Here is a 72089-nt window from a genome sequence, read left to right on the forward strand (position 1 = left end):
GTGGCACTCCACAGATTGGCATGCTGAATTCCCCACTCTCTGCATTCCATTAGTTAGCCAATCCTTTATCCAGGTTTAGATTAGTGTGGTGCTGGAAAAGCACAGCAGGTCAGGCAGCATCCGAGGAGCAAGAAAATCCTCTATCCTCTATCCATGCTAATATACTAGCTTCAACACCGGGGGATCTTATCTTATTAAGTAGCCTAATGTGTGAAACCATGTTAAATGCTTCTGAAAATCAAAATATCTATTGCTTACCCTTTGTCTATCTTTCTTATAACTTCTTTGAAGAATTCTAGTAATTTGTCTTCAATGACTAACCACTGCAAAAGTAATCAAGTGCAAAAGTTAAACTTGTGATCTCTCTCGACAGTTTTCACTCTGGCATCCGGGTTACCTGGTATTACCATCAGCTGTGATAATAACACTGTACCTGATTGGTATATTTGCATTGATTATTGACAGTATACAAGGCATATTTAATTTGCACAAAATGTTGTAGTTAGCTCAACATGTTGACATATATTTGCAGAATTACATTATATAATTGCAATAATACAAAGCAGGAGCTTGGTCATCATATAATTTGTCATCACCAGTGCCAGAAATGTCATTCCATTTTGTAACTGCTATAAATGTCTTTTTAAAGTTACGAAAGAATTTGAGTGCATTTTCAGAGTCATTGAGTCATAGAGATTTACAATATGGAAACAGACCACTCAGTCCAACTCTTCCATGCTAACCAGATATCCAACATTAGTCTATTTCCATTTGCCAGCATTTTCTGTTGATTGTTTGGTTTTAGTTTTTTTTCTGTTTAAAAACCAGATTTCATTTACATCTCTTGTTGAAGCATATTTGTTGTGTTAATGATACAAATAGAAGGGTGAACATGCAATCTTGACAACTTCTGTAGTTATCTTTGTTAAGTTGTTTAAGGTTTCAATGTGTTCTGCCCTCCTGGCTGCTTGGTTGTAGTGTTTCTTGTTGAAAGCAACCTCCTTCCACAATGATAAAAATAATGTTCACTGAATGATAAAATACATTGTCATGTATTTTTATGACCTTATGCACAGATTGTCTGATTATAAGTTTCTTTGCAAAAGAATTTCTGGCAACTGATTGCATGCTTGGGAGTTGTAAAGTGCATTTGTAAATGACAATTTTAAGTCTCTTCCACCAAAACCTGTTCTTTCCTATTTTTATGCATACTATGACATTTTAACAAGCTACCTTTGTTTCATGGAGTTCCAACCAAGAATAATAAGCTAGTCAAAATAACAAAATTTTCCTTCTGCATGTGGCTCCACACATATATTGCTGCCTCCATTTAATATATTCATTGTGTTAACTTCACATGAGGTGCATATTTCTGGGGGTATAGTAAGTAGAGATATAACTAAGAAATTATATTATTTCCAAAAATATGAGCACAGTAGTCTTTTGCAAATTAACCGATGATATCTATTTGAGCATAATCAAATTATAATAGTAGTTATCCTGTTAAACTATTCATTGACTATATATTTGTCACTCTAATTAATGATTGAACAACACACTGACAAAAAGTACAGTTATAGTACGTTCTAATCCGTTTGAGTCGACTCTAGTAACTATTCTATTTATTTCAGCTGGGGGCATTGATTATGAAGAAGGTCCTATCATAATTCCAGAAAAGGAAGAACCAAAAGTTGAATCATCAGTGGAATCTGTGAAAATAGGTCAGTACAATAGGTGATTCCTACTATTTTTGTAAATCAATGCTTATGTGTAAGCAATGTCAATGATAAAAATTGAAAAGGCTGAAAGAAAGAATTTTTAAAAAAGCATCATGTTATCAATGAAATGAATTAACACATTGAACACTGAATCGGCAATTGTGTTAAATCTATCACTTAGATGGAAGGGTAGTTTTATAGATAAACATTTAATTTATTGCTGTGGGAAGCCACTCAGGTTATGAGTGTAATATGAAGCATGACTGGAAGAGCACATCATAAATGATTTATATATTCCCACAAATTTAGGATCATTAATTCTATTGAACTGAGAATCTCAGAGACTTCATCAATGATTATATTGTATGTGCTCAGTCTCTTTGTTGTGTATCCTATTCTGTAAAATTGTTGCCATATAATTTAAGCATACAAAAAATAAATTTGCTGTTACCTGAACGTGAACTACATACATACATGGAGCTTCTCTGGTGATAAAGCACATACATTTATAAAACTACATCAAATCTTACAGAATAGGAAAGCCACTGGAAAATAATTGGTATTACTGAGATAGTTGCTTAGGAGTGAAATTTAAACATTAGCAAAAGAAGATAAGTAGTCCAAGCTTTTCAACTTGTACTCATCAGGACTATGATGCAAGAAACACATCAATACAAGGAAAACAATAATTTGACCCACAAGACAAGTTTTCAAAATTATTCCAAATTATTCCGAAGGTTGATATTTTCCTTGTGTTAAATCACCAGTAAATTTAATGTGATTTTGTCTTCCTTGTGGAATCTAGGTATGCCAAATGTAGCTACTATAGCTAAAGAAGTATTCAACATAATCAACACAACAGGAAAAATCTTTGTCTTCTCTCACATATATAGAAACATATTTTGGATAATAGCTCATTATTATATGTAATCTGGATAGATGTTTTCTTGCAATATTACTCCAGTATTCTGTTTATGTCTGGCATTAGCTTATTTCAGACCTTCCTGCCAACTGGTTAGAGTGAAATGTTATTGAGCATTTTAGAAAGAAATTATCAGCTGCAGAACAAGGCAGTAATTCTAAAACATTTGGAGTACCATCATGACTTCGGTGCTGCTTTATAATTGGCTAAGAGAGGAGTCAGCCAATATAAAGAAAATGTACTTTTGTGGCATAAAGACAAGCAACAGTGTATCGATTCACCATTCTCAACACAATAATTGGGAATAATTGATAAGCTATGTCTTAGGAAATCTAAGCAGGAAGACATAGCAGATCTTGTCATCTCCTTAGCAAATGAGATGAGACTTGTTTAAATTTTTAGTTAAAAATCACACACCACGAGATTATAGTCCAAAAGGTATATTTGGAAGTACAAGCTTTTGGATCACTGCTCACAGGACACAGACTTTATCATAAAGATCAAAGTGTCACATAACTGATCTGATGCATTGAACAAACCTAGATTTCAGTTAAGTCTTTAATCTCTTAGAATGGGGATGCAGGTTTTGATTGATTAATACGTAAATCCTAGAACTTCTTTCAAGTCGTAGTCCTAAGATAACTTAAAGTTTTATAAATAAAGATGGCATTTCAGCTCAGACAATGCATTAAAGGGGTAAGGTTAGAGTCTCTCTGTGTCCCAATCTTGAGTCAGACTGGTTTGTTATGGACCAGACTAGAACCCTGAAGACATTTCAAGAAGATAGCCCAGACCCTAAATTTGCTAGTTTATTTAAGCAGGTGTAAGGTGGAAATTCCAGGAGTGATGCAGCTGGCCAACACACTTAGTTTTAATAAAACAGAATTTATTTATAAGATTACCAAATGAAACACAAACAGAAGAGAACAGAATACAGAATAACTTAAACTGTCTGAAAAGCCAACAGCTCTTCCCAAATTATTGATGCTTTTCCAAATACTTGCAACAAACTCCATAAACATCCTTTGGCACAAAAGGTAAAATCAAACACAGGTGTTTACAAGAGAGAAGTCAGAGAGATACCAGCACGAACCTGCTTCTTTGGGGTTCAGCAGCTTTTCAGCTGCCTGACTGCTTTTAGTCTACAGCCAGACCAGAGAAAAATTGAGCTGGGAGAACTGGCCAGCCCTCTTTCATTTACAAGCCTTTTGCCTGAGACAGTATCTGTTAGCAATAATCAAATTGACTCTAAAATCCTTCAACTTAGACTTTTCGGTATCTTTGTCTTTTATGACCTCTCTGGAAAAAAAACAACCAAGGACAACATAACCTTGTTAAAGGAGCAAAACCGTCAATATCCAAAGATGGTTTCATTTTAAACCCCCTTAATCCTAAATTGCTAGTTTCTCTACACCATACATATACATAACATTGACAATAAACATGCAAACACGCACTATAACATTTTGTTTCGGTCTGTTTTACTCCTGCCACCAAATGCCTCCACTGTGCTTTCCATTACCAGTCTAACAACATTCACAGACTTATCCTATTTTCCTACCTCTGGCCTCCCAATTCATTTCCTAACCTACCAACACTATGATTTCATGTGGCCTACTTCATTGCAGTGAAAACACTAGAGGTTTTTCAATTATCTTTCCCCTTCAATTATCTTTCCCCTTTTTACCCTGTGGTAAGTTATCCTCATGATTTTCACCAAGATCTACCCTTCCCTTTCCACATGAAGGTTTCTCTTTTCTCCAATTTCTTTCCCTCACAGATAGAAATTGATTTTGGAAGCCAAACTTTGATTTATGGACCAACTCATAATCGTCAGCCATTTCAGCTGCTAATCTTGCTGTTTAAACTCTCTGCTCTTGCACATTGGTTCTCACTACTTCAGAAAATGAATTTTTTGTACCTCATTTTTAAGCCCTTCTCCACCTATCAAAATTACTTTGTTTGATCCTTTCAAAGTCAGTGTAGGTTTGACCAGGGTCCCTCCTTAGATTCCTGAAATATAGAACATAGAACAATACAGCGCAGAACAGGCCCTTCGGCCCTCGATGTTGCACCAACCCATGATTGTCTGTAGTCTTTGGCACAAGCTCATGTGCACTTAAGATGGCTTTCTTCATCTCCTCATCCACCCAGATACCTCATCTGATCGTGATGTGAATGCCTTACTAGCTCTATCTATAAGGTTTGTTACTATCAATAAAACCTACATGATCACTGACCACTACATTTGTTTAACTACCTTTTCTGATAGGATTAAAATGGCTTCCACATCCTTCTCATCAAATGTAGGCAATGCTTGAATATGTTTAAACAGTTTCTCACCAGGCCTTTGGTGACCATGGGTTTGCTCACCCTCACTCTCTTCATCGCTAAGCTTACCTTCAGCCTTCATCTTCATCCTTTCAAGCTATCTTTCCTGCCTGAGTGACAGTTTCTGAAGTTCAAACACCCTCTCTCTTTTTTTTCTCTCTTCTGCTTTTAAACATAATTCAAACTCTGTTTAAACTGACCAAAATCAACACCCAGGACAAAAGACACTAACACCTACCACTTGCTACCTTCGAGTCCAACAACCCTAATCCCTGGTGGGAACCATAGGACAAATCCCAGACAAACCCCCAATCTGATATGAATCAGGCCAGAACCCTCAAAATATTTCAAGAAAGTAGCCCAGACCTTAACTTTGCCAGTTGCTTTAAGTCGGTGTAAGAGGACATTCCAGAAGAGATGCAACTGGCCAACCCACTTCATTTTAAACAAAACAGAATTTATTTACAAGATTACCGGATGAAGCACAAACAAAAGAGAACAGAATGCAGCATGATAACTTACATGAAAACCCAACAGATGATCCCAACTTAATGATGCTGTTCCAATACTTGCAACAGTCCCCATAAACACCTTTTGGCACAAAAGGTAAAATCAAACACAGGTTTTTACAGGAGAGAAGTCAGAGAGATATCAGCATGGACCTGCTTCTTTGGGGTTCAGCAGCTTTTCAACTGCCTGATTGCTTTTAGTATAAAGCTAGACCAGAGAAAAATTGAGCTGGGAGAACTGGTCAGTCCCCTTTCATTGTACAAGTGTTTTTTTTAAACCTTAAAAGCTTTTTTTGCCTGAGGCAGTAATTGTTAGCTATAATCAAATAGGCCCTAATACACGTTAACTTAGACTTTTCGGAGTTTGTGTCTTGTTAAAGGAGCAGCTTTGTCACACATTCTATTTCCACTGTAGGAATGTATAAGGTGTCACATGAACTGACTGCCTACAGATTGAACAGAACAGAATGTATCTGCAAATGCAAATCTGCAATTTATCTCGGGACTGTGACTTGAATGAAGTTGTGAGATTTACATGTTAATCAATAAAACCTGAATCCCCATTCTAAGTGATTAAGGACTTAACAATAGTCTAGGTTTGTTCAATACGTTTCATCATTTGTATGTTACTTTGATCTTTTACTATAAATTCTGTGCCTTATGATCCTACCCAACCAGTTATCTGATGAAGGAGCAGCGCTCTGGAAGCTTGAACTTCCAAATAAAGCTGTTGGACCATAACCTGGTGTTGGGTGATTTTTAATTTTGTCCACCCCAGTCCAACACCAGCATCTCCACATCATAAAACATTTAGAACATTGCTGCTATCAAGGAAGAAATAGCAAGATTTTTAGATAGAAATTGTTCCATTGGGTTCATGAGAAGCATGGGTTCATGAGAAGCAGGTCATGCTTAACTAATCTACTGGAATTCTATGAAGACATCATGATTACAGTGGACAACAGGGACCCAGTGGATGTGATGTAATCTAGATTTTCAAAAGGCATTCAACAAAGTGCAGAAGGCTGTTCCATTAGATAAAGATGCATGGCGTTATGAGTAATGTATTAGCATGGACAGAGAATTGGTTAACTAACAGGAAACAAAGAGTGGAAATAAATGAATGTTTTTTCTGGTTGGCAATCAGTGATTGTGGTGTGCCTCAAGAATCAGTGTTGGGACTGCAATAATTCACAATTTACAGAGATGGTTTGGAGTTGGGGACCACGTGCAGTATGTCAAAATTTGTGGATGACACTTAGATGAGTGGTAGTGGAAGTGTGCAGAGGACTGTAAAACTTTGCAGAGGGACATAATACTTTAAGTGAGTAGGCAAAGGTTTGGCAAATGGATTACAATATTAATAAATGTGAAGTCATTCATTTTGTTAGGAATAACAGTAAAAAGGACAATTATTTGAATGGTTAAAAAAGATACAGCATGCTGCTTTGCAGAGGAATCTATGTGTCCTTGTGCATGAATCACAGAAATTTGGTCTATAGGTGCAACAGGTAATTGAAAAGGCAAATGGAACTTTGTCCTTCATTGCTAAAGGATTGAGTTTAAAAACAGGTAAGGCCACACCTGGAGTACTGCATCCTTGAGAAAGGATATACTGGCACTGGAAGGGGTGCAGAGGAATTTCACCAGGTTGATTCCAGAGTTGAGAGGGTTGGCTTACAAGGGGAGACTGAGTAGACTAAGATTATATTCATTTGAATTCAGAAGAATGTGGGGAGATCTTATACAAATATAGAATTATGAAGGGAAAACGAGGTAGAGAGGATGTTTCCGCTGGCAGGTGAAACAAGGACAAGAGGGCATAGCCTCAAAATTAGGGGGAGCAGATGAAGGCATGAATTGGGAAGGAACTTCTTCATCCAAAGCATTGTGATTCTCTGGAATTTCCTGCCCAGTGAAGTAGGTGAGGCTTCCTCAGTAAAGTTTTTAAAGCTAAGATAGGTACTTTTTTGAACAGTAAAGGAATTAAGGGTTATGGAGAGAGGGCAGGTAAGTGGAGTTGAAGCCATGAAAAGATGAGGTATGAATATGGGTGGCACAGGTGGCACAGTGGCACAATGGTTAGCACTGCTGCCTCACAGAGCCAGAGACGCGGGTTTAATTCCTGCCTCACACAACTGTCTGTGTGGAGTTTGCACATTCTCCCCGTGTCTGCGTAGGTTTCCTCCCGGTGCTCCGGTTTCCTCCTACAGTACAAAAGTGTGCAGGTTAGGTGAATTGGCCATGCTTAATTGCCCATAATGTTAGGTGAAGGGGTAAATGTAGGGGAATGGGTCTGGGTGGGTTGTTCTTCGGAGGGTCAGTGTGGACTTGTTGGGCCGAGTTTCCACACTGTAAGTAATCTAATCTAATCATACCGACTGGCAGAGCGAGCTCCAAGGACCAGATGGCCCTACTCCTGCTCTTAGTTCTTATGCTGTTATGCTGATGAAAGATACTCATTAATGAAGATGAGTTTGAAACTTTCTAGTCAGCATGGATGATATGCAATATATATTTACAATGCACCCATGCATCTAAGAGATTCAGCAAAACTAACCATTTTACAGTCAGTTCCGTGACAACATGTATTTCATTCACACAAATTGGCTGGATCATGTTTGGTGAATTGGGAATGGTGCTTCTAAAATGCGAACTTGCCAAACTTGTGTTGGCTATAATGCAGGAGCAGAACTATCTTGTTATAGATGAAATGTTATCGAAGAAATGACTATTATTCTTCAAAGTTGCTGACAATGTCAGCATGATAAAACAAGCATTTTTCTTATCATCATTACTAGCCCCTTGCCGACAAAGATGACTCTCCTCCACTCTCATGGTGAGTCTGTAGGTGGCTGGACACACTGATGTGGTTACCACAGGATCTGCCACGGGGCAGAAGGTGGTCAGGAAAAGGGGTAGTGGGGCAATGGTGTGGCAGTGCACTTCTTTTGCTGTTTTCACCTGGCTTCCGTTTTTTTTTCTGATGACATGTCTCAAGTTGCTGACACCTTCCGAGATGTTCCTCCTCCACTTTGGACAGTCTTGGGCCAGTGATTCCCAGATGCCTTGAAGGTATCACTGAAGCACTTCCTTTGTTCACATGGGCTCACCTGCCATTCAAAGCTAGGAGTAGAGCACCTGCTTAGGGAGTCTTGTGTTGGACAAGTGGATAATGTGCCCAGCTCATCGTAGCCGATCAGTGGTGGTCAGCACCTCTATGTTGGCCTAGTCGAGGATGGTGGTGGCGATGCATCTTTTTTCCCAGCAGATTTGCAGGATCTTGTGCAGGCAGCATTGGTAGTACTGCTCCAGTGCCTTGAGGTGTCTGTTATAGCCAATGCACGTCTCAGAGGCATTTAGGAGGGTGGGAACTGCCACAGCTCTTCTGCTCTTTGCTTTCTGGCTTTAAAAAAGTACAGGAAGTTACTGATTTCACATGATACCCTTGGGCTCATAATGAAATAATGGCATTTTCTATTTATTTAGCTGTTCCCGGATTGACATATTTTTCTGGATCGTGTCTGCTGACATCTTTTGTTGCTTTCAACTGTGTATGCATTCCAATCTATAAATGGGCATGCACTAAATTCCGAGAACACAATGGCATTATGTAGAATTCTGATTACATCACATGCATCGTACGCAGAATAGAAATGCACAGTTTCCAACTCTATTTTGATTTAGTCCCTGCCCTCACCATCACTGTTTGAGCAGGCAGCATTGCCCTTTGATGTGAAGGTCACTGCTCATCTCTGACCACTTGGGTGTTTTCCTTCTTCCTAAAAAAGGACAAAAATAGAAACACATTGTTGAAATGAAGTTCAGCAGAGGGTGTGATAATGGGGACGAGTGGAGATGGTGGTAATAGGATGAAAAACTAGTGCAGAAGGGTGGACACAAATTTAATCAGTGCGTAATGTACTTTCGTGGTAACAATTGAAACAGCTCCATTTCTATTTGGCAGTTGGACTGCTCTGTAAATTAAGACCATGTAAATACGAATTCATCGTTTGAGGGAACTCAACCTTGAATGCTATTAGATTAAACCAGTACATTCTGATGCTTAATGTTATTCAACTTTAAAAAGATGATTTAGTTTATTTGATTTTGGCTAAATTAGTTTGCAGGACAACTGAGGATAATAGGGTACTCATCTATGCAACATTAAAGGTTGGTGTTGCTTCACATATGGAAAATATTTCTAATCATGAGCTCAACATTTCAGAATTTGTTAAGCTGCTAGAATACATTCTGCAATTGTGGATATAATGAATGCATGTTTCAGATAGTGAACACCCTACATATATAATGGGTTACTGATCAAGGAAAAACATTCATGGATTGAAAGATGAGGGATGCATGCTGAATTTTCAGAGTGTTAAAATTCATAGGATAGCATGAATATTCACACAGAATCAGGCCATTCATCTGAATCTGTCCATACTGGTGTTTATCTACTTACCAGCATAACTGCCTATTTGTTTCTGCCTAAAATTATGTTCTGTGTTTCCTTTTAATGCACCTATGTCATAGGTTTTGATTAGTATTCGTGGTAGCAAGTTCCATATTCTCATTGGAATTTGTCTGAAATTTCTTATCAATACCCTATTAGATTTCTGTTGATCATTTTATATTGATACCTTTTTGTTATTTTGTTCCCCACAACACGAAAACATTCTCTACAAGAGGAAACATTTTCTGTGTCTGCTCATTCAAAGCTATCACAAGTTAAATACCTCAGTTTGGTAACCCCTCAACCTTTTTTTTTCAAAATGAGATCTAACCTGTGATCCTTTCCTGATATATTTACCTATTAACTTCTGGCATCACCTTTATAATGTTCTCTGCAACTCCTCCCAGGCCTCAATGTTCTTTCAGTAAAACTGTAAATAGAACTGCACACGTGGTCTACTTCTCTAAGAAACAAAGCCTACTGCTTGTTTTGCTTTTATTGGATTGTTAACTTGCAGTACAACTTTTAGTGATAATGTATTTTGAGATCCCTCACAACAAAGGCCCCAGCACATATTCTTGTAGAACATCACTTCCAACTTCATAGTTGAATAATTACCCTTTACTTCTACTTTGTACTTTTTGACAGCTAGCATTTGAATCTTCCACTTTTGCCCGGCTCCACAGTTCTGATTTATTCATTATTGATTTGTGGGGCCCCCTATCAAAGGGCTTTTGAAATTCCAGATAAAATTATGTCTTCTGCATAAATAAGATTGGCTGAACAAGATGTTCCCTCTTGAAATACATTTTTGAATATTCATTATCACATTTCTGATTTTAATTAATTGAAAGATAGATTGATTAAGAAGCCACATATTTTTCTTGCTAGGCCTATAAAGCGAGGAGCAGGGAATAAGTGCAGCTAGATACATGGCTACAGGACTGGTGCAGGAGAGAACGCTTCAGATATGTAGATTATTGGGGAAGGTGGGACCTGTACATGAAGGATGGATTGCACCAATGTCCTCGGCAAAAGATTTGCTAGAGCACTTCAGGAGGGTTTAAACTAGTTTGGCAGGTGGATAGGAACCAGAGCTACAGATCAGAGGAAAGGGTAGTTGTTGAATGGGCAGAAGTAGAATGCAGAGAATTTGTCAGGAAGGGTATGCTGTTGATAGGGCAAAGGGATGGGTTAAAGTGTGTCTGTTTTAATGCAGAAATAACAGTGATGAACTTAGAGCATGGATCAGTACTTGGAACAATGGTGTGGCCATAATGGAGACATGGATTTCACAGGGGCAGGAATGATTGCTGGATGGTCCAGGGTTTAGATCTTTTAAAAAGAACAGAGAGGTGGTAAAAGAGGAGGGTTAGTAGCATTGTTAATTAGAGAGTGCATCACAGCTGCAGAAAAGAAGGTTGTTAAGGAGGGTTTGTCTACTGAGTCAATATGGTTGGAAGTCAATAACAGGGAAGGAGCAGTGACTGTTTTCAGAGTTTTCTATAGACCTTCCAATAGCAACAGAGAGATAGAAGAACAGGTTGGACTGCAGATCTTGGAAATGTGCAAATGTAACAGTTGTTGTTATGGGTGACTTCAACTTCCCTAATATTGATTGGAATCTCCTTAGTGCAGATGGTCTGGATGGAGCTGATCTTGTCAAGTGTGTCCAGCAGGGATTCCTGACTGAATATGTAGATAGGCTGACTAGGAGCCATATTGGAGTTGGTGCTTAGCAACGAGCCAGGCCAGGTGTCAGATCTCTAGGTTGGAGAGCATTTCGGTGACAGTGACCACAACTGCCTCACCTTTACCATAGCCATGGAGAGGGATACAAACAGACAGCATAGGAAGGTATTTAACTGGGGGAGATGAAATTATCCTGTTGTTAGACAGGAGCTGTGGAGTATAAATTGGGAACAATTGTTCTACGGGAAATGCACAACTGAAATGTGGAGGCTGTTTAAGGAGCACCTGTTGGATAACTTACGTTGGATAACTATGTTGGATAACTTTATTTCACTGACTCAGGAAAGGAATAGCAAGGTGAAGGAGCCTTGGACGACAAGAGAAGAGGAACTCCTCATCGATAGGAATAAGGAAGCTTACTTAAGGTTGAGGAAGCAAGGATCTGACACAGCTTTAGAGGATTACAGGGTAGCTAGGAAAGAACTCAAAAATGGATTGAGAAGAGCTAGGATGCCGCATGAAAAAGCCTTGGCGGGAAGGATTAGGGAAAACCCAAAGGCGTTCTACACGTACATGAAGAATAATAGAATGATCAGAGAGAGGGTAGGGCTGAATAGGGTTAGTGGAGGGAACTTGTGCCTGGAATCTCAAGAGATATGGTAGGCCCTAAATGAGCTTTTTGCTTCAGAGCTCATTAGAGAGATGGACCTTGTTGAGAGTGAGAACACGGGCTAGGTTAATAGGCTTGAACAGATTGATATTAAGAAAGTGAATGTGCTGGAAATTCTGGGAAGCATTAAGATAAATAAATCTCCAGGGCCTGACCAAATATCTCCAAGGTTACTGCAGGAAGTGATGAATGAGATTGCTGCGCCTCTGGCGATGATCTTTGCATCCTCACTCTCCATGGGAGTAATACCGGCTGTTTGGAGGGAAGCAAATAGAGTCATAGAGATGTACACCATGGAAACAGACCCTTCAGTCCAACTTTTCCATGCCGACCAGATATCCCAAACCAATCTAGTCCCACCTGCCAGCACCTGGTCCATATCCCTCCAAATCCTTCCTCTTCATATACCCATCCAGATGTCTTTTAAATGTTGCAATTGTACTAGTCTCCACCACTTCGTCTGGCAGCCCATTCCATACATGAAAGAGTTGCCCCTTAGGTCTCTTTTATATCTTTCCCCTCTCACTGTAAACCTATGCTCTCTAGTTCTGGATTCCCCCACCCAGCAAAAGGACTTTTTTCTATTTATCCTATCCATGCCCCTCATAATTTTATAAATCTTTTTAAGGTCACCCCTCAGCCTCCAACACTCCAGGGAAATCAGCCCTAGTTTATTCAATCTCCAACCCTGGCAACATCCTTGTAAATCCTTTCTGAAACCTTTCAAGTTTCACAACATCTTCCGGATAGGAAGGAGACCAGAATTGCACGCAATATTCCAGCAGTTGCTTAATTAATGTCGTTATTCCTCTGTTCAAGAAAGGGAATAGGGAAATCTCTGGGAATTACAGACCAGTCAGTCTTACGTGTGTGGTAAGCAAGGTACTGGAAAGGATTCTGAGAGATAGGATTTATGATTATTGGAAAAAAATAGTTTGATTAAAGATAGTCAGCATGGCTGTGTGAGGGGCAAGTCATGCCTTACAAGCCTTTGAGAATGTGATGAAACAAGTTGACAAAGGTAGTGTATATGGATTTCAGTAAGGCATTTGATAAGGTTCTCCACGGTATGCTCATTCAGAAAGTTAGGAAGTATGCGATACAGGGAAATTTAGTTGTCTGGATACAAAATTGGCTGGCTGAAAGAAGACTGCGAGTGACAGTGGATGGAAAGTATTCTGCCTGAAGGTCAATGACCAAGTAAGTTTGCAGATGACACAAAGGTTGGTGGTGTTGTAGATTGTGTCGAGGGCTGTTGCAGGCTACAACAAGACATTGACAGGGTGCAGAGCTGGGCTGAGAAGTGTGGAGGAAAAGTGGGCTCTTGGGGTCCATGTTCATAGATTCCTCAAAGTTGCCACCCAAGTTGATAGGGTTGTTAAGAAGGCATATGGTGTTTTGGCTTTCATTAACAGAGGGATTGAGTTTAAGAGCTGTGAGGTTTTGCTGCAGTCTTATAAAACCCTGGTTAGACCACACTTGGAATATTGTGTCCAGTCTGGTAACCTCATTATAGGAAGAATGTAAATGCTTTAGAGAGGGTGCAGAGTAGATTTACCAGGATGCTGCCTGGATTGGAGGGCTTGCCTTTTGAAGAGAGGTTGACTGAGCTATGGCTTTTCACATTGGAGAGAAGAAGGAAAAGAGGTGACTTGATAGAGTACACAAGGTAATGAGAAGCACAGGTAGAGTAGATAGCCAGAAACTTTTCCCATGGGCAGAAATGGCTGTCACGAGGGATCATAATTTTAAAGTGATTGGAAGAAGGTATAGGGAAGATGTCAGATGTAGGTTCTTTACGCAGAGAGTGGTGGGTGCGTGGAATGCACTGCCAGTGCTGGTAGTAGAGTCAGAGACATTAGGAACATTTAAGCAACCGCTGGACAAGCACATGGATGGCAGTAAGTTGAGGGGTGTGTAGGTGAGGTTGAACTTAGATTAAAATAAATACTCAGCACAACATGGTGGACTTAAGGGCCTGTACTGTTCTATGTTCTATGTTCTAAACTGGAATGGAAGTGGACACCGTTTTACAGCTGAAATATAAAGAGAAGTTCTGCATTTTGCAAAATTCAAGTGGTAGACATTTTGAGACTTGTAGAAATGCAAAGGCAACTAAGTACACCAAGTAATGAGTGTTTTGAGTTTGCAAGAATTTTAATTAAAGAAACTTGAAAAGCGAAATCAAGAAAGAGTGTGTCAGAATTGAGCTTGAAGCAAAAGAAACAGATTAAGAATTTAAAAGACTACAACTAGAGATTCAACAAAGAGAAAAAGTGAAAAAGAGGAGAGAGTTTGTGACTACTGGCACATAATGAAGCAGTTGAAAAAATAAGTTTTGAATGCTGAATAAGGAGTGACCTAGTCATAATTTAAAGTTTAATAAGGAATTGTTTAAATTTCTACAAACCTTAAAAATTTTAAGGAAAAAAATATCAAATGAATTGAGGTAGCTAAATGAAAACTGATTTTTATGCAGAACAAATTGACAGGTAGACCGTGGAAAATTCTATCAGAGGCGGTTTCTATGAATTATGATGCAATAATAAAGGCAATTCTGTGTGCTAAGTTATTTCTTGAAGCAGTTGGATAAAGGTATTGAAACTGAAGGAAGCACCCTGGGAAAACCAATACTAATTTGAAAGTAAGTAATTTTGAAATGTGGCTTATGGTGTTAGGAGTAGATACCACTTACGACACTCTCAAATAAATTATTCTCTTTATGAATGTAAAAACTCGCTACCTTTTGCACTTAAAATCCATCTTGTAAACCAGAGAGTGTGAAATGTTAAACAGGTGGGTACATGAATAGGAGGGGCTTGGAGGGATATGGGCCAAGTGCTGGCAAATGGGACTAAATTAAGTTAGGATATCTGGTCGGCATGGATGAGTTGGATTAAAGGGTCTGTTTCCGTGCTGTACATCTCAATGACTCTGAGTCGGCAGAAATAGCTGATGATTATGAGCTGATCAAAATAATAAAATCATTCCTCACCCGACTTATAAACCCAAGAAGGATATATAGTGGGATAATGAAAGGAATGGAAGTATCCAAAGTAAAAAAATGAAAGCCGGGAATGCCCAAGATCCCATCTTCAGATACGAGTGGATGGAGTTGACTTACTCCGAGGAAATGATTTGGCTGGAGTGAAAGTTGTAGCTTTGCCTATAATTGCAGACAGTCTGAATGGAATTAAAGATATAGAACAGTTGCAGAAACAAGTTCCAGCTACTTACCATCACACGTGGTCACCAGAGCAATGACTAAACATTGTCCATAACCAGAGGTCAAGGGTGATATCACAAACAGCTATTTGAGTAACCACAACATTCTTTAATGTTGGGGATGATTCAAAAGCAATGTTTAACATGGCTCTGTCAATTCAGGCTCATAAACCAAATTTTGAGTTAAGCAAGTTAGACAGTCAGCTCACACTGAAGCTGAGGCTGCAGGATTTCTGAGTATTGAAAATTGATTTTGGTTGAGGAAGTCGAGACACCCTCATAGACCTACAGATAAGGAATGGACAGATTTTCATCAAATGGTGTTATAGCCCAGATATTGTAAGGAGATATTTCAAGTAGACATGAAATTCCTATTGAAGGACATGTAGAAATATAGAATATTCAAGCATCAATTATCAGGCATTTTACTTGGCCAAGACATCATGAGAATGTAGTGCATTTCTATAAAACATGTCATTCCTGCCAGGCAGTGAGAAAACCTCAACATCCAATCAAAACAACATCTTTAACATCCATCCCAGTTTTGAAATATCGTTCAGTAGGCTGCCAGCAGATTAAAGAATCATAGAGTTAGTACATTATGGAAACATTCTCTTTGAACCAACCCGTCCATGTCAACCAGATATCCAAACCTAATCTAGTCCCATTTGCCAACACTTGGCCCATATAACTCTAAACCCTTCCTATTCATATACGCATCCAGATGCTTTTGGAATGTTGTAATTATACCAGCCTACATCACTTCCTCTGGCAGCTCATTCTATACACACACCACCTTCTGCATGAAAAGTTGCTCATTAGGTCCTTCTTAAGTCTTTCCCCTCTCACCTCAAATCTAATCCCTCTTTTGGACTCCCACACCCCAGGGAAAAGATCTTGTCTATTTACCTTCTCCGTATCCCTCATGATTTTATAAATCTCCACGAGGTCACCCCTCAGCCTACAACACTCCAGGGGAAATAGACTCAGCCTATTTAGCCTCTGTCTTTTGCTGAAACGCTCCAATCCTGGTAACATCCTTGTAAATCTTTTCTGAACCCCTTCAAGTTTCACAATATCTTTCATGTAGCTGGGAGACCAGAATGTGCACAGTATTCCAAAAGTAGTCAAGCCACTGTGGTTGGCACAGTGGCACAGTGGTAAGCACTGTTGCCTCACTGCGCCAGAGACCCACGTTCAATTCCTGCCTCAGGCGACTGACTGTGTGGAGTTTGCACATTCTCCCCGTGTCTGCGTGGGTTTCCTCCGGGTGCTCTGGTTTCCTCCCACGGTACAAAAATATGCAGTTAGGTGAATTAGCCATGCTAAATTGTCCGTAGTGTTAGACGTAGGGGAATGGGTCGGTGTGGACTTGCTGGGCCGAAGGGTCTGTTTCCACACTGTAAGTAATCTAATCTAATCAATGTAACATGACCACTCAACTCCTATACTCAATGTTCTAACCAATAAAGGAAATCTTATGAAATGATTCTTCACTCTCCTATTTACCTGTATCTCCACTTATAAGGAACTATGAACCTACACTCCAAGGTCTTTTTGTTTAGCAAAACTCCCCAGGACTTTGCCATTAAGTATATAATTGCTGCCTTAATGTGCTTTTCCAAAGCGCAGCACCTCACATTCATCTAAACTATACTCCATTTGCCACTCCTCGTCCACTTAACCTATCTGATCAAGATCCCACTGTACTCTGAGGTAATCTTCTTTGTTGTCCACTACACTTCCAATTTTGGTGTTATCTGCAAACCTACTAACTATACCTCCTACGTTCGCATCCGAATCATTTATGTAAATGTTGAAAAACAGTGGACCCAACATCGATCATAGGCCTCCAGTCTGAAAAGCAATCCTCCACCACCACTCCCTGTCTTCTATCTTTGAGCCAATTCTGTATCCAAATGGCTAGTTCTCCCTATATTCCATGTGATCTAACCTTGCTAACCAGTCTACCTTAAGGAACTTTGTTGAATGCCTTACTGAAATCCATTTAGACAGGAGAAAAGATGACCTGTGACCAAAATCAGCAGGACATATCCTACAAACCTAGAATTGCCCAGGCTCATGACGTTGCTCCTGTACACAGTACTAAGCATTTACTTCTCAAGTCGGGATATAATGCCAGCCTTTTCTCATTGTCACCTGTTGAAACAAAGTCTGTCTTTTTTGACCAGCAAGAAAGAAGTATTAGTGGTGGCTTAGCAAAATATTTTGAGAATGCACACGAGAGTTCAGAATAATGTAAATATTGTATGTCAGGTTGCAGAGGTATGGGAGGTGAAGAAAGTAACAGTGAAGCACACTCACTGAACATCTGCAGTTCTCTGACTCTCTTCTTTTTAAGATGCTACTGACACTCTTGTCTGCTTGATCAGACATTTGACTTTTTATCTTAGTACCACCTTTGTGGTTCAGTCTTAAATCGTATTTTATTATGCTGTTGTGAAGCATCCAGAGATATCTGTTTATATTAATAGCCAATATAATTATGAGTTGTTGTGATGTGGTGAGAACAGGAAATGGTATGGAGTGTGGTGATGGGAAGTGATAAGAGTGTAGTGCTGTGCAATGATTTGAGGACAGTGAAGGAAAGCAGGGATGAAATGCATTGAGAGTGAGCAATAACAATTGGGACAGGACTACACGAGTAAATGAATTAGAGATCTTAGTTTAACAGCACTGAACAGGTAATTAAGTTCATTACAGCCAGTCAATAGTGTAAGATTTCTGCCATTTACATACTTTTTTATCTCTTCATATTGGCAATAGAGAAGTAGCCACCACCAGGAAGATACCACTGCTTCTATTGGGATCAGTGCCTCAGTTTGCTTCCCATTCTCCTCCACAAGATCCTCCAGCATGGCAATGGAAAATTTGAGTCCATTGATTTACCAGTTCTTTTAGACTATCACAATAGAATTTTATTAATATATCCAGGATGTATCATCCCTTGAAGTAGTGCTGACTGCTTCAAGTTGCACTGGGGCTATTCAGGCAGTTGGCCTCTTCTAGTTTAATTAGGAAGGGGAAACTGATATGGGAAGATGTTTGTATTAATTTTTTTAAAGATTACTTACAGTGTGGAAACAGGCCCTTCGGCCCAACAAGTCCATACCAACCGGCTGAAGCGCAGCCCACCCATACCCCTACACCTAACACTACGGACAATTTAGCATGGCCAATTCACCTGACCTACACATCTTTGGACTGTGGGAGGAAACCGGAGCACCTGGAAAAAACCCACGCAGGCACAGGGAGAATGTGCAAACTCCACACAGGCAGTCGCCTGAGGCGGGAATTGAACGTGGGTCTCTGGCACTGTGAGGCAACAGTGCTAACCACTGTGCCACCGTGCTGCATGAATGCATGAGTGTGGTATGCAACAGCTTGCTTTATATGCAAATTTAGTTGCAAACCAATTACTTGAACGAAGAGTATAATTTCTTTATAAAATTATAAAATATTTTCAAATTTATTTTAAATTCAAAGTGTATCAAAAATGTGAAGTTATTAATAATATGTAAGGTGCCTGAATGACTTATTTTATGCCTGAATGACAAGTTAAAAATCTATCCCATAATTTTAAGACTGATACATCCACGCAAGTAAATCATTAAAATTATTGTGACTGAAGTGAATTGAGAAATTGAACAAAAATGAACAGGATAAACTACCTTTATATACCTCACATGATACTAATTCCTATACTTCTGAAACATATTACAGAGCCAGAAGATAGTTGCAAAAGTGGAAAGTTCAAACTTTCGCCTTGTCACAGCAGAAAAGGTATATATATTCTGTATTTGACAGTGATTTACACTATGTTAGTCAAATTGACTAGGAAGTAGAAATATTGTCTTTGTAATTACGTTCAAGGAAACACCACACTATGTACTTCACATGCACACATTAATGGATATTGAGACAGCAGCAGTATCTATTCTGCAAATGATTGGAGCTCAAAGCAATTTCCCTCTGTCATGCAAAGTCTTTAGGTAGATATGGCAGCTGTTAGAACCCTCACTGATTTTTCATTATTTTTATTTTATCCTTTTATCAATTTTGGTTTAGAACTGGCAACTGGGAACTGTATGCTAAAGATGAGTTTTGGATCGCAGGTAACAGCTTATATTAAAAGGAAACCAGACCAAACAAGGTTTTGTTTATTCATAAGGCCAGGACTGGAAACTAATTGCATGCTGGTTCCTGATCATAAAGTTCTATAAATGCTCTACAATCAGTGATGGCTTTGTGGTATTATCCCTGACTATTCATCCAGAGACCTAGGTAATGATTTGGGAATTGGTCATCAAAGCTAGCCATGGCAGATGGTGGAATTTAAATTCAGTGAAAATTTACAAATGAGAGTCTGATGATAACCAGGATCCATTACTTATTAGTGGGCAAAAACCTAATTGGTTCACTAATGCCCTTTAGAGAAGGAAACAGCCATCCTTACCTGCTCTGGACTACATGTGATCCCAAACCCACTGCAATGTGGCTGACTCTTAACTGCCGGCAGTTTGGGAGGGGCAATAAATGCTGACCTAAGCAGTGATGCCCTCATCCAGTGAATGAATAAAAATGATTGAGGAAGAGCATTATGTTTAAATAGATAGCAGAAATAGGCTATTAAATGGTCAGTTGCTGTTCATTATTTCCAGTCTGAAACAGACATCATCAGGTGAATGAAAAATGTCAGCTGTTGAATGGTGACTCATAGAAGAGATGATCGGTCTGTTGGAGAGTGGTCAGAGTTTGAACTGGGTTTTGAAATGTTTGTTAAGCAAAATGGAGTTTGGCTATTGATGTTATGTCATGAAGATTTGAAAGCTCCTTGTCTGACCTTCCATAGAGTAGAAAATTATATTATAAGTTGAATTATCTTTATCTGGGGGAATTGTAAAGATGAACCTAATTGACATTTTCTGAAAAATCAACTAAGAAATCATCAATGTTTGTGGAACAATGCATCATGAAAACCATTTGAGTAAACTTGCCAGTTTTGTTGTTTTCTTTTATTTATCCCTTAACCTGTTTGTTTGTCTGTTTGTCTTTTTGGTGAATGGGCTGAAAGCAATGGTTTTTGGGCTTAAGACATAGACCAAATAGATTACTTTGTTAATTAGTTTTATTTTAATAAAATTATTGTTTTATTAATAAATTGCTAAGTCTTTGGTTTAAGATACAAACTGATTTTGAGAATTGATTATTTGCATATTGTCAGATTGGTTATTCAAAATGTTAGCTAGGAATCATCAGTGTCAATTTTGAGAGTCTTCGGAGTTTTAATATAGATGGAGAAAGACTGATTTGGTTCACCTGTCGTTCTGCATGTCGTAACACAGTGAGAACAGGGAGAGGTATGAAGAAACTCTGAAATTTTGTTTTGCTGCCTTGTTTGCTTCTATGCCCACTGTACACAATGACAAATATCTTTGTCCCAAGTGTGATTAATTTGTGGTACTCACTGTTGCGAAGTTGGGCTGAGTATTTATGGTTGAAAGGCAGGATCTTAGAATTTCATGTTTGTAAAATGGTAGGGCATGGTCCTTTTAATCAAAGATTATGTTTTTTTCTATGCTTAGAGATTTAAAGAAGAGTGTTTGTGGGCACAGCTTGCCAATTGGCAGGTGCTCAAATCGAAGCATTTGTATCAAAAGGCTGTTTGCAGGCAAAGCACATTTTTACAAAGATAACAGATTTTTAAATTTAGCCAAGTAATTTAAACCAGACACTTGGAGACTAAGGTCCAATTAAACCTTAAACCAATCCGATTGTAAAGAAATGAATAGGTCATCAAGTGCATAAAAGAAGAGGACATTTGAAAATCAGCAAGGAGCAAGCTGTTATCTGAAGAGATTAGCTCTCAAAGTAACTAACATCTGATGAAAGGTACAGTGACACTCTTAGAAAATATGCCTGATACAAGAACTTGAAGGAGAAGGTGTTCCTGTAAGAAGATCAGCAGAGAGAGGGTGGAGCATTCCGGAAGACACATTCTGGCTGTAATTTGGAGAGACTCAATTCTAATTTTTAATTTTTGTATATGTAAGTGGGACTTGTATTTATTGAAACAGCATAACGTTAGAATATTGTTTTTATTCTAGAATGGGTAGTCAGAGAGAAATTGTTCAATTTATTAGTGGTTCTGTTAATTTGTTCACTGTTGAAGTTAGATAATTAAATTTTTCCTTGTTGATTTTAGAGTGAGTGAAAGGATTTCATTTCATTCAACCATTCCTTTATAACTGATTGAAGGGTAAGATTGAAGGGTTATATCATTTTTCGCACTTCTGTTAGCAGATTATGAGGCGAGGCGAGCCTCTGTGTGTTTCGGTTTTAGTTATTGGGTGAGGGGTTGTCAACCTCTGCTTCATCACATTGTCCTGCTTATTGTGTGTCAACTTCTTTGCAAAAATGTTAAAATATTGAATGGTGGCATAAGGAGATATCTTAAGACTGTGTGTGTGAGGATAGTCTATTGTGAATGTTGTGTGCAGATTCCAATTGTATGGTAAGGTAGAGAAGTAATAGGCAGTAGGCAGTGCAGAGTGTAACAGTAACAGAAAAACAAGATGTATTAAAAGATGATCACCATAATTAGAGGTGAGTGAAAAAATTTTAGAATCATGGCTGCGTAAATCAAGATCCAGTTCTAATTCTTCCTACCCTACTACAGCCAGTCAGATGAATAACCATTATGAAATGTGTGTAGTTCTAGCCTCTCTATTTTTAATCAAGCTGTTGGATATGTTATGATGCACTTACAGGGAAGAGTGCAATTTGAACTCAGACCTTCTGGCCTAGAGATAGGGACAGTGCTGCACCATAAGATTCTGCTTGACTCTTTTAATCTAATTAGGAAAGGGAATCTTTGATATATGCTGTGTGTGCTCAACCCATTTCAGACACAATTTCTGAAATGCAGTCTGCCTGCAAAGATTTGGAAAACATTATTTTGTAACTTTACAGTGGATTTTTCATTAAAGTTGTTATTCTAAACGGGCAATAGATAAGCATTCCTATCTGTTTTCTAATCAACCTGTTCAGAGATGTTATTGGAGCAAATTGGATTTGAGCCTGATCACTTGGCCCAGAGGTAGGGATACTACCAGTGCAGTACAAATGCCCTTGTGTTGAAAGTATATTTAATTGTTCGTGCTAATGGATACAAATGGATTGAGAACTAAGCAGACAAAAATGGCCTTTGTTTGCCTAACTTAATGGCAATTTACCATTTCTAAAATATATTTCAGGTTCAGAAGATACTTGCAAATACATAAATGAAAAGTCAAATCTTCAGCCTTGTCACAAACCAAAAGGTACGTAAATTCAGTATTTGTGTCAGTGCTTTAAAATATATGTCAGTATTCAACAATAGCTCTATTTCCTAATTATATTCAAGGAGGATCTTGTATATCCTTTGTATGGATGAACCTTGGATTTGTAATATGTATGCTACAGATGAATGCTCCTCAGAGTATCTTCACTTTGTCATATAAAGTGTATGGGGAGTATATACATAGGGGAAAGGGAGAGAGAGAGAGAGAGAGAGAGAGAAAGAATCAGTGGGAGAGAAAGAGTCTGAGGGAGAGGGAGAGAGTGGGGAGAATATATAGTAGCAGTGAGAAGGGCAAAGAGATCAGAAGGAGAAGATAAAAGAAAAATGATGGAAATGGAAATGTCAAACTAGAATGAGAAATACAAAAGAAAGATAAAACAAGAGAACATGAACATAAGCTTAAAATGGTGCATTTGGAGGTGTCAGATGTTGACGCAGGCTCAGTTAGAGGAAATCTGAGGAATAATCTGAGGTCTGGTAAGGAAGTATTTAAGTTTTCACAGGCCCTGCCAAAGTTTGAAGAAAAGGATTTAAAAAGGTATTCTATTTGTCATTTGAGAAAATGGCTTGAAAAATGAATTGAGCAAAAGAAGAGTGCACATTGCTTATGCATAGTAAGTTGGCTGGTAAAGCACAGGAAATTTAGGTTTCACTGTCAGAGGAGGTTTCTAAGGATAATGATGCAGTAAAAGATATTATGTTGGCTGCATATGAGTTAGTTCCTGAGGTATATAGACAAGGTTCTGGAACTTAAGAAAGCATCCCAGGCAAACCTATATTGAATTCGAAAAGGTTAAGCAAAGTACTTTTGACAGGCAGATAAGAGCATTAGAACAAGAAACCACATATGAAGTTCTCAGAGTGGTTATTTCACTACTTCCATATAGGAACTCATGTTGAGGACTAAGGGTTGCAGCTGCTAGACAGACGGCCATCATGGCTGATGATTATGACTTAATGCATAAAACTACATTTTTTTCCACCATCCTCATATGTTTGAAATGGATAGAAAATCGAAGATTGAAGACAAGGAACCAAGGTAAGGAATGGATAGCTTGGAATGCCCCAAGGTGTCCTCTTCAAATCAGAAAGAAAGTGCTAAAGAAGAGGTGAGAATTGGAAACTAAAGTATTTCCATTAAACAAGAATGATTTGACAGGAGTGAAAATCATAGCTTTGCCTATAATCACTCAAAACTCAATTTTGAGGTTAATGAAACTGAACAATTACAGGAATAGGTTCTGATTTTTTTCCATCATGTGCTGTGAATGCAGCAATAGCTAAATAACATTCATCATTAAAGGTCACAGTATTACCACAAACAGCTGTTGGAATAGATGAATCTGTATTTAAGACAGAAGTTAGTTCAAAGAGGTGTATACCATATCTTCATTAAATTGAGGCTTAGGAAGCAGGTCCACAGTTAAGTAAATTAGCAAAGACAACTCACACTGAAGGTAAGATTATTTTATTGTAAATGGAATTTTGATGAGGAAGTGGTGATATCCTCACAGAACCAGGCATAAAGAATAGACAGTTGTTCATCAAAAAATGGTACTGCCCAGATATTGTAAGGAGGTAGTGTGAGCAGCACATGAAGTTGCTCTGGCAGGTCATATAGAAATATTGAAAATGTAGCCATCGAGAAACAGTTATCTGACATGGACAGGATTTTGTAATAATGTAGAACATGTTCCGTAGTACATCTCAGACATGTCAGGTGACAGTAAAATCTCAATAATCAGGCCATTACCTTTGTTGCTTATACCAATTTTTGAAGAATATTTTAGTCAAGCATTAGTAAATGTTAAAGGACTATTACCAAAACCAAAAACAGGACATAGGTATATTCTTACAATTATGTATATGACAACTCAAAACCCAGAGGCTGTTCTTTTAAGGATAATTATAGCTGGGTTTAATGAAAACATTAATGTTAATTACACGATGTTTGAAACATATTTCAGACAGTGAAGGTACTTGCAAACTTGGAACTGAACTATCGGATCTTGATCCTTGCCGCAAAAGAAAAGGTATCTAAACAATGTCACTGTTTTAAAATATATCTCATTAATAAGCAATCCATCTCTTTTCTTTTTAATGTAGTTATGTTCAAGGAAGCACTGCTCTGTATGCTTTATTACATGTGCAATTGAACGTACATTGGAGAGTATTATTGTTTATCCCACAAATGAATAGCTGCTCAAAGAGGCTTTTGTTTGCCATGCAAAGTGTACAGGAGAAGATTGCAGTGATATGTGGAAAAGAAAGTCAGATATGAAGAAAATTACACTTGAGGGTTGCAGCTTGGTTCTTCCTTATTAGTTGCAATGCCCTCTTCCTGCAATGACAACCATTTACTCTTACAAGTGTGTACAGATGTGACCATATCTTTCTCTGATGTTTACTTACTGCCATATATTATCAACTTCTTTGACAAGGAGGAAGAGTAATTACCTTTGTTGGGATAGCAAGAGATTTTAAGACTGTCCCTATAAGGATAGAGTTTTGAAAATATTTTGTGCAGATTGTAGAACTTTGGCTGTTTAGGGAAGTTAGATGAAACTAGGTAAGAAGTGCAGTGTGGCAATAACAACAGATGGAAGTGAATTGAAATGCTACAGTAATTTGAGGTGTGTAAAGGGAGGCAGGTATGTAAAAAATTGAGAATATGTAAGTGCCTCAATCAAGAAGCAATTTTGCACTGTCCTCAGCTTGACTCTTCCCCTCCAATTCCTGGGTGTCACTGATAGTTGGCTTACTTTAATCTAATTAGAGATTGCATCAACTTAAATGGGTACAAACAGTGTGTACTCAACCTATTTTACATGTGATTCAAGCAAAATGCATTTTTCAGTGAAAATTATTTTTTGCAATATCGGAGTAAACTTTCACATAAAAGTTCTGTGCAGATTGCACAACTATTCTCAATATATTCAATTTTCATTTTCATTGATTTAATAATTTTAACAGATTTTCCTCACTAAATTCAATTTCAGGTATATTGTGGGGGAAAAATCTATAACGCTATAGACTTTTAATACGATTTTGGTGTAGGCAAGTATGATTGGTGTTCTTGAAATATATTGAGAAACTAAACAGAAATGGAAGCCGAAAAGTGAAGATAGTGAAGGTACTTACAAACGTGGAACTGAACTATCAGATCTAGGTCCTTGTAGCAAACAAAAACATATATAAAATGTTTTAAACCATGTTTCTTCATTAAAAGAAACTCAGTATTTTCTTGCTGATGTAATTATATTCAAGGAAGCACTGCATTTTACTTTTGATATCTGCAACAGGATGAACATTGGAGAACTTTACTCTGTTTGTAAATTAATGGCTGCTCATCATAGTTTTGTTTTGCCATGGAAAATGTCTAGGGTGCAGAAGCAGTGAGAAATTGTAAAGAGTGTATCAGACAAGTTTGTATATTGTGTCCTACAGCTTTATTGGTTTCTATGCCCTCTGTCCACAATGCCAACCACTTATTTCTCCTTGAGGATGTAATGTGGTAACACCTTGTTCTGTAATAAAAAGAGGATTGCATCAGTTGTAGCCAGTGGAAATGTTTTGAAGATTACATGAGGGCTAGTAGAATATATATTGTGTAAAAGATTGAAAAGGTATGTAAAGTGAGGGAAGGCTTTATGTGAATGTAGAAAATGCAGAGTTTGATTGTAGCAGCAGGAAGAATAAATTATAAGGTGTGGTAGAAAGTAATCAAAGCGGTTAAAATGAATCAGAGGCAACAAGCCTTCAGGGTGCATAGCTGTGTCAATCAAGGAACAATTCAGCAGCAGTATCTCATCATGTCATACATGCTGATCAGCCAAACAGTCAAAAGCTTGATTCTGGATTAGTGGTGCTGGAAGAGCATAGCAGTTCAGGCAGCATCCAAAGTGTAGCGAAATCGACGTTTCGGGCAAAAGCCCTTCATCAGGAATAAAGGCAGAGAGCCTGAAGCATGGAGAGATAAGCTAGAGGAGGGTGGGGGTGGGGAGAAAGTAGCAGAGAGTACAATGGGTGAGTGGCGGAGGGGATGAAGGTGATAGGTCAGGGACGAGAGGGTGGAATGGTTAGGTGGAAAAGGAGGTAGGTAGGTCAGAAAATCCGGACAAGTCATGGGAACAGTGCTGAGCTGGAAGTTTGGAACTAGGGTGAGGTGGAGGAAGGGGAAATGAGGAAACTGTTGAAGTCCACATTGATGCCCTGGGTTGAAGTGTTCCGAGGCGGAAAGTGAGATGTTCTTCCTACAGGCGTCTGGTGGTGAGGGAACAGCAGTAAAGGAGGCCCAGGACCTCCATGTTGGGCCATGGGGCGGTGTGGTTGATTGGTGCGGGTATCCCGGAGATGTTCCCTAAAGCACTCTGCTAGGAGGCGCCCAGTCTCCCCAATGTAGAGAAGACTGCATTGGGAGCAACGGATACAATAAATGATATTAGTGGATGTGCAGGTAAAACTTTGATGGATGTGGAAGACTCCTTTCGGGCCTTGGATAGAGGTGAAGGAAGAGGTGTGGGCACAGGTTTTACAGTTCCTGCGGTGGCAGGAGAAGGTGCCAGGATGGGAGGGTGGGTTGTAGGGGGGTATAGACCTGACCAGTCAGTCATGGAGGGAACGGTCTTTGCGGAAGGCGGAAAGGGGTGGGAGGGAAATATATCCCTGGTGGTGGAGTCTTTTTGGAGGTGGCAGAAATGTTGGCGGATGATTTGGTTTATGCGAAGGTTTGTAGGGTGGAAAGTGAGCACCAGGGGCGTTCTGTCCTTGTTACGGTTAGAGGGGTGGGGTCTGAGGGCGGAGGTGCAGGATGTGGATGAGATGAGTTGGAGGGCATCTTTAACCATGTGGGAAGGGAAATTGCGGTCTCTAAAGAAGGAGGCCATCTGATGTGTTCTATGGTGGAACTGGTACTCCTGGGAGCGGAGGTGGAGGAATTGGGAATACGGGATGGCATTTTTGCAAGAGGTAGGGTGGGAAGAGTGTAATCCAGGTGTAAGGCCCTAAAGGAGCCTTCCACATCCATCAAAGTTTTACCTGCACATCCACTAATATCATTTATTGTATCCGTTGCTCCCGATGCAGTCTCCTCTACATTGGGGAGACTGGGCGCATCCTAGCAGGGCGCTTTAGGGAACATCTCTGGGACACCCGCACCAATTAATCACACTGCCCTGTGGCCCAACATTTCAACTCCCCCTCCCACTCTGCCGAGGACATGGAGGTCCTGGGCCTCCTTCACCGCCGCTCCTCACCACCAGCTGCCTGGAGGAAGAATGCCTCATCTTCCGCCTCAGAACACTTCAACCTCAGGGCATCAATGTGGACTGCAACAGTTTCCTCATTTCCCCTTCCTCCACCTCACTCTAGTTCCGAACTTCCAGCTCAGCGTTGTCCCCATGACCTGTCTGGACTTGTCCTACCTGCTATCTCCTTTTCCACCTATCCACTCCACCCTCTTCTCCCTGACTATCACCTTCATCCCCTCCGCCACTCACCCATTGTACTCTATGCTACTTTCTCGCCACCCCACCCTCCTCTAGCTTATCTCTCCATGCTTCAGGCTCACTGCCTTTATTCCTGATGAAGGGCTTTTGCCCGAAACGTCGATTTCGCTGCACTTTGGATGCTGCCTGAACTGCTGTGCTCTTCCAGCACCACTAATCCACAATCTGGTTTCCAGCATTTGCAGTCATTGTTTTTGCCTAGTCAAAAGCTTGAGCAATGCTGGGAGCTGGCTGTTGTAATCTAATTGGGAATAGTAATCAATATGACATTTTTCTTGCACTCACTTGAACGGGTATATGTCACATGAATTTAATCTCTTTCACAAACACATTCAAGATTAAAACTGTCTTCTTTCTACGAGGTCTTTTTCTTGACAAAATTACAATGGATTTTTTCACAAAACGTTTTGTTGGATGGAATCACTATTCAAAAAAATAGATTTTTATTTCCATTGATTTCATCAATTGATAATAGACAATCTGCACTGATAGGGTCATAAAGTCATTTATTATAGAACAGACCCTTCAATCTGAACAGTTCGTGCCATCCATGTTCCCAAACTGAACTAGTCTAATCTGCCTGTGCTTGGCCCATATTCCTTCAACTAGGTAAAATCCTTCAAAATTCCTTCAAATCTTTCCTATTTATGAAATTACGTAAAGTTTTTTAACCATCATGACTACTTGCATCTACCACTTCCTCTGGCAGTTCATTCCACACATGAAAACGTAGTTGCCCATATGTCCTTTTAAATCTTTCTCCTCTCGTTTCAAAATATGCTGCCTAGATTGAGCTCCACCACCCTAGCAAAAAGATCCCTGTCATTCACCTTATCTATGCCCCTCATGATTTTGGAAACCTTAATTAGGTCTCCCCTTAACCTCCGGCACTCCAGTGAAAAAAAGTCCCAGCTTTTCCTGTCTATTTTTATATCTCAAACCTTTAATTTCTGGCAACAACCTGGTAAATACTTTCTGAACCCTCTCCAGTTTAATAATGTGCTTCTTAAAACAAGACACCCACAATTGGATACAGTAATTGAGAAGAGGTCTTACCAACGTCCTATACAATATCAACTTGATGTACAACTCCTAGATTAAAAGCGCTCAGCAATGAAGGCAAGAGTGCTGTACGCCTTCTTAACCATCGTGACTACCTTTGACACAACTTCAAAGAATAATGTACCTGAACACCTAGGTCTCTCTTATGTACACTACTCAGAGCCCTACTATTCATTGTGTAAGTCCTGTCCCGTTTGATGTTTTTATGTCCAAGGGACCTGTTGAAAAATAATCACATTATTCTTGCTAATTGCTGCTAGTGCTTTTACTTTCCTGTGGCTAAATCATAGAATAATACAGTCCTTATGGTGTGGAAGCAGTCCATTCTACCCATTAAGTGAACACCATCCATCCAAAGAGCATCCCTCCCAGACCCACACCACTTCTCTGTCCCTGTAACCTTGCATTTTCTGCAGCTAATCCACCTAGCCTGCATATCTCTGGTCACTATTTAGTATGATCAATCCAGGGTACCCCGAGGAATGCATGCAAACACAGGAGAATGTGCAAACTCCATACAGAATGGACTGAGAAGCTGAACAGAAATGAAAGAAAGAAAATTTACGTTTTTAATTTTTCTGATGTTAGTTAAATAACTTATGAAATATATTTCAGATACAGACGAGACTTGCAAATGCAAAACTAGAAAATCAGATTCTTGTCCTAGACGAAGAGGTATGTAATAAATGGGCATTCGTTCTTCAAACTATATATCATTAAAAAGCAATCGGCATGTTTCAATCATTACAATTATATTCAAGGAGACATTTGTTGTATTTATAAATGTTAACTGGTTGGGCATTGGAACTAGTGGGAGAGTGTTTCCATCTATCCTACAAAAGAATGGTTGCTTAAAATTGCTTCACTTTGTCATGCACAGTGTTTGAAAGGGTTAACAGTGAAAGAAAAGTTTAGAAACAAGAAGGCAGGTATCGGGATGGGCAGTCACTTAGCCCATCCCTTGGGTCAGATTGTCAGATTCCCAGTGCAAAGTTATCATACTCAAAGCTTTATAATTCCTGCTGAATAAAGCAAACTATCTAAAATTGATAATTGGCCAGATAAGTCTCTTAACAAACTTGTTTGCATGTTTTGCGCCAGTTTGAACTTTCCTTTTAAGGCACAGAATTCATGCAGGGCACCAACACTGTCAGAGAACTGGAGGTGTATGCAAAATGGATAGGCAATTGGAACAGTGTGACAAAATCATGAGGCATGTTTGAACAGGTAGTGTTCAGATTAGATCCTTTTGCAAAGACAATGAGTTGTCTAGAATCAGAAGAATTATCTGTCATATTACTTCATTCTTGACAAAGGCATATTGGTGACTTGACTTTGGAGGGTTTTAATGGTTTCTCTGCTTATAAACCACATTTCAATAGAAATAAAGGAAAGATAAAACAGGAAATTAGATTAAGTTCACATGATTTAGGCTGAATGAGGAGAAAACTTCACAAACAAAGGCAGGCCCCTAGACAAGAGCTGCACAAGGCCGAGTATTAAGGAGCAGGAAGTAATGAAGGCAGTATAGATTCAAAAGATTGTTGCATGTTAAAGGAGAAGTTACCTGAACCAATTGTTCACAGAAACTGACACCATGACCTTCCCATAGTTGTAGAAGTCATAGGCTCCTGGAACTTACTTTGCAACCATGTTTTTCCAAGCAGTGGCGACCAACATTGGTGGTGTCATGAACAGCAGCACAGCATTGAACCATGGAAATAATAAATTATCTATTGGAAAGGGCAGGGAATCACGTTGAATTCAAAGTGGGGAGCCTTGTAAAGACAGTGGAACTTGCCTCTGTTGCTGGATTCCTGCAGGTGCAGGGTATCATCGATTGAACCCTCAAGGCACTAATTGGCCGACTGGTAAGATTTATCAAAAAGGAAGAATTGTACTTCCTAAATCACCAACTTGTCTGCAACCAAAGCAAGTGCTTTATACAGATGTGTGTTTGCTATCCTGGAAATTGCCATGACAGCTGCAAGCTTTGACAATCTCATTGTTGCAAGTTTTCATGGAAATCAATGGATGGCTGTTAGCGGATAAGACTCATATCATGAGAAAGTGGCTGTTGCCTTATATATTGTCATGGAGGCTGCATAATGCTACAGCTAATGCCACCTGAGCACAAATGTTAAGGCTCCTTGAAGTTGAGGTTCAGATGTCTTGACTGGTTGGGTGGTATCCTCAAGTGTACAGTTAAAAATCACGCAGTAGGTTATAGTCCAACAGGTTTATTTGAAAATACAAGCTTTTGGAGTGATGCTCCTTCCTCAGTTAGCTAGTGGGGCAGGTACATAGGATATAGAATTTATAAGTAAAAGATCAAGGTGTCGTACAACTGATGCAATGTGTTAGACAAACGTGGGTGGCTGTTAAATCTTTCATCACTTAGAATGGGGATGCAGGTTTCTATTTATTACTGTGTAAATCCCAGAATTTCTTTCAAGTCACAGCCTGAGATTACTTAAGGTTTTATCAGTAGATTAAAAAAAGTGACATCTCAGCCCAGACAATGCATTAATGGTGTGAGATTAGAGCCTGTCTTTATCCCAATCTGGAGTTAGACTGGTTTTATTTCTAAAGTAGAAATTTATAAAATATCACATTGACTGACTGCCTACAGAGTGTGTGCTTTTTGAACAAAATAGAATGTAATCTGCAAATACAAATATGCAAGTTCACCACGCAGACTCGTGTGCATGTGTGTGTCCATGCGCGTGCTTGATAAAGTGTGATGGAGCACATGCCTGTAAGAGTGTGCACAAGAGTTGTGTGTGTGTGAAAGACACATGTATGAGAGAGGGTCTATGTGAGTGTGCTTGTGTGTGAGTGAGGGTGTGGGAGTGTATAGTTTAGTCACATCTGTAGATGCTACTTGAGGTCATCCTCATGGATACTGAACTTGGCTATCAGCCTCTGCTTGACGGCTCTGCATTGTTGCATATTCTGAAATTCACCTTGGATGACAGTCACCTGAATGTCTTGGACTGCTGACATGTTCCCCCACTGGGAGGGAACATCCCTGTCTGGCGATTGTTGTGTGGTGTCCATTCATCTGTTGTCGTAGCATCTGCATGGGGGAACACTTCAGCAGTCAAGGACATTCAGCCTTGGATCTTCAGGTGAACATTCTCCTAAACGGACTTCGAGATACATTACAATACAGAGTCACTGAGCAGAGGCTGATAGCCAAATTCGATACCCCTGTGGATGGCCTCAACCGGGATCTTGGGTTCATATCACACTATAAGTGACCCCACCACACTATACACTCTCACATACACACACACACAAGTACACATACATACTCACACAGACCGTCTCTCTTTCTCTCTCTCTCTCTTTCTCTCTCTCTCTCCACCTCTAGCACACACACTCATGCACACACTCTACCAAGCACGCACATTCACATTCTCACACACACATACTCTCTCCCTCTCTGCCACACATTCTCACACACACACAGTTTCCTTCTCCCTCACTTGAGCACTCAGGCACATACACATATCAGTCTATAGGGTCGATTTGCATTTGCAGATACAGATGCATTCTATTTTTCGAAAAGCACACACTCTGTAGGCAGTCAGTCAATGTAACATTTTGTGAATTCCCACATGTACTTAAGAGTCATACAGTCACACAGCATGGAAACAGACCCTTTGGTTCAAATCATCCATGCAGACCAAGTTTCTCAAACTAAACTAATCCCACTTGCCTAGGTTTGGCCCATATCCCTGTAAATATTTCCTATTTATGTACCTTTCCAATGCCTTTTAAATAATGTAACTGTATCTACATCTATCACTTCCTCTAGAGACAAAAAAAACTGCAGATGCCGCAATACAAGAAACACATGCTGTGTTTCTCCAGCCTCCTGTTTATATTTTTTAATAATTTGTGGGACTTGGCTAGCCAGCATTGATAGCCCATTCCTATCAATCCTTGAGAAGATGGTGGTGACCTGTCTGTTGAATCACAGCAGTTCACTTGCTGTTGGTTGACCCACAATGCCAGTAGGGAGGGAACTCCAGGATTTTGACCCAAAGACTGTGAAGGGATGGCGGTGTATTTCCAAGTCAAGGTGGTGAGTAGCTTAGAGAACATGCAGTTGTTGGTGTTCCCAAATACCTGCTGCCCTTGTCCTTTTTAGATGGAAATGGTTGTGGGTTTGAAAGGTGCTGTCTAAGGATCTTTGGTGAATTTCTGCAGTGCATCTTGTAGATGGTACACGCTGCTATCCATCACTTCCTCTGTCAGTTCATTCCACACACATACCAGCATGTAAAAAAGTTGCCCCCTGGTCTCTTTTAAATAGTGCTCTCACTTAAAAATATGTGTCTTAGTTTGGATGTCTCTCATTGTAGGGAAAAAATCTTTACCATTTACCTTATCTATGTCCCTCATCATTTTCTAAGGTCACCCCCTCAATCTCCTACACTCAAGTCCCAGTCTATCCATTTAACTCAATCACTCCAGTCCTGGCAACATCGTCACAAATCTTTTCTAAGTCCTTTCAAATATAATATCCTTCCTATAGCAGGAAAGTCAATCTTAATTAAAACATTGTCATGAAACCAATCATATATCTGGAATTGGAGTATAATATTCTGTTCAACATATAATACAAGGATTTGATAAGATTTAATGTATATGTAGGCCTGAGAAACAAGCACCATAATACCATAAAACATAGAAGTGGACCATTTGGTCCATCAAATCTGCTCTGTCATTTAGTGGGACAATGACTGATTAGATAATCCTCAACATCATTTTCCTGCCCCTGTCCTTGTTACATTTTTTCTTAATGTTCATTTCTGGGACATAGGCATTGCTAGCTTGCCAGCATTTATTACCCATCTCTCGTTGCCCTTGAGTAGGCAGTGGTGAGCAGCCTTCCTGAATTGCTGCAGTCCACCTGCTGTGCGTTGACCCACAATGCCATGAGTGAGGGAATTCCAGGATTTTAACCCAGAGATAGTGAAGGAACAATGATATGTTTCCAAGACATAATGGTGCATGGCTTAGAGGGGAACTTGAAGGTGATGGTGTACCCACATGTCTGCAGCCCTGATCTTTCTAGATGGAAGGGTCATGGGTGTGGCAGATGCTGTCTGAAGATCTTTAGTGAATTTCTACAGTGCAGCTTATAGATAGTACACATTGCCACTACTGAGCATAGGCGGTGGATAGAGTGAATGTTCATGGCTGTGGTGCCAATCAAGTGGGTTGCTTTGACTGGAATGGTGTCAAGCTTCTTGAGTGAATCTTCTTACTTACTACAAATCTCTGCCGATATTGCTATGATCCAATCTGTTTTGCCCTCTGCTACAGATATACTCTTTCAGAAAAGGAATTCTCATCAGCTTTGTCTCAAATGTACAACTTCTTTATAACGGTAGTTTCTCCCACAAGCAGAAACAACCTCTCCACATAGCCCTGTGAAGTCCCATAAGGATCTCGGATGTCTCAGCAAAGTCTCACCTCATCCTTGCAAGTATCAACAATATAAGCCCAATCTACTCAACCTTTCCTCATACCCAGGATCAACCTCATGAACTTTCTGTGGATTGTCTCCAATGCTTATGCATATTTCCTTGGATAAGGGGGCCAAAACAATGCACATCTTTCCAGATGTAGTCCGACTTGTGCCTTATATTTTTGGCTGCACTTCTCTTTTACATAATCCATTCCTTTTTAAATAAATACCAACTTTCCATAATACCTACTGATCTTGTTTAACAGCTTTTTTGTGTTTCATGCACTTGAAACCCAAATTGTTCAGTGCTGAAGCTTTCTAATCTTTCCATGTTTAAGTAATATTTTTGCTCTTCTATTCTTCCTGCCAATGTGCATGACCTCACATTTTTCTGCATGATATTCCATTTTCCAAGCTTTTAATGCAGTCATATAATGTGGCTAAATCCATCTGTAGAATCTTTGCATCATCTCCACCACTTGCCTTCTCCACTACTTTTGTATCATCTTCAAACTTGCCAGTAGTATTATGGTTCCAGCACTGATCTCTATGACACTCCACTTGTTACAGGTTGCCATCCTGAAAATTTATATTTTTTATTGGACAGTTTCATGTCGAACATTACGAACAGCCCTGTCCACTTGAACTCCTAAAACAGTTTAAAGACAACCTTCCAGCTCAGAAAGCCTAGACTTCCACAAACTGAAACCTGATGAGCCCCTGATATGTCTTTCTGTTGTCATAGAAGTACAACTTTGTGAACATTTAAACAATTAACTCCCAGGTAGTTTATCTAATCATTTAGTATAAGTCAAATGCTTTCTTAGAAAAGATTTTTGAACTTTATTAAGAAAAAACTTTGTGACTGCTTAAAAATAAGCTACTTATAAAAGAAAACTAAAACCAAAACCCATTTGCCTCTATTTTAAAATCCAAATTCCTAAATGATAGTAATATTTTAGAAATCTTTTGAACAACTTACTGAATGCTTTTAAGACAATCAAACTTAGATGACGATGGGATAACTGGATGATTCTTCCATAGAAGAATACATCACATAACTTAACTAATAACATATGGTTTGCAGTGATTCCACTTTGAAATTCCTACATCTGTTCATGCCTTCAAATTTTTGAATTGCACTATGATATCAAACATGGATAGGTTCTTGGTTTTAACTGGAGTTTAACTTGACGAGAGAGATAAATATTTCTAGATCATACTTTCAAAGCTTTAAACATGTTTTAGAAAATCAGTCGTTTCCAGGTGCTTCCACGGCATAAATGGGCTCATCAGTCATGATATCCTAGTTGTGGGGTTACAGTAGCAGCTTTGAGATGTCTTTCAAACATGGGACCTGAATGGCTATATGAAAGAAAATTCACAAATTAACAGTGAGGATAGAAACATTTTGACAACTATAATAGGCCCCAGGAATGACATAGTAACATAGAGAGGAGCAGGAGTGAGCTATTTTATCCCCAGGGCTCCTCCACAATACAATCATTGAGTTCAACACCCAAGTCCTACCCTACCCCATATCTTTGATTCCTTTCGTCACAAAAGGTATAGCTACATCTGTGAAAAGAATTATGTTGGACAATTCTTGAAGGATGAATCCCAGTTATAAACAAAGGGTAGTTAATTGATATTTCACATATAAATCAAAATATCATTAATATTGAATTGGCCAAGAAGGAGTAACAAAGTCTTTGAGATGGCACATGATATTGAAGGCCTAGAAGGAGACGAGCCTGATATAGAACAACCAAAAGAATTGTGTTGGTCACCAGAAGCTTCAGTCTGCTTATAAGAGTCCCAACAGCATATCTGTTCACTTGCACAGTTCTAATTATGTCAAATTCTAAAAGGTAATAGTAATTCTATGTAAGAAAACAGGGTTAAATCACTTAAGAAGCACAAATCTCATATTCAGTGACATGCCTTTACTGTTAATTTCAGCAAAAAAGCTCAGATGAAGCATGATAAAGTGATTGTCTTTGCAATAGATTTCAAATTTTAAAGTTAATCCTAAACGTGTCATTCTTCAAGCAAGATGTTAACATGGTATTAACAGCATCTGGAAAGAGGGATTACAAAGATTCAGGTAAAGAATGCAGGGGTGCGAGTTGAGGAATGCACTTACATTTTTCAATAATATCTTTGATATATTGTAATATTTGTAAAAGGTACAGGAGATTACTATTGATGAAAGGCTTTATTGAAACCATAGCAACTGACCTCAATGTATGAGATAAATGTAAAATACATTTTTCTTCTACATTTTATAGACAGGGTAGCTAGATTTAGTCTGTCAATGGTATTTTATAGTATAAAACACTATAATGAAAAGATTGATAGGAATGGAGTTGTGAGTAACAGTTGACACCAAAGGCGAATTCGCTGTTGACATCATCAGAGAATCTGAAGGGTACAGCAATGCATTTAGCAACAAAAAGATCCTTTACTTCCTGACTCACAGATGCAATCAATAAGGTTAGGTGACAACACCTCATCCACAATAATCCTGAACACCGCTGCCCTGTAAGACTGCATATTCAGCCCTTTACTACTAATATACTCCCAACTGGGTGGCCAAATTCTGCTCTAACTCCATTTCCAAGTTAACTGATGGTGGGTTGGATCTCAAATAGCAATGACACAGAGTAAGGGAAAGAGATAGAAAGCTTAATGTCATGTTGGAGAGACAACAATCTCTCCCTTAATGTCTGCAAAATGAAGGAGCTGTTCACTAACTTCAGGAAGCAGAGTGGAGAAAACACCACTATCTGTAGCAATGGTGCTGAGGTGGAAATGGTCGAGAGCTTCAAGTTCTTCGGAGCAAGTATCACCAGCAATCTGTCCTGGTGCATCTGTGTCAAAGGAACAGTCAAGAAAGCACATCAACACCTCTACTTCCTCAGAAGACGAAGGAAATTGGGTACATCCACAATGACTGTACCAATTTTTATAGGCGCACGACAGAAAGCAACTGCTGTGCCCAAGACTGCAAGAAATTACAGAGAATGCAGCCCAGCTTTTTATCCATTGATTCCATCTATAGTTCCTGATGCCTTGAGAAAGCAGCCAACATAATCAAAGATTCCTCCCACTTTGGTTATGCTCTTTTCCACCCTCCAGAAGATATCAAAGTTTGAAAGCAGGTACCAATAGATTCAAGAACAGCTTCTTCCCTGCTGTTATCAGACTTTTGAATGGACCTCATATATTAAAGTTGCTCTTTCATTGCCCCTTTGCTGGAACTGAACACAATATTCTACATTCTGTTCTATCACCCTGATGAAACTATATAAGAAATGGTTTGCCGAGATAGTATGGAAAACAATTATTTTCAGTGTATCTCTGAGCACGTGACAATAATAAATCAAAAATATTTTTTAAATTTTGTAACAGGATTTGAGAGAGAAATTATCCTGAGGCTGGTGATTATATCAAAAAAAAACACAGCTACGCAACTAAAAGTTAAATTAACAAGTGCTTTGGTATGCACAATACATTTTTTTTGGGGTTGGAACAGAGGGAGTGGAGGGCTGCACGTTCCGAGGGTTGGAGGTTGGAGTAGGATTCCTGAAGAAGGGCTCATGCCCGAAACATTGATTCTCCTGCTCCTTGGATGCTGCCTGACCTGCTGCGCTTTTCCAGCTACACATTTTCAGCTATGCACAATACATGTCAAGAACAGACTCCAGACTTCAAGTTGCATAATTCAATAACAGCATGACTTATCTGGTTGCTATCTCATCTCGATTTTTCTGTTTGTATTCTGTAATCCTTCACTTCCTTACCAATCAAAAATCAAACTCACCTTCGAATAAATTTATATCCAAGCCTTCACTACTTTCTAGGGAAGAGAATTCCACATATTCTAAGAGTAAATAATCTCCACATCTCTGTTTTCCTCTTGTTCTTCAACTTTGTTCTCTAGTTAAAACTCTTGCACAAATGGAAATATCCTCTAGTCTCCCCTTAAGCTCTTATATTTTTCGATAAGGTCACCTTTCATTCTTCTGAACGTCAATGGATATAGACCTAACCTATTCAACTATCCTCCATAAGATAACCCTTTCATCCAGGAATGAGTGGTGTGAACCTTCTCTGAAATGCTTTTAAATGTATATTTTTCAAAAAATGAGATCAAGACTGTCCACAATATTCCAGATGTAGTCTCACCAATGTTCTGTACAGCTGCAGTAAAATTTCCCTACTTTTATATTGCTGTACCCTTGCATAAAATCACAATGGTCTAGTTTTCTTCATAGTCATTTACTGTACTTGCATACTGACATCACACACCAGATATCTGGATTCCTGTGCATTTAAATTGTTTACTGCATTTTGGTTCTTCTTACTAAAGTGAGCAAGTTCACATTCACTTATCTTATACTCCATCTGCCAAGTTTTTTTCTCACTCATATAATCTATCTATATCACTGTGCAGACTCTCTGACTCCCATTGAGAACTTACCTACCTATCATGTGCCATTAGCAAATTTAATTACCATTTTGCTTCTCATGCCAAATTATTGATATATGTGAATACTCGAGGACCTAGCAAGTATTCCTCTGGGACTCCTCAAATGATTTCTTGTCAACCCCAGTGGGATGGTAGGTGAGGACCAGTGAGGTGCTGTCCTGGTGGTGATTGGAACCCCACTGGTCCACCTCTCCAATCGCCAACAGGACAGAACCCCACTGGTCCTCACCGACTGCCCCACCAGCCTCCATATACATCACATCATCCGTCGTCATTTCCGCCACCTCCAAACAGACGCAACCACCAGGGATATATTTCCCTCCCCTCCCCTATCAGCATTCCAAAAAGACCACTACCTCCGTGACTCCCTTGTCAGGTCCACACCCCCCCACCAACCCAACCTCCATTCCCGGCACCTTCCCCTGCAACCGCAAGAAATGCAAAACTTGCGCCCACACCTCCCCCCTTACTTCCCTCCAAGGCCCCAAGGGATCCTTCCATATCCGCCACAAGTTCACCTGCACCTCTACACACATCATTTACTGCATAAGCTGCACCTGATGTGGCCTCCTCTATATTGGGGAGACCGGCCACCTACTTGCGGAACGTTTCAGAGAACATCTCTGGGACACCCGGACCAACCAACCCAACCACCCTAACACTTCAACTCCCCCTTCCACTCCACCAAGGACATGTAGGTCCTTGGACTCCTCCATCGCCAGACCATAGCAATACGACGGCTGGAGGAAGAGCGCCTCATCTTCCTCCTAGGAACCCTCCAACCACAAGGGATGAACTCAGATTTCTCCAGTTTCCTCATTTCCCCTCCCCCCACCTTGTCTCAGTCCCAACCCTCGAATTCAGCACCACCTTCCTAACCTGCAATCTTCTTTCTGACCTCTCCACCCCCACCCCGACTCTGGCCTATCACCCTCACCTTAACCTCCTTCCACTTATCGCATTTCCAACGCCCCTCCCCCAAGTCCCTCCTCCCTACCTTTTCCTTAGCCTGCTTGGCACACTCTCCTCATTCCTGAAGAAGGGTTCATGCCTGAAACGTCGATTCTCCTGTTCCTTGGATGCTGCCTGAGCTGCTGCGCTTTTCCAGCAACACATTTTCAGCTCTGATCTCCAGCATCTGCAGTCCTCACTTTCTCCTAAATCTTTCTGCAGTCTCCCCACCTCCTCAGAACTACCTGCCTGTCTGCCTAACTTCTTATTCGGCGAACTTTGCCAGAATACCCCCAGACCCCTCATCCAGATCATTACTATATAAAGTGAACAGCTGTGGCCCCAACACTGAACCCTGCGGGATACCATTTGTTCAACTTAGATTACATGAAGGAAAGGATTTTGTTAGTGTGGGGTGGGGCTATGGCAACATTTTGTAAATGTGTTGAGCAGTATGAATGTTGCATGAAAGATTGCAGGCATGTGGGAGGTAAGGGAAATATTAATGCAGACAAGAAATGAAGAGTGTGACAATAGTAGCAGAAGATGATGGACTGAAATATGGTAATACAGATGGATACAGGGATGCAACTTGGGGAGGCCTTGAGGATGGATAGCTGCTTCAATTAAGGTGCAGTTCTGCTCCATTTCCCCTTTATTAAATTCCCATCAGGTGAGCAGCCAGATGCCCAAATAGATCCAATAGATACCCCTTTTTTTATTTCACCTATTTTTCTATTCAGCCTGTTCCAGGAACTCTGGAGCAGGTGGGACTTAAACTCAATCTAGGTGTAGGACTGCCCCATAAGAGGGCTCCCAAACCAATCCCTTTCTCTTTTTTATAACAATAAATTAAATCTAAAATCAACCTGTTTAGAGATATTATTTCAGACCTCTGGAGCAGTGAGACTTGAACACAGGCCTCTTTGTCCAGAGGTAAAGATACTAACACTACACGGCAAGGACTCCGGAACATTTAGCCCATTTGATCCTGATGGAAGACATCAAGTCATAGAGTCACAGAGATGTACATCACAGAAACAGACCCTTCAGTCCAACCCATCCATGCTGACCAGATATCCCAACGCAATCTACTCCCACCTGCCAGCACCCGGCCCATATCCCTCCAAACCCTTCCTATTCATTTACCCATCCAAATGCCTCTTAAATGTTGCAATTGTATCAGGCTCAACCACATCCTCTTGCAGTTCATTCCATACACCCTGTGTGTGAAAAAGTTGCTCTTTAGATCTCTTTTATATTTTTCCTCTCTCACCCTAAACCTATGCCCTCTAGTTCTGGACTCCCCGACCCCAGGGAAAAGATTTGTCTACTTATCCTATCCATGCCCCTCATAATTTTGTAAACCTCTATAAGGTCACCCCTCAGCCTCCGACGCTCCAGGGAATACAGCCTCAGCCTGTTCAGCCTCTCCCTGTAGCTCAGATCCCCCAACCCTGGCAACATCTTGGTAAATCTTTTCTGAACCCTTTCAAGCTTCACAAGATCCTTCCGATAGGAAGGAGACCAGAATTGCGTGCGATATTCCAACAGTGGCCTAACCAATGTCCTGTACAGCCGCAACATGACCTCCCAACTCCTGTACTCAGTACTCTGACCAATAAAGGAAAGCATACCAAACGCCTTCTTCACTATCCTATCTACCTGCGACTCCACTTTCAAGGAACTATAAACCTGCACTCTAAAATCTCTTTGTTCAGCAACACTCCCTGAGACCTTACCATTAAGATTTGCACCTTGCATGTATCTAAACTAAAGTCCATCTGTCAATCCTCAGCCCATTGGTCCATTTGATCAAGATCCCTTTGTAATCTGAGGTAACCTTCTTCGCTGTCCACTACACCTCCAACTTTGGTGTCATCTGCAAGCTTACTAACTATACCTCTTATGCTCGCAACCAAATCATTTAAGTAAATGACAAAAAGTAGAGGACCCAGCATCAATCCTTGTGGCACTCTACTGGTCACAGGTCTCCAGTCTGAAAAACAACCCTCTATCACCACCCTCTGTCTTCTACCTTTGAGCCAGTTCCATATCCAAATGGCTAGTTCTCCCTGTATTCCATGAGATCTAACCTTGCTAACATGGGGAATCTTATCAAATGCCTAACTAACGTCTAGATAGATCACCTCCACCACTCTGCCCTCATCAATCCTCTTTGTTACTTCTTCAAAAAACGAAATCAGGTTTGTATATCGCCTGGCACTCACACATTCTCCCCAGGTTAGCCGTGTCAGTGAATGTGAAGAGTACTTTTCAGCATAGGCTGAATGAATCACGCCAGTGCCTGGCCTGCACAGAGCTAACCCAACAGCCACTTCTGCAAGAAGCATAGGAAAGGCTCCATGCATAGAGAATAAAGCTAGCTGGAAAATGGGCAGACCCGATTCACTCCTCTCCCAAAACAGGAGGGTATCGTCAGGGACCCATTAATTTTAATCAGAAACTCAGTGCCGGTGTACAAAGGTCAGATCTGGGCTGTGAACACATCCCAAACCTGAATGCTGACAGAGTCCCAAGTAGGTACTTGTAGTCAATTGTATCAAATGCTTTCTCCTGATCGAGTTTTAGGAAGACTCTTGATAACCAAGTCCTCTAGGAAAAATTGATAAAGTCCTGGACCAGAGGAATGTCTTCGTGAATCCTCCAGCCTGGGACCGTGTATGATTTTTTTAGGGTGGAACTAGCTCCTCTTAATGTAATTAGGAAGGGAAAAATTGATGTGGTGTTTTATTTGAATCCACTTAAATAGGCACATGCATCCATTGCTCTATCAATGATTGCAATGCTTTTTGCATAATTGGTTCAACTTTTCATGTAAAACTGGGGTCATGCATGGAATGACTATTCTCAAAATAATATGTGATTTTAATTTCCATTGATTCCAATTGTCTAATGGCAAATCAGTATGCAATGATTTTACGTGCCAAAGTTGAAAATCTATCCTATTATTCACAACAATCAATTTAAGTAATTGTTACTACCATGTATCAAGAGATTAATCAAATAAAAAGGTGGGGAAAGCTACCTTTCTTTACCTTGCCTGATTCTAATTATATTACTTTTGAAACACATTTCAGACACAAAAGATTCTCTTCAACGTGCAAGTCGAATATCAGATCCTGAACCTTGCTATGAACGAGGTAAATAAAAATGTTTATATTAGTACTTTCAATTACAAGTGATTAATAGACAAACTCTCTATTTACAATTCTCAAGTAGGCAATGATTTATTTAGATGTACAGTTGACTAGATATTTGCATACATTTGATGTCTGTTCTACAAGTGGATGGTCCAGGTGCTTTCATTTTGCCATGCAATATTTAAGAGGTGTGGTATGGAAAAACAACAGGCAGGGAAAAAGAGAATAAGCTATGAAGATTGTTTCCAGCAACCTTGTTAGTTTTTATGTCCCCTACGCACAGTGATAAATATCTACTTCTAGTATAGGCCAGATGTGGCCTTACCCATAACTTTTTCCACATATTTGTGTCACTTTGTCCTGTGAGTAAGAAGGAAGTACTTTCTAGTAACCTAGTATGACATTATCAAAATTTTGTGGCTTGTGTAGCATCATTTCAGGACCAATTCATGATCTGATTCAGTCAATAAGCTTTTTCTTTTTGTTCTTCAAAACAAAATGATTTGTGTGAAAATATGAAGTAGCAAACAAACAAGAAAGATTATATGAGGATGTACATATGAAGGTGAGGATCTAAAATCTGCCAGGAGTAACCATTTTGTGCATTCATTTATTAACCAGAAAATGGCTTCAGGCTGCAAATTAACACTGTGTTTAAAATGGCTTCTCAACCTGCTAAAGACTGCATTCCTGCCTTGCTGACCTACCTGAATCAAAAGATAAAGCAGACAATGGAAGCTTCACAGTATGGAATAAATAAGCTGGATAGGACATGACTAATCATCTCAGCTAACCTTGAAATGCAAGCGAGAAGAGATAAATGTGTAGTAAACAACTTTGTTTCCCAGGAAATGTCATTGGGTTAACCTGCTGTCCATTATGTCATTTTATTACCCTTTATTGGATTTACTCTACAATTAAGGCTGTACTATTTCTTAAGAAACATATAAAAATTGCCTTTGTTCTAAATGGAATTGTGCAATTTCTCCAAGGAACACAGAAGCTTTCAACCTCTGTGTTGCTGGACAAACCTGTACCCAGCATCGTAATAAAATGTGAAATCTTGCTGAAGCAGACCATATTCCTGTTGATTATTTGATCATTCACGGAACGGAGAAACTCCTCCCCGGTGGGTGAAATCTTCAAAGGTAGAGGTATGTGATAGATCACATAGCAATGGGATGAAAGGAAAATAATCCAAACAGTTAAATGTGCAGATTGGGGAAGTAAATTAGCCAGGCTTTCTTAAATTAACAAAAAGAGTGAATTTATTAATTAATAAGCACAAGATGAATTAGTGATACAACACAAATACCACAGATTTGTATATCAGGTGATCTAGGTAAAAACAATGACTGCAGATGCTGGAAACCAGATTCTGGATTAGTGGTGCTGGAAAAGCACAGCAGTTCAGGCAGCATCCGAGGAGCAGTAAAATCGACGTTTCGGGCAAAAGCCCTTCATCAGGAATACAGGCAGATTGCCTGAAGGGTGGAAACATAAATGAGAGGAGGGTGTGGGTGGGGAGAAAGTAGCATAGAATACAATAGGTAGTGGGGGAGGGGATAAAGGTGATAGGTCAGGGAGGAGGGTGGAGTGGATATGTGGAAAAGAAGATAGGCAGGTAGGACAAGTCATGGGGACAGTGCAGAACTGGAAGTTTGGAACTGGGGTGAGGTGGGGGAAGGGGAAATGAGGAAACTGTTGAAGTCCACATTAATGCCCTGGGGTTGAAGTATTTCGAGGCGGAAGATGAGGCTTTCTCCCTCCAGACATCAGGTGGTGAGGGAGTGGCGGTGAAGGAGGCCCAGGACCTTCATGTCCTCAGCAGAGTGGGAGGGGGAGTTGAAATGTTGGGCCACAGGGCAGTGTGGTTGATTGGTGCGGGTGTCCCGGAAATATTCCCTAAAGCGCCCTGCTAGGAGGCATCCAGTCTCCTCAATGTAGAGGAGACCGCATCGGGAGCAACAGATACAATAAATGATATTGGTGGATGTGCAGGTAAAACTTTGATGCACGTGGAAGGCTCCTTTAGGGCCTTGGATGGAGGTGAGCGAGGAGGTGTGGGCACAGGTTTTGCAATTACTGCAGTGGCAGGGGAAGGTACCAGGACGGGAGGGGTGGGTCGTAGGGAGGGGCGTGGACCTGACCACGTAGTCACAGAGGGAACGGTCTTTGCGGAAGGTGGAAAGGGGTGGGGGGGAGGAATATATCCCTGGTGGTCGGGTCCATTTGGAGGTGGCGGAAATGTCGGCGGATGATTTGGTTTATGCAAAGGTTGGTAGGATGGTAGGTGAGCACCAGGGGCGTTCTCTCCTTGTTACAGTTGGAGGGATGGGTTCTGAGGGCGGAGGTGCAGGATGTGGACGAGATGCGTTGGAGGGTATCTTTAACCACGTGGGAAGGGAAATTGCAGTCTCTAAAGAAGGAGATATCAGGTGATCTGTTTCTGAATTAGTCATGAAGAGCAGGAAAGACAATGTTGGAGCTATTTCTACCCATGGCTCAGCAAGGAAGTTAAAAATAATATAAAGACAAAATCAGAAATGTGTGATATTACAAAGGCAAATGGGATGTTGGAAGATTGGGAAGCTTTTAAAAGAACAAAGGAAAAAATCATAAAAGTGCAAAGGTAAGTTATGAAGGAAAATTAGCACAAAATATTAAAATGCATTATAAAAGCTTCTGTTAGTATACAAATGAAGACAGTAGCTAAAGTGAATGTTGGCCTCTTCAAGGAGTTACTATTGGGGCACACAGAAAAGGCAGAGTCACAAATCAATATAATGCTTCAATATTCAAGGTGTAAGACCCTAGTCTGATATATAAAAAAAGGTAATAGAAATTGTAGAAAGAGAGGAACTTAGAACAAGAAGCAAGAAAGGGAATAAGAACTGAGCAGATTATTGGGATTGAAGGCAGACAAGTCCCCATGACCTAATAAGCCTACATTCTAGGGTCTTAAAGGAAGTGGCTGCAGAGAAAGTGGATCCTTTGGTTATAATATTTCAGAATTCCCTGGATGCAGGAAGAGTTCCAGTGGATTGGAAAAATACTAATATAACATTGATATTCAAAAAGGGAGGGAGGCAGAACATAGGAAACTACAGACCAGTTAGTTGACATATTGTTGGGAAATTGTTAGAACTCATTACTAAGGAAGTAATAAACAGGATATTTGGGAAGTCAAAATACAATCCATGAGAGTCATCATTTTTAAATAAAGATTAAATCGTGTTTGATTAATTTTCTGGAATTCTTGAAGATGGAACACGCAATACGCATAATGGGGATCCTGTTGGAGTAGTATAGCTGGACAACCAGGAGATAAGGGGCCATATAAAGGTTAATGTACAAAGTAAGATCACAAAGGGTGAGGAAAATTTATTAGCACAGATAGAGGATTGGCTAACCAATAGAAAGCAGAGAGGCAGCTGAAGTCCAATGTGAATAAGAGTGAAGTTATCTATTTTGGTTAGAGGAATAGAAATGCAACTTATTGTCTAGATTAGATTAGACTTACAGTGTGGAAACAGGCCCTTCGGCCCAACAAGTCCACACCGACCCGCCGAAGCGCAACCCACCCATACCCCTACATATTACCCCTTACCTAACACTACGGGCAATTTAGCTTGGCCAATTCACCTGACCCGCACATCTTTGGACTGTGGGAGGAAACCAGAGCACCCGGAGGAAACCCACGCAGACACGGGGAGAACGTGCAAACTCCACACAGTCAGTCGCCTGAGTCGGGAATTGAACCCGGGTCTACAGGCGCTGTGAGGCAGCAGTGCTAACCACTGTGCCACCGTGGAGGGAAACTTCAGAATGCTAAGTGCAGAGGGATCTGGCTGCCTGTGCATGAAATCGGAGAAAATTATGTAGATACTGCAGGTAATAAGGAAAGCAAATGGAATTTTAGCATTTATTATAAAAGGAATAAAGAACTAGGGAAGTCTTGCTGCCTTGTGCAAGGCCTTCATGAGACTACACCTGAAGTATTGCTTATTTACTGGGTCAAGAGTCTGTCGGTGTGATTCTATTTCATCCTGTGACTACAGGTGGTGTGAAAAAAACCTTTGCAAGGTCATCGTCAGATTACCATTAACTCCTAAAATATTTTAGATATGCAATTAAGCCCCAATCCAACTGATGTCGATGGACAGACCATGCTGGGTGAAGAATTGGGTCAAACCCACCAAAACAGTGGTAATGGAAATTATTCTCAAGGCAATAGCCCCTGGAAAACAGTTAATCATAATAATAAGGATATACTGGTCACTGCTTTCATTTATGGTAATAGTTCCAATGGAATAAGAGGTGCAGATTTTATTCCAGATCAGTTTTTCCCATAACATAGCACATATGCCAGATCTGCAAACCTTACTACATTCTTGTAGAGGTGTGGCAGGTAAAAATTTTGGCTGATGTATATGCCTAGCCATCAGAATGTCAGGTACCTTATTTATGAATCTGTGAATCCATTTCCTCAACAGGAGCTCAATTTTCGTTTACTAGCATTTGGGATGTGCTTCTGCTTCAGCTTTGGTGTTTACAGTCTTCATTAATGTTTTTAACCTCAGTCAGCTTGTAGGTATGCTGCCTAAGAAGTTCCATTTATTGCCTCCACAGGATCTTCTATACTCCCAAAATAGTTTTGGATAACAGGACCTGAGAGTCTTCTGCCTACAGTGGGATCTTGGATTCCTCTGCTCAAGCTTGTCTATCCATAGACCACATGACCACAGTCAAGAAAAATGCCACATACTTTCATCTGCAGCTATTCTGATCTCAGTGGGCTTCTCCAAGATTGCCAGTGATGTTTTAGATAGATTTAGATTACTTACAGTGTGGAAACAGGACCTTCGGCCCAACAAGTCCACACTGACCCGTCAAAGCACAACCCACCCATACCCCTACATTTACCCTTTACCTAACACTACGGGCAATTTAGCATGGCCAATTCACCTGACCTGCACATCTTTGGACTGTGGGAGGAAACCGGAGCACCCAGAGGAAACCCACGCAGACATGGGGAGAACGTGCAAACTCCACACAGTCAGTCGCCTGAGGAGGGAATTGAATCCAGGCCTCTGGCGCTGTAAGGCAGCAATGCTAACCACTGTGCCACCGTGCCGCCATTTAAAAATATAAAATGCAAATAAAAAGGTGCCTTGAATCTTGTTAAGACATTGACCTACTCCTCACCAATCACATTTGTAGGCAAACTAGGCATGACTCCCACAGTCATTGGTCCTGACAAAAGGTCACATTCCTGATGTATCAAATAAAAGGGATTGGGCAAGTATCCTGCTTCAAACCTTTTTAACAGCATTTTAAGCACATATTGTGCTCTCCAGTAGGATGATCATACCTTTTCTCAGCAACAGTGTTTGGCTGGTCTCAGTATCACTAGAAAGACGAAAAAACTGCAGATACTGGAATCCAAAGTAGGCAGACAGGAGGCTGGAAGAATACAGCAAGCCAGGCAGCATCAGGAGGTAGAGAATTTGACATTTCAGGTGTCACCCTTCTGTAAACCCCAGTCCTGAAGAAGGGTTACACTCAAACATCAACTTCTCCACCACCTGATACTGCCTGGCTTGCTGCTTTCTTCCAGCCTCCTGCCTGTCTACTCAGTATCACTAAAGACTAGCCTGCCTCACTCCGTGGCCTCCCTTCCTTTAGTTGCAAAAACCCAGTCTGTCTCAACAATTGGTTAAACTGCATCTGCATTTTCAAGAGTGCCTGTGCAGGGATTTGCAGCTGCAGTCAGAGCCATAGCCAGGTCAGTTATGCTGTCCGACTTATTCCCATTCTCTGCATGAGGTGTATATGCCTAAATATATCCGAGTGATTTCTCCTGTAGCTTCAAGTAGTTGATGTAGACATGCCCAATATTTCAGCAGTTAAGATTTATACAGGGCACTGGTGAGAACACACCTATCGCAATATGTACAATATTGTCTGTTTATTTAAGGAAGGATATGAATACATTGCAACCACTTCAGATAAAGTTTAGTAGAATAATACCAGAAGTGGCCAGTTGCCTTATGAAGAAACATTGGACAGGCAAGCTTGTGTCCACTGGAATTTATGAGTGACATGTTTTTATTGAAAGATGTAAAATCCTGTAAGTTCTTGACAGGTTGTTTATGGAGAGAATGTTTCCTGTTGTGGGAGACTCAGAGTTACTGTTCAAAGTAATGGCTTCCCCATTGAAGTCAGAAGAGGAGATTTTTTGTTCTCTCAAGGCTTGTTCTCTTAAGTCTTGGAAATGCTCTTCCTCACAAAGCAGTGGAAGCAGAGTCATTGAATATTTTTAAGGCAAAGCTAAATGGATACTTAGTAAACACAGGCAGATATGTGTAGTAGAATTTATTAATTACCAGACAAGCCTTGATACTATTGAATGGCAGGGCAGCTTCGAAGGGCATGTGGCCTACTCTTGTTCCTAAAGACATGTGCATACTTGGGTATATGTGACTGCCTATAATGTTTGGAATTGCATCATAATATTTTTCTTAAATTGACAAGTATTAAACTCTTTTCTCAACTCAAAATTTTTTAATTACTTCCTTATTGTTTGAGGTGAATACATAAAAGTACACTTTAATTGGGCAAAGTTGATCTTAGTTAAACCAGCATGTTTTTTTCATTTCAGATTTCAAGCATCTGTAGCCTTTTGCTTTTATTTAAATAGTTATTGAAGTTCATGAAGTGAACTAAAATACAAAACCCACATAAAAGCAAAGAAGGATATTTTATAAACACTTTACATGATGCTAATTATACTACTTGTGAAACATGTTTCAGATACACGAGTTGCTCCAGGAAACCGTTCAAGAATATCAGATCCTGAGGTTTATGAACACGAAGATAAATAAAACAGTGTTATACATTTTTGCTTTAAATTGTGTGTCATTAATAAGCCATTAATGAGGATACAAGTGACAGAGAAAAATAAGATGATTAGATTTGAAAAATTTGAAAGAAAACAGAATCAACATTTTGAGTCCACGTCTTCGGAAATGTCATACTGACCTCAAAACTTTAACTTTTTCTCTCTCCACAGCTGCTACCAGATCTATTGAGTTTTGCCAGCACTTTGTTTGCATTTCACATTCCCAGCATCAACACTATTTTGCTTTTATTTAAGTATTTCTTGAAATTGACCGAGAAACTAAATTCAAATGAAAGTTACCAAGGATATCTTTATATACACTTTACATGTTAATTATACTTGTGAAACATGTTTTAGATACACAAGTTGTTCCGAGAAACAGATCAAGAATATCAGATCCTGAAGCTTTCGAATACGAAGGTAAATAAAACAGTGTTAAACATTTTTGCTTTAAATTGTGTGTCATTAATAAGCCACCTCTTTTTTAATCAACTCAATAATTTTCATGGAGGCACTGCTCTGTGTCCTTTATAATTGGAACTGGATGAACATTGGAGAGCAGTACTTTCTCTCCTACAAATTAATGCCTTCTCAGAGCAGTTTAATTTGTGATGCAGAATGTAGAGGAAAGGATACGAGTGACAGAGAAAAATAAGATGATTAGATTTGAAAAATAAATGTGCTTGTGATCTGTAACTTTGTAAATTCCTATGGCTCCTGTTAATAATTGCAGACATTTATTCCTCAATTAGATGTAGGTGTTTGTAAGTTTTCAGTGTATCCATTTGTACCAGTTTCCTCCCCAACCCCACCACACAAAAAAAAATGGAAGTGGGTTACTGGAACCCTGGGGAGATTATTTGAGGATGTACATGCAAGTCTAAGGTAAAGACTATTGAGACAAATTGGAGACATATGGGAAATGAGGAAATAAAATAAATGAGAAATTGTTGGAGATGCAAACTGTGACAGTGGTGACAGTTGGAGATGAGTTGAAATAAAGTTGCATTTGATACAGCCTTGTTAAAAGAAAGCTTGAGTGTGCTGAGCTGCCTGAATGAAAATATGGCAAAGGACATTGTAATTGGGCAAGATTTAAAGCTAAAAAGAACATGACCACAAGGGGATGCTGAAATGAGGGGAAGTTGAGTTACCTCTTCTCACCTGGTCATAATGCTTCATCAAGTGACGAGCCATATAGAAATCTTATAGGTTACATTACTTACAGTGTGGAAACAGGCCCTTCGGCCCAACAAGTCCACACCAACACACAACCCACCCAGACCCAGTCCTCTACATTTACCCCTTCACCTAACACTACGGGCAATTTAGCATGACCTGCACATTTTTGGATTGTGGGAGGAAACCAGAGCACCCGGAGGAAACCCACACAGACATGGGGAGAATGTGCAAACTCCACCTAGAGAGTCATCTGAGGCAGGAGTTGAACCCAGGTCTCTAGCGCTGTGAGGTAGCAGTGCTAACCACTGTGCCACCCATAATCTGACTAGCACTTTAACTGCTTCTTCCTGGTCAAGATGGGTGGTGGAGTAGGATGATAATTTTAATAGTAGGGAAACCAATAGAATGTGTTCAGTATCTGCATAAAGAGGTACATACAGTATGTGCTCATTCAATTTGACATAAATTTAGATCTAAGCCAATGTTTCTGAAAAGGTGGAGGTTCTTTTGTAATATTGGAGAAGATTTCTGGAGAAGTGTAAAACCAGTGTGTATGGACTGCGTATTCTTAAAATTACAATTAATTCCAGTTTTTTTAAAAGAAAATCATCTTCATTGCTAGTATTTTGCCTGAACAAAAAGTAAAAGTCAATCCAATATTGACACTAAAAATAAGTAATATTATTAATAAAAACAAATGTGCTAGTGTAACTGTCTCACAGTGTTTGTAGAAAGAAAAACAGAATCAATGATTTGAGTCCACGTCTTCGGAAGTGTCATACTGGCCTCAAAATTTTAACTCTTTTTCTCTCCACAGATGCTACCAGATCTGCTGAGTTTCACCAATACTTTGCTTTCATTGCCAGTTTCCAGCATCAGCAGTATTTTACTTTTATTTATGTTAGTGAAGCAGACTGAGAAACTAAATCCAAATGAAAGCAAGCAAGGATACCTTTGTATACAACTTACATGCTAATTATACTTTGAAACATGTTTCAGATACACGAGTTGCTCCGAGAAACAGATCTAGAATATCAGACTGTGAAGCTTATGAACATGAAGGTAAATGAAAGTGCTTTACATTTGTGCTTTAACTTGTTTGTTATTAATAGGCAATCTCTTTTCTAATCAACTCAATTATTTTCAAGAAGGCACTGTTCTGTGTCCTTTATAACTGCAACTGGATGAACATTGGAGAGCAGTACATTCCCTCTTGCCTTCTCAAAGCAGTTGAATTTATGATGCAGAATTTAAAGGGAAGGTAGTAGGCAAAGGGAAAAAGTAGATTAGATTTGAAACGTAATTGTGGCCTGCAACTTTGTAAATTCATGTGCCCTGTTAACGACTCCAAGCACCTACTCCTTGATTAGAGACAGGTGTTCATTAGTTCTGTGTGTACTAGTTTGTACTACACAAAGAAAAAACAGGTGCCCTGGGGAGATTATTTGAAGATGTACATGTAAGGCTTGGGTAAAACTGTTGGCGACAAAATGGAGAGAAATGGGAGGTGAGGAAATCAGTAAGCAACTATTGCAGGTGTAGAATGTGACATCAGTGGCAAGTTGAAGATGGATTGAAATAAGGTGTACACGAGACACTCCCAGAAACACACACACGCACACACTCCTATAGACCCATACACTCACACAGATCCTCCATAAACTCCCACACTCACACAAGCACCCTCTCACCGACTTATGCCTCTTTACACTCACACTCACATATAAACACATGCTCTCTCACAGACACTCATACCTCCCCTACCCCCCCACACACGCGCACACCCATATATAAGTTTGTGGGGTGAATTTGTATTTGCAGAATTACATTTTATTTTGCTCTAAAATTGCTTAAATCCATGTAAAGATTCTGCAAATCCCTTTTTTAGATTAGAATCAGTCTGAACATTGGGGCACAGACAGCCTCACAGAGGGCACCTCACATCTTCAATGCACTATCTGGGCCAACATGGCACCTATTGTTAAAGTTCACTTGAGAATGTAACTTTAAGATAGTTCTGAAACCAACATGCCCATTGTAAAAGATGAGAGACTTAATAAACAGTCCAGATCTTTTTCAATATATAATTTCAGTTACATCACACTGTAAATTTTTGCTATAGATTCTGTGTCCTACGATCTTATACTCCACAACCACCTGATGAAGGAGCAGTGCTCTGAAAGCCAGTGCTTCCAAATAAACCTGTTGGACTATAGCTGGTGTTATGTGATATTTAACTTTGTACACCCCAGTCCAAACTGGCACCTCCAAATCATGAAATAAGATTGCATTCATTAGAGACATGTCAAAAAAAAAAGGAGAGAACACTTGAGTGCGCAGAGTTACCATAATTAAAATGCAGTTCTGGTTCTCCTCACCTCAATGCTTTCTCATCAGGTGAGCAGCAAATTAGTTGCCGGGGTTGTACATGCAGTTAAGTTCTTAAATCAAATGAAGAAAGTTTATCAATAGGGCTAGTCTTTACATCACTTAAAAACAAACAAGGGCCATAAATCCTAATTGCCATACAAGTGTGTCATAACATGCCTAAACAGTTGACGTTAGGATATGCACTGGCCTCACCACATCTTCATCACACAACACTTGCAGATAACCACTTTGGAGTGTGCCAACACCTTGCCATTGAAATGCTGCTGCCATGCTGTTTGCACACAAGGACAGGTCCCCATTGATACCACATTGATTCAGGTGGCAACTTCTGACTGGCAGGGTCTGGTGCCATGAACTTCACATTGTGGTCCTGTGAAATAAAAGGACCCTTGGCAACCATCCCATACATTCTGGTATCTGGGATATCTGACATAATGAGATGAACAGAGGAGAATTGTATGAGATAATCGGAGAAACCCTCCTTGAAACTCCCAAAAATTGACATTTAGCTGAGATTTGGCAAAAGACAGCCCAGCAAGAGTACATTCACCCCAGTTCTCACATCTGTTCAGCAAACTAATCTTAATGCAAAGAGTTGGGATATTTAAAAATAAATTTTCATATAAAACTGTTATTATGGATGATACATTCATTCTCAAAAATATCTAATTTTCATTGGAATTAATTTTTTCATTGTTTAATAATGGGTAATGGTCTTTGTTGCTCATTTTATTGGAATGGGCAGCCAGAGAAAATGGTTGAGGAGGTACAATAGCATCATTTAAAAAAACATTTAGATAGGTACATGGATGGGAAGTGTTTAGAGGGATATTGACCAAATGAGAACAATTATTGTATGACTCTATCCCTGAGCGACAAGTTAGAACTCTAATGTCACATTAATCAAGCAACTGTATTAGCAGTTGTTTTCATTGAGAGATTTGACAAAAATAGAGATAAGCTATGTTTCTGTGACTTACCTGATACTAGTTAAACTACAATGGAAACATATTTCAACTGCAGAAGGTAGTTAGAATATCATATCCTAACCCTTATGACTAAAAAAATACAAAAACCTGTAGATTTTTTTGCTTATTACTTATAAATAGTTTACAGCAATTTATAATTTGTAATCAACTTAGTTATATTTAAGGAGCTATTGCTCTGTGTCCTTCACATGTGCCATTGGATGGACATTGGTGTGAGCAGTACTATTTATCCTACAAATGAATGACAGGTCAATGCAGCTTCACTTTGCTGTTCAAGGTGCCTGAGAAGAGCTACCTGTGAGAAGAGGAATGAAGGTAAAATCTGCAAGTACCCTGTAATTTGTGCCTTGCAGCCTTGTTATTTTCCATGCTATCTACCAACAGTCGCCACCATTCAGTCCTCCACTGGGAACCTGATGTTGTCCTTACCCTACGTTGGTGTTCCTCTGTGTCCCACATATTGTGTACCAATTTGTACCATAAAAAGGAACAAAAATGTTAATAGAGGCTTAAAATGATAAAAGAAATAAGTTTAAGGTACTGTGAACATCTGACAAATTAAAGATATGGGAGGCAAGAGAAGTAACAGAGTGATTGCATGGGGTGTGGACTATACCAGGAGCAGCAGGTCGATATGAATTGCAAAGTGTTAACAATACATAAAAACATGGGTGAAGTAAATTGAAAAAGAAGGCTTGAAAATGTAGAACTGCCTCAATTAAGAAGAAATTATTTGCCTCCCTCTCCACCTCAACACTTCCTTGCCAACTGAACAGTCAAATATATACCCTGATCTTAATGGGAGCTGACTTCTTTTAATCTAATTAGGAAAGGAAAATAATAGGAGCTGGTCCTTGCTTGACTTAAGGTATGTTGTAGTTGAGAGTGTGTTGCTGGAAAAGCACAGCAGGTCAGGCAGCATCTGAGAAGCAGGAATATTGATGCTTCAATTTTCCTGCTCCTTGGATACTGCCTGCCCTGCTATGCTTTTCCAGCAACACAGTCTCAACTCTGATTCCAGCATTTGCAGACCTCACTGTCACCTTAAGGTATGTTGTAGTCAATCTGTCTAGGGATGTTATTGCGCACCTCTGGAGCATATGGGATCTGAAGCTTGGCTTTCTGGTTCTGAGGTAAGGACACAATGATTGCACAAGAGACCCTATCTTACCAAAAGTTCATGTAAAATGCATTTAATTGTTCATGCACTTATTTAGGATCAAACTAAAACATTCTTCTGAGAGTTGGAAATTTACTTTAATACATTGGAGTAGATTTTCATGTAGAACTGATGTTATGGATGGGATGGTGGTTCTAACAATATTTGATTCCACGCATTCATACAATGATGGGCACCAGTGTTGGCTCAGTAGTTAGCACTGCTGCCTCACAGTGCCTGGGATCCAGATTCAGTTTCAGCAATGGTGACTGTGTAGTTTGTGTGTTCTCCCAGTGTCTGCTTGGGTTTCCACTGGGTGCTCTGTTTTGTCCCTCCACAGTCCAAAGATGTACAGGTTAGGTGGATTGCCTATGCTAACTTGCCCCATATGGTATGCATGAATGTGCAGGATAGGTGAATTAGCCACTGTAAATCTAAAGATACAGGGATAGGGTGGGATGCTATGAGGGTCAGTGCAGACTTGATGGGCCAAATGGCCTTTTTCTGCAATGTAGGCATTCAATGATACTAAGAGCGACAATTTGAAAATCTGACAATATGCACCATAATTGATGTGTTATTGTTATTGCTGTTGAATTAAAAACTGAATAATAATGTAAGTAGGGAGTACAATTTTGTCTTACCATCTGGAACATATTTCAGATAGAATGTATACTCCTGTTGTGATAGGATTAAAATGATCTTCAAACCAGATCAAGGGTTAATTGGACACAACAACAAGCAATTGAATGAAGTGGAAAAGTATGTAGGAAACAGGCCAAATCATAAGTAACTTTTTTTTTTGACTGAGCAATGACCATGAGATAATACACCGTCCCATTTGAATTCACACAGAGCAACCTGGAGGTTTGTTTTGTATAATAGAATGCCCTGGAAATTACCAGAGAATGATGATATGTCATGCCATCTTTGATTGAGATGAGTATTAATATCAGGGACTTTGCTCTAGAGGACTTCACCTTTGACTGGAATTGCAAATGGTGTCGGGAACTCGGATTTCTCGAGATCAGCCATTGTAAAGCGGAGTCCCTGATAGGCAAGAGGCAGTAAGACTCATTGAGCATGTGTAAAGTAGTTTAAGCTAACAAATCCACTCATTAGTTACATTAAAGCCATGCAAATTAAAGTAGATTACTGCTTTTACTGCTATAGATACACATTTACTGCAAATGTACAAACCTACGTTTATCTCAATAAATTTACCACATGATATATTCACTGTTTTACATGCAAACCTACTAATAAAATTATTAAATCCCACCAAACCCACGATTGAAACAACTCAAATATAGAGCTAAAGTAGTCGATACTGAAACATGACATGAATTAGAACTTTTAAAAGCGTATCATTGAGTCCTACAGCATGGAGACAGGCTCTTTAGGTCAAGCTGACCAAAATGTCAGCCCCTGCACTTGGTCCATATCCTCCTCATCCTTCCTATACGTGTATTTGTGCAAATTCCTTTTAAACATTGTTAATGAACCCATCTCAACCACTTCAACTAGCAGCTCATTCTATATGCATTTCACCCTCTGTGTTAAAGAAGTTGCCCCTCAGGTTTCCTTTTATTTTTTCCCCTCTAACCTTAAACCAATGCCATCTAGTCCTCGATTCCCCAACCCTGGGGAAAAAACTGAGTGCATTCACCTTATCCAGGCCTCTCATAATCTTTTTTTTCATCTCTATAAGGTTCCCCCCCCCCCACTCAGTTTTCTACACTCTAAAGAAAAAAGTCCTAGTTTGTCCATCCTCTCCTTAAAACTCAGATCATTGTGGCCAGGCAGCATCTTTGTAAATTTCTTCTTCACCCTCTCCAGTTTAATGACATCCTTCCTATAACAAGGTGACCAAAACTGAACACAAGTGTGGCCCCACCTGTATAACTGCAATGTAACCTCACAATTTCCGTACTCAGTGTCCTGGCTGATAAGGCCAGTGTGCCAAAAGCCTTCTTCACTGCCCTATCTGCCTGTGACTCCACTTTCAGAGAACTGTACACCTGAACTCCAAGATCCCTCTGTTCCACAATACTCTTTAAGACCCTACCATTCACCATGAAACTCCTATCTTGACTTAACTTTCCAAAATGCAAGACCTCACATTTATCTCTATTAAACTCTATTTGCCATTTCTTGGCCCACTTTCCCAACTGATCAATGTCCTGCTGCAATTTCTGATAGTCTTCCTTACTGTCCACGATAATGCATGTTTTAGTGTCATCAGCGAACTTACTAATCATGCCTTGTACCTTTTCATCCAAATCATTGATATAGATAACAAACAGTAATGAGCCCAACACCGACTCCTGAGGCACTCCACTGATCACAGGCCTCGAAACCAACAAGCATCCTTCCACTATTACCCTCTGCTTTTTGCCATGAAGCCAATTTTGAATCCAATTTGCCAGCATGCCCTGGGTTCCATACGGTCTAACTTCCCAGAGCAGCAGACTGAAGGGCCTTACTGAAATCCATATAGACTACGTCTACCACTCTGTCCTTGCCAACCTTCCTGATCATTTCATTAAAGAACTCTAACAAATTTGTGAGGCATGATCTCCCATTCACAAAGCCATGCTGACCACTCTTAATTAAATCCTGTCTTTGCAAATGCATGTACATCTCAAGTTACTTACCAACCACTGATGTTAAGCTTATTGGTCTGTAGTTCCCAGACATTTCTTTGCCACCCTTCTTGAATAATGGCACAACATTCGCTACCTTTCAGTCTTCTGGGACCTCACCTTGGCTGACGATGATGCAAAAAATTAGTCAGAGTATGTTAGTGCTTTAAACTATGACTGGTGGTCTCTTCTCCAAACCCCACATTTAAAGAGGTAATGTTCTTATATGAGCAACTGGACAGGCATTGGAGAGCAGTAGTTCCTGTCTGACAAGAATATGATTACTCAAAGCAATTTCAGTTCTGCAAGGTGTACAGGCGAATATAGCAGTGAAGAAAGGGCATAAGGGTAAGGTCAAAAGAAACTGTGGTTTGTGACTGACACTTTTGTTAATTTCTGGATCCTTTATCCTCATTGGCAGATATCTACTCCCCCAGTGCTGGCATGCGGTCTTACTTTACTCAGAACTTCTGCTCCCACATAGTGTGAATTCTTGTATGACAAGGAAGTTTTGAGTGAATTAGTCATGGCTAGGAAAGTGGTTTGAAGTTGTGCATAAAAGGTTAGGATACTACGAATATATTTCATATTGCAAAGATATAAAAGATGGGGAAGTAACAAATGCAGCTGGGGCAGGATGTTTGCGCAAATGTGACAATAGCAGCATGTAGAGATAGAAACAACTGTGGTAGCAGTCGGTGGATGCCGGAATTTAGAAGAAATATTTTATATTATCCTGAGCATTTCCCCATCAAGTTTAAACCCTGGACCTTGTTGGCAACTGCTCTCATTTAATCTGTTATGGACTAGGCCAGACTACTTAAAACATTCTTAAGCAGGCAGCCCACACCATAACTTTGCAACTTGTTTCAGTAAGTGTATAGTGAAAATTACCCGGTTGACTACCAGGTTTTCAAAGAGACAGAACGTTTTTTAAAAATTACACATTTGAACACAAAGAACAAAATAAAGAACCCCTACGGAATGCAGTCTGAGCAAACTAGACTTAATAATGCTATTCTGAATATGCAGAATACTCGCAATAAACAACTCTTCTTAAAACAGCAAAATGAAACAAATGCTTACAGGTTTAAGTTAGAAGCGCAGAATGAGAACGAGTTTAGCAGCCTGTTTCCAAACAGCTGAACTCCTAACTAGTTCTGGACTGAACTGCTCAGCTAGAGAGCTGACCACTCCCCTTTCATTATGCAGGTTACTGGTAAAACATGACCGTTTTGACCTGCAGTCTCATCTGTTTACATATAAATAAAAGGCCTCTCAAAATCATTTTTCATCTCTGTACCAAGCTAGTCTGATCGGATCTGGGAGCTGTTTATGACCCCTCTGAAAAAAAAACCAAGGACACAATATCCTTGAAAAAAGGAACAGCTTTGTGACACCGCCTCCCTTAAAGAAAATGAACCATCAATCTCCAATCTCCAAAGATGGTTTCATTTTTTAAAACTTTTCAAACATCTGGTTAGTAGTCTAAATACACATATACACTATGCCAACTATAGACATGCAAATCTACAACCACGTGCGACTTCAGGCCATGGCATACCCACCACCAAGCGCCTCCGTATCTCATTCGAGTCTCGATAACCCATCAGCATTCACATTTTCGTGACTTGCCACATGCACAATTATCAAATTGAATGGCTGCAACAACAAGCTCCATCTAAACAGTCTGGCATTTTTGTCCTTAAAAGTTTCCACAAATGCCAATGGGTTGTGATCGGTGTAATGCCAACACCAATCTTAAAGTCTTTTTCTCCACCGTTGAATATTTCTGTTGATGAATGTTCAACTTCTTGGAAAAATACCCAATGGGTCTTTTTTTTCCCTCATCATCCTCCTGCAGGAGCATCGCACCAACACCCACATCACTGGCATCGATAGCCACCTTGAAAGACTTTGTGTAATCCAGGGTGGCTAATACCAGGGCAATGGTTAACACCATTTTTAGGCTGTCACATACCTTTTGACAGTCCGCTGTCCAGTGAAACTTCTTGTCCTTTTTTAACTATTCGGTGAGTGGAGCAGCCACACTGCTAAAGTTCGGCACAAACTTTCAGCAAATCCACTCAATCCCAAGAATTGTAGTCCTGCTCTTTTCATCAACGGTATGAGAAATTCCCCAATTACATTCATGTTTGCATCCCATGGGGCCATTTGTCCATGTCCAATAACATGGCCCAGGAAGGTGACTTGGGCTTTGGCAAATTCACTTTTAGCTATGTTTACTACTAAGCCTGCCTTCCGAAGAGGATCAAACAAGTCCGATAAATGCTGTAAATGTTCCTTCCATGAGTGACTAAAAATCACCAGGTCATCAATGTAAACAACACAGTTGGATAATCTGGCAATGACTTTATTAATTAATCTCTGAATTGTGGCTGGATCATTTTTCATACCATATGGCATGACTTTGAATTGATAACGACATTTGGTGTTACGAAAGCCAAAATTGCCTTTGCTCTCTCTAACAGAGGTACTTGCCAGTAGCCTCTGAGCAAGTCCAACTTAGAAATGTAAGTTGCTTGTCCCACTTTTTCGACACAGTCCTCCAACCATGGAATTGGATACGCATCAGCCTTTGTAACGGCGTTGACTTTGCAATAGTCCACACATACTCGTTGGGTACCATCTAGCTTTGGCACCATGACTATGGATGAATGCCAGTCACTGTAACTTACTTTGACTATCCCATCTTGGAGCATGCACTCTCTTTCTGAACCTGTGCCAACTTTAGATGCTTATGCCTATAAGGATGCTGCTTACTCAGAACAGCATCTCCTATATCTACATCATGCACAATTAGGTTAGTACTTCCCAGTTTATTTCTACATATCTCCCCATGTGATAGTTTAGTTTAGATTAGATAGATTAGATTACTTACAGTGTGGAAACAGGCCCTTCAGCCCAACAAGTCCACACTGACCCGCCGAAGCGCAACCCACCCGGACCCATTCCCCTATATTTACCCCTTCACCTAACACTACGGGCAATTTAGCATGGCCAATTCACCTGGCCTGCATATCTTTTGGAATGTGGGAGAAAACCAGAGCACCTGGAGGAAACCCATGTGGACATGGGGAGAATGTGCAAACTCCACACAGTCAGTCGCCTGAGGCGGGAATTGAACCCGGATCTGTGGCGCTGTGAGGCAGTCGTGCTAACCACTGTGCCACCGTGCCACCCCTAGTAATAATTCTTTCAGGTCATTTTGATTTTCTTGTGGAAGGTAACTCAATAACTTATCCCAATTTTTGACAACTTCCTCATTGTCCAATTTGATTTGAGTAACGTCCAATTCAGAATCCTCTAAACTTGGTCCTTCCGTCTGTGCTATAATCATCAACACCTTCTTCTTTTGCTTTCCTTCCCTATCAAAATAACTTTTGAGCATATTCCCATGACATACTCTGTGAGATTTCTTCCTGTCTGGAGTGCTTATCAAGTAGTTCACTTCATTCAATTTCCTCACGATTTGATACAGCCAACTAAACTGGTCTTTTAAAGACTCACCTTATACTGGAAGTAGCACCAATACCTTCTCTCCAATTGCAAAATTGCAAATTTGTGATTTCTTATCCGCTTCCGGTTTCATTGTATGCTGTGATACTTTTAAATGTTGACTAACCAATTCTCCAGTTCTATTTAATCATCCTCTAAAATTTGACACATAGTCCAAATGGGTGGTCTCTGAATTCTGACTTATTAATTTCTCCTTAATCGATTCTAATGGTCCTCTTACTCATGCTCAAACATTAATTCAAATGTACTGAATTTGGTCAATTCATTTAGTGCATTTCTGATTGCAAAAAATGCAAACTGAACCCCCTTATCCCAGTCATCTGGGTAATCATGACCATAAGCCCTCAACATGGTTAGCACTGCTGTCTCATAGCGCCAGAGACCTGGGTTCAATTCCTTCCTCGGGCGACTCTCTGTGTGGAGTTTGCACATTCTCCCCATGTCTGCGTGGGTTTCCTCCCCCAATCAAAAAATGCGCAGGTTAGGTGAATTGGCCATGCTAAATTGCCTGTAGTGTTAGGTGAAGGGGTAAATATAGGAGTAAGGGTCTGGGTGATATGCAGGTCGGTGTGGACTTGTTGGGCTGAAGGACCTGTTTCCATACAGTAAGTAATCTAATCTTGATGCCATCTCTCTAGTGCTCCCTATAATTCTGGATGGTATGCAGTAGATAGGAATTGCTTTATGTCCAATTTATCCATCACCTCCTTGAATAGTTTGGATGTGAACTTTGATCCTTGATCTGACCAGACTCTATTGATAGTCCATATCTAGTAAAAAAAATTGAGTAATTCTACAACCTTTTCAGCTGTGATGTTGCATAATGGGATTACCTCTGGAAATCTAGTCACCACATCCATTATTGTTAATAAATACCTATTCCCACTTTTTGTTTGAGGTAGGGGACCAATGCAATCAATCAAGACTCTTGTGAAAAGTTCCTGAAATGCTGGAATAGGTATTAAACGTGCAGGTTTTATTACTGCCTGTGGTTTTCCGATTAGCTGACATTTATGACACATTTGGCAAAATTCAATTTTATCCTTCTATAGATCAGGCCAGTAAAAATGTCTTTGCATTTTAGCCTGTGTTTTCCTCACCCCTAAATGACTTCCAAGTGGTAGCTCACGCACCACTCATAGCACCTCCTTTCTATACCCTACTGGCAAAACAATTTGATGAATCGCTGCCCATTTCTCATCTGCTCGAATGTGTGATGGTCTCCATTTCCTCATTAAGACATCATTTGTTAAGTAATACCATACAGCAATACATTCATTCTCTTTTGTATATGCAATTTGGTATAACTGTGTTAAATTCTCATCTTTCTGTTTTAACTCAATAAGCTTAGCATAGCTCAAGATGCTTGCATGTTTACCTATTTGCTCCCTCTCTTTCCCACTTATCTGATCAAAAAAAGTCTTGGATAAAGTTATGTCAGCTTCCTTATTTGTGCCTTTTGAACTCTCCTGCTTCAGCAATCTGTAATCTTATGATTCAATGATCAAGGAAAATTCCTGAATAAACATCCTGCATTTCTTCAGTCGCCTTAGTCTCCACTGGCTTTTCAACTACTGCTGCCTACTGGTGAATCATTGATATCATTTGCAAGGACAAATTGTATTCCTGGATCTGAGAGTTTGCACTCCTGCCACAAATTCTCCACTCTTCTCTCGCACTCTAGCCTCATTTTACATAATTGAGTACTTTTTGTCTCACCATGAATTCCTGCCACCAATACCTTTTCTAGCAGTGGACCCTCAGGAGTACATATCTCCTCATCCTTCATCACCACGGACTGAGAGGATCCTGTGTCCCTTAATATTGTAACTTCTTTACCTGCTACTCCTAGCCTATGTGAATGAACTTTACCCTTGCATAAATATATATATTTTAAGCAGATCAGCCACTTCCTCCTTAACCAACCTTTGATCATGTTTTACACTCTGAGGCAGTTGCCTGACTTCTCTTGTGCTTCTTGTTACTAGTCCAACAAAACTCCCAGTCTTGGCTGGTTTTCCTGCATCTGACTTTCTCCTAGCTCACCAACACTATAATTTTGTGTGGCCCACTTTATTACAATGAAAACATTGGAGCTTTTTAATTTTTTTGTCCTCCTCAATGTTTTCTTTTTTACCCTGTAATAAGTTATCCTTATGATCGTCACTGAAATCTACCCTTCCATGTGAGGATTTATCTTTGACCCAATTTCTATCCATCATGAACCAGCTCATAATCATCAGCCCTTCAGCTGCTAACCTTGCCGTTTTAACTCTCTGCTCTTCCACATGAGCTCGTACTACTTCCTCGTTGAGGTTACCTTCAGCCTTTGCTTCCAGCCTTCTAAGCTGATTTTCCTTTTTAAGTGTCAGTTTTTGAAGTTCAAAAGCTCTCTCTTTTCCTTTCTCTTTTGCTGCTTTCTCTTTGTCCCCCGCTTCTGCTTTTAATCATAACTCAAACTGTTTCATTTCTGCTGCCCATTCCTTATCTCTCACCTCTAACTCAAGTTACTTCATTTGTAATTGAATTCTTGCCACCTCTATAATTCTGATGGTTTTTCCAACAAGTGTAAATGCTGAGCTACCGCTGTAATTATCTCTCCTTTTCTCACAGAAACAGGCAGGCCCAATCCCAGCTGATCCACTAATTCCTGCAACTTGGTCTTATTCATCTTTTGCAAAACTTCCTCAGTCACTACATCTACTTCCAGAAAACTTTTGGCGACTGAACTAGCCATTACTATACAAAGCTTTGTCTACCTAACCAAACCAACACCTAAAATAAGGACACTTACACCAACCACTTGCTGTTTAAAATCTTGCAAAGAGCCCCTAATCTGTTTTGGACTAGGTCAGACCACTCAAAACATTCTTAAGCAGGCAGCCCAGACCATAACTTTGCAATTTGTTTCAGTAAGTGTACAGTGAAAATTGCCCAGAGTAAGTTAGCTAGGTTGACTACCAGGTTTTAAAAGAGACAAACATTTTTGCACAAGATTACACAATGGAACACTAAGAACAGAATAAAGATCCCTACAGAACTCAGTCTATCCAGAGTAGACTTACGTATGCTGTTCTGAATATGCAGAACAGTCCCAATAAGCAAACCCCCCAAAATAGTAAAATGAAACAAATGCTTGCAGGTTGAAGTTAGAAGGGCAGAAGGAGAGAGAGTTTAGCAGCCTGTTTTCACACAGTTGAACTCCTAACTAGTTCTGGACTGAACTGCTCAGCTAAAGAGCTGACCACTCCCATTTCATTGTACAGGTCACTTCTAAAACATGACCGCTTTGGCCTGAAGTCTCATCTGCTTACATATAAACAAAAGGCCTCTCAAAATCCTTTTTCATCTCTATACTAAACCAGTCTGATTAGAACTGGGAGCTGTTTATGACTCCTCTGAAAAAAACCGAGGCACAGTATCCTTGAGAATTAGAACAGCTTTGTGACAAATCTAACCAAAATGGGGAAAACAATAGGACCTGGTTTATGTTCCACATTTATGAGGGGCTCTTGTGGTGCAGTGGCAGTGCCTTGTTTTATCTCCTAAAAGAGTAACAATGGAAGCAGCCTGAATAGGTTGGACAAGCTTCCACAGAAACAGGAAGTTTTGTTATTTTTCAGTAGCAGTAGTTGTTGCTAGGTTTGGAAACTGCAGTACAGCCATCTCTGCTACTGAGTTTTCTCTTTAAGTTTTTCTCCTAGACTGCACAATTGCCTTGGGTGGCTCAGTGGTTAGCACTACTACTTCACAGCACTAGGGTGCCAGGTTCAATTCCAGCCTTGGGTGACTGTTTGTGTGGAGTTTGCACATTCTCTGCATGGGTTTTCTCCAGGTGCTCTGGTTTCCTCTATGACTCTACTTAAAATATTCTGTTGCTGATTGTGTTTACTTTTCCATTTGAATGTATGCATGGTACCATGGGCTAATCACATCTTAAAGTATCTGTTCTTTACAGGTCCTCCACTCTGTTCCGTTGAAAGCAGCAGTCAGAGGGACAAGGCAGTAACTTTGCATAAGGCTGAGTTTAAAAGTAAATTTCAAGACTTCAGTAAGCACTACTTATCTAGATGTTGCGCATGATAGGTAGCAGATTAGAAACAATCTTGAGTGACCTCCTTTTCACTCTAAGCCTTCACATTTTAGAGTTTGACGAGATACTAATGTGCCCTGACCCTGTAGCACAGCATTTAACCTGAGAAGCAGTACTTTGTGTAGTTTCTGTCAGTTGGCCACTGCCCTCTGAGAGAGAGTGGAGCTATGTACTTCACATATATACATCCCTTTAATTACATTATGCTCCTTTGAAAAAAAAATGAAATGTTAACTTTGAGACATGTGGAATCACTGATTCCATGATCTTACTCATTTCTCAAATGGTTGAAACTTCACCATGTCTAGCAGCCACAAAGAGACGAGAACAAATTGAGGGTGTAAGTAAATATTTACACAAATGCAACATTCTAAAAAATGCACTGTCATCCAGGACAGCTAGGCACACTCAACAGGTTTCTTTCTATCAATCTGTTCCACTACTTCTAAATGTACTCCTGATATCCACAGCAGGGGTGGAGGAAGTTCTATGGTTGGATCTGTTGGTCTGGAAAACTAGACTGGTGATTCCCAGTGAGACTTGCACCAAGGGTCATGTCCGGCAAGAAATGGCCTATCTGAATGGAGGCTCTCCATCAGCATGAAAAATATGACAGAATAGATACCTTTAGACTGCCTGGACAAGACGTTCCTGAGGATCTTGTGTTGCTGTTCTTCTTATAGTTGCTGGCTTGCACAGTTCTAAGGGAGGCAGATCTGGAGTGAGGTCAAGATCCCTCATACACCTTGCAAATGTAGCACCAGTGGCCACAACAATGAAATGCAGACTTATGTGGATGTCTGGCAGAATTTGTGTTTTGAACCTGAGACATGTTGATAGCCGGCAATGCAATGGAGACACCCAGTTCAGAGCCAGCAAGTACAGATAACTTTGGTGGACTTTAACTTTTTGATCCAGTTTACCAAGTGTTTGGCAAACTTGCTTCCTGTTCCTGAGGCTTTGTGCAATTTTCATGAAGTCATTAACGGCCAAGACAATAGGATGACCCTCTGCCTGGGTCAGAGCAAATGCCTGATCTCTGACAGTCTTGAGTACCAAAGACCTGGGAAGTTTTTTTCCTCGGCTGAGTGCAGAGACATGTGGGTGTTCCAATAGTGGCCTAACCAATGTCCTGTACAGCCGCAACATGACCTCCCAACTCCTGTACTCAATACTCTGACCAATAAAGGAAAGCATACCAAATGCCTTCTTCACTATCCTATCTACCTGTGACTCCACTATCAAGGAGCTATGAACCTGCACTCCAAGGTCTCTTTGTTCAGTAACACTGCCTCGGACCTTACCATTGAATGTATAAGTCCTGCTAAGATTTGCTTTTCCAAAATGCAGCACCTCGGATTTATCTGAATTAAACTCTATCTGCCACTTCTCAGCCCATTGGCCCATCTGGTTTGAAGTTCCCCATTGGCTGTTCGCTGTACTGTGGCATCTAGGAATGGCAGTTTGTTGTTGTTTGCCTCCTGTTTTGTAAATTTTATGCCAGTAAGGATGTTATTGATGGTATGGATGGTTTCCTCTAATTTGTTTCGTTTAATCATGACAAATGTGTCATCCACATAGCGGATCCAAAGTTTGCGTTAGATGGTTAGCAGAGCTGTTTGTTTGAGTTTCTGCATTACTATCTCTGCTAAAAATTCTGATATCGGACATCCAATGGGTGGTCCGTTGATTTGTAAGTTTTGTTATTGAAAGTGAAGTGGGTGGTAAGGCATAGGTCCACTAGCTTGATGACTTTGTCCTTGCTGATGAAGTTGGTGGTGTTTTGTGAATGTGTCCTTGGTTCTTCTAATAATATAGTCAGTGTTTCTTTGGCCAGGTTGATGTTGATGGATATGAACAGGGTTGTTACATCAAAGGAGACCATAATTTCATCCTCTTCTATCTTGGTGTCTTTGATGGGGCTCAGGAATTCTTGAGTACAGTGAATGGAATGGTGTGAGTCTTCTACTAAATGTTTTAGTCTTTGGTGTAGCTGCTTGGCTAATCTGAACATTGATGTTCCAGGTAGCAAGACAATGGGTCTGAGGCAGTTGTCCTATTTTGTGAATTTTGGATAACCCATTTAAGCGTGGTGTATTGGATCCTTCTAGTTTCATTTTTTTGCAAGTCTGCCTTGTTTAATTCTCAAGATTTCTGAAGTTTTTTGAGTAAGGCTGTGATTCAGTTCTCTGGTTGTGGGATTGGGTCTATCACCAGCTGTTGGTAAGTGTCGGTATCTGCAAGCAGTGTGTTCGCTTTCTTAATGTAGTCTGTTTGGTTTAAAATCACTGTCATGCTTCCTTTGTCTGCAGGTAGGATAGAGATATTTTTATCTTTTTTAAGTCTTTCTAGTGCTTTCCTTTCTTTTGTATTGAGTGTGTTTTCTTTCTTTTTCATGCTCAATGTTGGTGGAACAGTCTGTCTAGAGATATGAATCATAGCCTTACTCAAAAAACTTCGGAAATCTGGACAATTTGGTTCTATTTATGTGTGGTTGGCAGCATTAGAAACAACACTGAAAGACAACAAACTTACAGAAGAAACCCAAGTAACCATCAGACACACAGTTGCTGTTCACTTTCAATAACAAAACCTACAGACAAACCAACAGAACACCCATGGACTCTCTGATATCAGGGTTCTTTGCAGAGGCAACAATGCAGAGACTTGAACAAACAGCTCTGCCAACCATCCAACCCAAACTTTGGATCCGTTATGTGGATGACACCTTTGTCATCACTAAACAAAACAAATTGGAGGAAACTTTCAAGCCCCTCATCTGACACACTGCAAATATCTCACTAGCTCTGCCTACCAGCTTAGTCTGAACCAGCATTATGCAAAGTTTTCTGGCCACTCCATCTGTCTATCCAATTTTTCAAATGAAATAAAAAAGTCTTCAACATTTTTCTCATCAACATGTGGCAATGTTTGAACATATTTGAAAACAGCCCTACCTTGTCTCTTCATCTCCATCCTGTTACTTTGACTTTCCTGACTAATTTGCAACTTCTGAAGTTCAAATTCTCTCTCTTTCTTTTTGCTCAGCCAAGAACCTTCTCTTCCTTTCTTTATCTTTTAACTCAAGCAGCTTCATCTACAATTGAATTTTAGCCATTTTCAAAGATTCTAATGACCTTTCCAGCACTTTTATATGTTGAGCTATTTTGGTAATAAACTCATCTTTTTTTGGACACACAGGCATTTCCAACTCCAGATTGTTTGTCAACTGCAGCAGATTTTCCTTGCTCACCTTTTGTAAAACTACCAGTCACTTCTTTCACCCCCAGAAAATGTTTAGTAGCAGAAAGTGCCATTTCTCTCACTTTCTCCTAGTTGTCTAACATCTGTAGTCCTCACTTTCTCCTCACATTTAATCTAACCAACTACAAGTAGCCAAAATTAAACAGATTTTTTTCACCTGAGTTTTATTTAAAGATCTAAGACACTAATGTGTCTTTAAATCAGTGTGTTTAAATCTGCTTTCCTCCTCCAAATCTGTCCAAATCCCCCTATATCCGTCTAAACCTATCCAATCACAGACAAGCCTCCAAACTGTTTCAACGCTCCTGTTAATTAAAACCAAGCACCCAGAAAAGCTCACCTTGCCTCATATTCTGTTAAAATGTGACAGAGACTCCTAATTTCCACTATTTTTTTTAAAAAAGCAACTTATTTTTCTGACAGAACACTCAACAAAACTATTAACAAACTGAACACTCTTTCCCTTAACTGAACACAATCAAATTAACATCCTGTTTCAATAACACAATTATTAAACATTACATTAATTTAATCTCAATAACACAGTCTCTGTCTTCTCTGCTGTCTTCAGTCTTCCATTTGCTGATCTCCCTGAGTCATCTTCTTTCTTTTTACTGCGACTATGTTTTACTTCAAATTCACTTCAAAATTCAGAAAACACTCTCTATTTTAAAGAGAACATACACTCATTCAACTTCGCAATACATGCAAGAAGTCCTGTTTGGTAACTTCAGCAGGTTGACACTTCATTTTCAAGTTTGCCTGGTGCTGCTCCTGGCGTGCTCTCCTATACTCTTCAATGAACCAATGTTGATCCCCTGGCTTCATGGTCATGGTTGAGGAGGGACATGCTGGGCCATGAGGTTACAGATTGTGCTGGACTACAATTCTGCTGCTCTTGATTGCCAATAGCACCTCATGAATGACCAGTCTTAAGTTGATAGATATGTGTGAAGTCCATCCTATTAAGCACAATGATAGCACCGCACAATATAATGGAGGACATTCTCAATGTGAAGGCAGGACTTCACTTTCGCAGTATTATGCAGTGGTCACTTTAATTGACTGTGTTACGGACAGATTCATCTGCAGCTGGCAGATTGGTAAGGATGAGGTCAAGCATGGTTTTCTCTCTTGTTGATTCCCTCACTATCAGCTGTAGTCCCAGTCTAGCACCTATGTCCTTTAGGATCTGATCAGCTCAATTTGTAGTACTGTTGCCAAACTACTCTTGGTGGTGAGTGACATTGAAATTCCCCCATCCAGAGTATGTTTTGTGCCATCCTCATTCAACTTGGAAGAGTACTGATTCATCTAGCGGGACAGGTCATATCCGGTGATGGTGGTTGTGGTGCCTGGGACATTGTCATTAAAGTATGACTATGGCTATGTGAGGCTGTTGCTTGACTAGTCTGGCACTAACTCCCAGATGTTAGTAAGAAGGACTTTGCAGGGTTGACAGTGCTGTTTCTGCTATTGTCTTTTCCAGTGCCTGGGTTGCTGCCAGGTAAACTGTCTAGTTTCATTTCTTGAGACTGTAGTAATTGGTATATTTGAATGGTTTGCTAGGTCATTTCATAGGGCAATTGAGAGCCACATGTTGGTGACTTAACTTAGGTCTGGAGTCACATGTTGGCCAGACCAGGTGAGGAAGACAGATTTCTTTCCCTGACGACATTAGTGAACCAGATGGATTTTTACTGACAAATCAACAATGGTTTCATGTTTATCTGTAGATTCTTAGTTCCAGATTTTTATTGAATTTGAAATTCAGACCCCAGAACATTAGCTGAGTTTCTGAATTAGTAATCTAGCAATAATACCACTAGGTCATCGCCTCCCCCACATAGGCAGAATAGCATCTGGAGTACTGAACAGCTGGGAATTATATATGACACCAGTGTGTCCAAAGTTCTAGTGTCGGAGAATTGTCCTATTCCAAATCAAGGCCACAAACAGACCATGTGAAATTGATGAACACTGGTTTATTTCTCACGATATCATGGGGAGGAGAAATTAACTGGGCTGATACAAAACAGACACTTTGCACAGTTAAGTCAAGGATTCTCCTCCCTGAGCTTCAGATGCAGACAGTTCTTATAGGGTTACAGTAGTGAAATGTTAATTACAAGTCAATGCAGTTTCGATTACAGTTAATAGAAAACAATTGCTTGCCCAGCAGTATCATTCAGTTAACAATTGTAACAGGAGGTTTAGCTAATCTGCAGAAATAGGTGCTAATGGCTGGCATCCTGGATTCAATAGGTCCCTAGGGTAGTGTTCATTCTTGTCAGGTATCTTGGTGCCAACTAGTCTGCGTGGGCTTTGTGGGGATTGAGTAGCTGGGGGGACAGGGAATGCCCTCTGGGTTT

General features: G+C 40.0%; 1 long non-coding RNA gene across 2 annotated transcripts; it reads right to left on the bottom strand.

Annotated features, from left to right (window-relative positions):
* Nucleotides 1-3258: 3258 nt before the first annotated feature.
* On the bottom strand, nt 3259-59986 carry LOC132827086 (uncharacterized). Of its 2 annotated transcripts, none has more exons than XR_009645970.1 (4): nt 59907-59986; nt 58833-58945; nt 9181-9262; nt 3259-8882 (listed from the first exon to the last, which is right to left on the bottom strand). It is a non-coding gene; the product is annotated as an uncharacterized LOC132827086 (long non-coding RNA). The 2 variants fall into 2 exon arrangements; XR_009645969.1 differs by having other exon boundaries at nt 3259-8886.
* Between the last annotated feature and the right edge of the window lie 12103 nt (nt 59987-72089).

Source organism: Hemiscyllium ocellatum, chromosome 24, assembly GCF_020745735.1.
Source record: "Hemiscyllium ocellatum isolate sHemOce1 chromosome 24, sHemOce1.pat.X.cur, whole genome shotgun sequence".
Lineage (NCBI taxonomy): Eukaryota > Metazoa > Chordata > Chondrichthyes > Orectolobiformes > Hemiscylliidae > Hemiscyllium > Hemiscyllium ocellatum.